This window comes from Aegilops tauschii, chromosome 2 (genome assembly GCF_002575655.3).
Source record: "Aegilops tauschii subsp. strangulata cultivar AL8/78 chromosome 2, Aet v6.0, whole genome shotgun sequence".
Classification (NCBI taxonomy): Eukaryota; Viridiplantae; Streptophyta; class Magnoliopsida; order Poales; family Poaceae; genus Aegilops; species Aegilops tauschii.
This window is the reverse complement of record NC_053036.3, coordinates 268,545,033-268,617,121: the sequence shown is the minus strand read 5'-3', so window position 1 is coordinate 268,617,121 and position 72,089 is coordinate 268,545,033. Positions and strand designations below refer to the sequence as shown.

The 72,089-nt window shown below is 46.4% G+C and overlaps 1 protein-coding gene across 2 annotated transcripts; it reads right to left on the bottom strand.

The window, feature by feature from the left end:
- Positions 1 to 52,156: 52,156 nt before the first annotated feature.
- Positions 52,157 to 57,214, bottom strand: LOC109784303 (uncharacterized). Of its 2 annotated transcripts, XM_020342901.4 has the most exons (3): positions 55,785 to 57,155; positions 54,287 to 55,477; positions 52,157 to 53,103 (listed from the first exon to the last, which is right to left on the bottom strand). In XM_020342901.4, the coding sequence occupies exon 2, from the start codon at positions 55,468 to 55,470 to the stop codon at positions 54,325 to 54,327; it is 1,146 nt and encodes a 381-aa protein (XP_020198490.1). In that variant the 5' UTR covers positions 55,471 to 55,477; positions 55,785 to 57,155; the 3' UTR covers positions 52,157 to 53,103; positions 54,287 to 54,324. The 2 variants fall into 2 exon arrangements, with proteins under 2 accessions (XP_020198490.1, XP_020198489.1); XM_020342900.4 differs by having other exon boundaries at positions 54,287 to 57,214.
- Positions 57,215 to 72,089: the final 14,875 nt, after the last annotated feature.

Here is a 72,089-nt window from a genome sequence, read left to right as displayed (position 1 = left end):
GATAAGAAAAGAATTTCTGACAAACAGAATAATTTGAGACCATAACATGCAGCTAGAACCACGAATGTTTGAGAGAATAGACAAGATTTAGAGGAGAACTCTTCTTGGGTCTTCAAGTGTTGAGAATGACGACAAGGAACACCACCAAAATTGTTGAGATACCCCGGGAGAATGAAAAGAGAAGAGGTTGAGCCAACAATAAAAAATTGAAATCGATCTTGGAAAGGCATCTGACTGATGAAATTCATTCTTACGTAAACTTCAAAAAGAATTTGAGAATAACTCCGAGAAAATTAGAAGAGTCAGGTAAGATCCTGGGAAAAGACCTGTGGGTTAGGGCACACTGAAAAGAAACACCGTTGGAAAGGATTGTTGGAGAGAAAGATGATGCACCAGAACAATTGAAAGACCCGAATGAGGTGACAACCTCGAAATAATTTGAACTCAAACACGAATCTTCTGAGATGTCTTGAGCAGTCCGAAAGGATAAACTGACGAGAGGCGAACGAGCAAGGGGAAACACTTGAGTCAAGGAAGAGAATATGATCGACAACGAAAAACTTGAATTGTATCCACCAGAAAGAAAACGAGACGAACAATGATGAACTAGACGAGAATTCACGGGTTGGGACAATTGAGAAAAGACTGAAGAGGCTCCGCACAAATGAAATGGATGCTCGAGTAGAGGCTCAGACTCTGGGAAGAAAAGGGGTGGGAGGGCGGGAAAACAAAGGCAACTTGGAACGGGGAACCGACGAATAACTAGAAGAGAAAATCACCGGTTGGAATAATTGAGGAAAGAATGCAAAGGCTTCGCAGGGGTAGGATGGATACTCGATTACGGACTCCGGCTCCGAGAAGAAAAAGGGTGGGCGGGTGGGCAAAAGAAAGACAATTTCATAACGGGGAATAACGTCGTTGATAAAGAAATAAGGATTGATCTCATAAAAGACGACGAGGATCGAATGACTCCAAGAGAAGTGCGTCAGATGAAAGAGCCGAAATCACAACGAACGAAAACTAACTACGTGATCCTAAAAAAATTTGAAGGGGAAGAGGAGTATACCAAAACACCTACGTCAAGATTTCTCACCAGAGCGACGAAGGGGCTGAGGAGTAAAAAGAATTCCTACTCTCCGATATAACTAGACTCCGAAAAAGTTTTTCTTCTAGACTCAACAACGGCCAACTACGGAAAATCAAGGGGGCTCCTATGGTCGGTCGAGGCTCTGATACCAACTTGTCACGCCCAATATGCGACTCTATCCTAAAGGAACTCAAAGCTCCCACCAAGGATAGAAGCGCATATTGGAGACGCTTTTGCAAGGTGGATATCATTACATCGTACCATTACATAATAGCTGGGGATACATACAAAGGGCATACAAATGCCACATGAATACATCAAACATCACACATGAGAACAACATCTGACTACGGATGAAACACAAACAAAAGCTCAAACGACAACCACCCTGCTAGCCCAGGCTGCTGACCAGGAACCTATTCTAAGATCGATGAAGAAGAAGAGGAAGAACTCCAAAACAAGTAAACATCGCTCTCACGTCGGAACATCGCATTACCTGTACCTGCAACTGATGTTTTAGTAATATGTGAGCCACGAGGACTCAGCAATCCCATTACCATGGGTATCAAGACTAGCAAAGCTTAATGGGTAAGGAATGGATAAGTGGTGAGGTTGCAGCAGCGACTAAGCATTGTATGGGGGCTAACTTACGAGTACAAGAGTAAGATGAGAATCTACGCAAACGGTCGCAAACTAGTAATGATCAATAAGTGATCCTGAACTACTTACGTTCAAACATAACCCAACCGTGTTCTCCTCTCGAACTTCCCGAAAAGAGACAGTCACGGTTACGCACGCGGTTGGTGTATTTTAATTGATTTTACTTCAAGTCCTCTACAATCAGATATTAACAAATTCCCATCTGCCACATAACAGCGGGCATGTCTCTCGAAAGTTTAAACCCTGCAGGGATGTCCCAACTTAGCCCATAACAAGCTCACGACCCGCGGAGACAATCATCCATCACGGGACCTCCGATCAGACTGGGAATCCCGGTGCACAAGACATTTCGACAATGGTAAAACAAGTCCAGCAAGACCTCCCGATGTGCCGATACCCTGATAGTAGCCGCGCGTATCTCGTCTCAGGCCACGACGGATGAGCTACGCGTACAGGTGCCAAAATACCCCAAGTTGCCAAGGGGCGGCCCCGCACAGTGCTCTAGTTTGGGACCAACACCATCGGCACTGGCCCCCCTGTATGTAGAAAGAATCCTCAGGTTCATGACGCCCTATGCCAATTAATTATTTAGTTCAATATTATTATGGCAAACGTAAAACCAATGTTAGGCCTTGCTGGAAGAGTTTTATTCAAAGCGAACTGTCAAGAGGGGCCCATAAACCCTCACCGTGTTAGGGACGCAAAATCAAGCAACATAACACCGGTATGACGGAGATAGGGCGACAAGAGTGGAATAAAACACCAGGCATAAAGCCGAGACTTCCACCCTTTACCAAGTATATATGTGCATTAATTAAATAAGAGATATTGTGTTATCCCATGATATCCATGTCCCAACATGGAACAACCTGCACTGCACCTGCAACTAGTAACGTTATAAGAGGGGCTGAGCAAAGCGGTAACATAGCCAAACAATCGTTTGCTAGGAAGGGTAAAAAGGTTGGAGGCTAATCATGGGAATTTGGGAGGCTTGATAAACAAGTGGTAGGTAGCACGACATTGCGATATCATCGAGACAACTAGCATAGCAAAGATAGTAGTGAGATCCAAGGTGACGGTCATCTTGCCTGAAATCCCGCTAGGAAGAAGAACGAGTCCATGAAGAAGACAATCCCATGTACTCGAACGAATCCTCACAATCGCAACGAAACATGAACTATCGAGAAGGAGCACAACCGGAAAGAAGCAAACAACATGGTAAACACACAACACATAAACATGACATGATGCTAAACCAAGTATGATGCATGACAAGGCTATATGATGCTACTCATGGCAAGAGATGATGCATACAAGAGCAACACATCAAAGCAAGTTAAAATGAGGCTGGAAACAACATATATCTATTCCGGTAAGTCCTCGTATGCAAATTTCGAAATTGGCCCAGAACTGAACAAAACGTTATGTTAAAGTCTCTAACAACAAGTTAAAGTGCATCAAGATGATCTACGTGTCTTTCTAGTCAAGTTACATATAAAGTTCATTTAATTCGGAGCTACGGCCTAGAAGATATCAGCAAAACAAGTTAAACATGTCATTGATGCAAATGCAAGCAAAACAACATCACAAACACTCCAAAACAAGGATGCAACAAGGTAACATGAAACTACATGCAAAACCAAGCAAGTTTCATGTAGAGCATGCTCCAAACGGAGCAACGGTTCAACACATACACTCAATACAAGTTTCAAACAAAGTCTGCGCAAAACAGCAACTAAGCACTTTGCAATCAAGGAAACGACATGCTATAGGAAACATATGGGCATAACATGATATTCACTCAAATTACAGATTACATGCTTCAAATAACAACAAGATTCATGTTCACAGGCATCAACATTAAACCAACATGATCAATGCAAAAAGCAACTTTATAACACAGATTAGGACTTACATGTGAGCAGGAATAACATGTTGACATGTTGAAGGCATGAAACAATGATGCTACATGCAAGATCGTGGCAAACAAAAGCATGGCATTAAAGTAAAGGTTAAACATGACAAAACATGATTACTAAGCATCTCCATAACCCCTATATAAATGGCATTCATCAAGACAAGATTGCAAGTTAAAAAAACAGATTCTCAGAGAGGAAATCTGGGAATGCAAAACAATAACATTATGATGCTGCCTTTGGAGGCACATAACAGCAAGCATATCAACTTTAATAATTATGCAAAAGATATGGTCATGTAGTAGACATGATATAATTCAACATAGTCCAAGGGCACAAGTTTGTATGATGCATGGAGTAATTACTATGATTTTTGCAAAAATGAACATATTGTTAACGGATTGACAGATTTGGCATGATGGCAACTTGAGAGCAAGAAAGAGACAAATTACAACAAGTAATATGACAACCAAGGGCATGGCACCAAATTACACCTAACAAAGAGCAAATAACATCAAAGCATCATACACATATGGCTCATGGACTAGTGGGAACCATCAAGACAAGTTTGAATATTGTAACAGTTTCAGCAAGTGTAAAACAGCAACATAATTATCAAACTTGGCATGTGGACAAGGTACTCATAGCATAATTCAATTCATGTAATTGGATCATCTCCAAAAGAGTCATAGAATAATTAATAACAAGCTCACAACATGGCATCATGAAGTTAACAGAAAACTGGAACATCATTTAGGCATCTTCATGGCAATGAAACATATGCTACAGGACATATATGAGGCATACAAGGGCATGCCAAGCATGCAAAGGTAGATCACTACAAAACATAATCACTGAGCTACTGCTAGAAACAAATACAACATGCTCAAAACATCATGGCAATTATGCAAATGATAACAGGTTCACAGACTTTCATCGTCACAGAAATCAACAACAGCAAGTAGCTCACTTCACAAGCTTGATGCACTCACCATAAGTCACATAAAAATACATGAATTGCACCACTGTAAAGATGTCATGAATATGCTCCTAAAACATGCTGATATGATGCTCAAAAGATAAACACACAAAATGCTATGAAAAAGACAAATCAGCAAGTTATGACAACTTTCAGCAGAATATAACATTTAGCACTTTTGTAACGATGATTAAGGCATCAAGATGAACAGTAACATGCATGAAAACTATATCACCTTCTAGAGCACTCAGAGATGAACATTTGGATATATCACACATGCCAAATGGAGCAATATGCACGAGGTTACGACATGATGAAGATGCACACATAACGTTGAAAATCTGGGACTTCGTGGAATATACCCTCGCGAAAACGTGGACGAGGAGGAGCGGGATGAGGAGATCCGGGATGGGGCGCCGCGTTTGGATGGAGGAGTTGGTGGATCTCGCCCCACTCCGGCTCGGGCGACGGCAGGGCGGCTCCGGCGAGGAGGAGGCCGGAGACGGCGGGAAGATGGCCGGGGAAGGCGAATATAGGCCGGATCTCGCCGGAACCGACCGGATCCCGGTGAGGGGCGGCGCGGGAAGGCGCTGCGGCGAGCTCATGGCGGCGGCGGCGGAGCGAGGCGGCGGCCGGGCAGCGAGGGAGGCGCGGTGGCGGAGCGCGATGAGGCGGCGGGGCGCGGGTTGGCGGCGGCGGCGTGCGGGCTCAGGACAGCGGAGGCGCGCGGGCGTGGGAGCGGCGGCTCGGGCCCGCGAGGGGCTCCACGGGCCGTGGCGCGGCGGGGAGGAGGCTGAGGGCGACGTGGAGGGCGCCGGTTGGCTGCGGGCGGTGGTGGACATGTCCGGCGGCGCAGTGGAGCTTTGTTCTAGGGTTTGCCCGGAAATGGAGGGGAAGGGGACGTTTTTATAGGTAGAGGGAGCAAGGAGATGACTATTGAGGTGCGGTTTTCGCCCACACGATCGTGATCCAACGATGGAGAGCATGGAGGGGGTTTAGATGGGCTAGTGGGCTATTGTGGAGGGGTGCCAGGCTGCAAAGAGAAAGAGGGTTTCGTTTAACGCGGTTAACCGTTGGGGCATCAAACGACCTCCAAATGGAACGAAATTTGACAGGCGGTTTATCGGTGATATACCAAGGCCACTCGACAAATCTTGGCCCATTCTGAGAAGGCTTTTCTCCCGCTCACGAAAGGAGATCTGAGAGGTCCAACAGGTGCATGTGAGAGTGTCGGATGCCGAAACGGACAACGGAGAGAAAGACTGGATGCAAGTTTTGAAAAACATGCCGATGAAATGCAAATGATGACATGGCAAAGTGCAAAACGCAAGCGGATGACATTGCAACGACGGCGAATAACTGGAAGACACCTGGCGCATCGGACTCGGGGCGTTACATGAGAGGAGTGCAGAGATGCACACCTGTCAATGCACTAGGCGTCAGTGGCCTTCTGGAATTCCTGCTCGCTGGTTTCATCTTCATCCCCTCCATCACTTTCGTCATTGCAATCCTCCTTCTCTCGGCCCCTGGCGGGTTTTCCTTAGTTCCGAGGAGCCTTTCCGGGGCGATTTGCTTCACCGCCTCGGCCCTTCCCGCCAGCGCCATTCTGACCTATTTTCTTATCATGCTTCTCATACTCAGCCCTCTGCTTCTTGACGAGTTGTTCAACCTGATGACATTCCTGGAGATCGTGGCACTTATCCGATGAATCTTGCAATACAACCCATCACCTTTCACAGCCTTCTCGGCAGCAGCAGCCTCGCGGCAATCAGTGCACGCGGCAACTTCCTTACCAGGAGCTTCAGCCTTAGCCTTCTTGCCGGTACTAGGCGTGCCCATCCCTCAACGGTCATCACTGCCTTATCTTTGCACCTCTTTTTGCGCTTCTTGTTCTTCTTCATATAACTGGTGGCCTCGTCGTCATCCTCTGAGTCGATGTCGATGCCATCTTCTTCTTCAGGGAGTTTCCTCCCCTCCTCCACCTGAGCACACTTTTCCACCAAGGTGTAAAGCTCCTTCACAGTCTTGGGCAACCGAATGTTCATCTTGGAACGTATCCGACGGTTGCGCACGTTGGACTGGAACGCAGCTATCACAGCTGCCGGGTGGATATCTGGAATATTTCTGTGGACTCGGCTAAACCTCTGCATGTACTTCCGCAGAGTCTCTCCTTTTTGCGGGAGAAGCTGCAAATCGCTGGACCACCCTGGTACTTGATGGTCGCCCGTGAAGGCGCAATGAACTCATGGCATAGGTCAGCCCAGGTCGAGATGGAGTTCTCCGGCAGGTGCATCAGCCAAGACCTCACGTTTGGCTTGAGTGCCAAAGGGAAGTAGTTGGCAAAACCCTTCTCATCTCTTCCCTATGCAGCTTGAATAGCGATGGTGTAGATGCTCAAGAACTCTACCGGGTTCAGTCTCCCATCATACTTCTGTGGTATCTCTGGTTTGACCGTGCGAGCAGACGGCCAATGGACTTGCCGCTGCTCGCGGGTTAAGGCAGGGCACCCATCCTCGAAAGGCAGGTACCCGCTTCCGCCGAGTGCAGGCTCGTCGACGCTGGGGCCATCGTGCCCATTGGACTAGTGGTGGTTGTCGCCGTGTCGTTCTATGGTGACGCGCGCGCCCTCCATCTATCTGTCCTCTGGGGCTTGCCGTCGGCCTTGACGTGCTCGAGGATCGGATGAAGCCATCAACACATCATCAAGCTCTTGGTCGCGTGGCCCTCGTGCTGGTTGCTGCGGTGGGGATTGCACCATGGGGGTGGCCCCTTCCACACGGCCAGCAGCATGGGCCTCCATCGTTGTCTGGGGAAGCCGTGGTGGGCCAGCTCGCTATGAGCCTCCAGCCTCGGCAAAGCCCATCAGGCTCTGAATGGTGGCTCTCCACTCATCCATCTGATCAACTGTCGGTGGAAATCTCAGCAACAGCTGGGCCCGCGCCATGGCCTCCGAGGCGGTACTTGGCATAGGTGAGGATGATATAGATCGCAGCGTCGCCCGGCTCCTGATGGTGCCGCCAATGACGGCGTCGGGCTCCCGCTGTCGGGAGCCAGTCGCTTGGATAGCATGGTGACGAGGTGGTGGCGCGTGTGGACCAATGACCCCATTCGGAGCATTGGCTGGGCCAGTTTGCTCTAGAGGCGGTGCATGTCCTGCGACCGCACCCGCGGCGGGGGTGGCCGGAGGATTGTGATTTGCCTCAGGGGGATCGTCACTGTCGTGGCTATGCCCCTCGGCTAGGCAGGGAGGGACAGAAGGAATAATCTCTCTACCCGTACCTCACGGAGCGTGGTCGCCGGGATGTTGTTGGTGATGTCCTTCTCCGATCCTCCCGCTCCTGCCCCGGCCGCGGGGGAGGCGGTAACAATGCCGCCTGCGTCGACCACGTCCCCTGCAGTGTCCACACCTCCATGCGTCCCCACAGTCCCCGCGACATCGGCGGTCGTGGGTGGCGGGGTGAGCTGCGGCACCGGACTTCTTCTTGGGCGCCATAGTTGATGGAGCCGTTGATGACGAAAATGGCGATGAAGGTGACACGCTGCTTACGCTCTCGGGTTCGCGCAAGTGCCTCCCCCTACCTGGCACGCCAAAGAGGTCGTGGGAAACCAGGGCCACCTATGGGGCCATGAGCCCCTTTGGGTTCGGCGGGGGAATGGGCACGTCGCACAAAGAGCGGAGAAGCATAGCACAGCACGACAGAGATCACACAGGCAGTTTTACCCAGGTGCGGGCCACCGTGAGGCATAAAACCCTACTCCTGCTTTGGTGGATTGATGGTGGATAATGGTGGAGAACACGGTGCTCTTGCCCGACAGGGTAGCCTCGGGGCGAGAGTGGCTATGCGCATATGAATATGCGAGGGTTCGAATCCTCTCTACGGTTGCCATGGGCCTCCTCTTATAGATAAAGGGGTCACCACAGTGGCAAAACAGTCTTTACATACTGATTAGATAGCAAACAATGCTATCATACCTAACGCTGAAGGGGGACATAGCGCATTAAATGTGCCGCTCAGTGTCACATCACAGCGGGCCTAGCAAGCCTTGCGGGGCTGATTTGCCAGCTTCATGCCTGCTTGCTTGACACGTCTCAGGACGAGTGTCATTTGGAGGTGTTGTCTATAGGAAGTGGCTGCCATGTGGTAGGAAGCAGCCACTTAGTCACTTAGGGGCTTGACACCGCACCGACCGATAACATGCATCGCTGTGAGGTGGTGCGGTGGAGTGGTTTGCCTCTGCAAGCCCCGACAGGCCTACCAATCTGGAGGCTTGCTTCCGGGGTAACCCCAACCTCGCCAGGCTCGCCTGCTCGGCAAGGGAGGTTTTTTCCCTTAGTGACATCTTGTCTCTCTGGCTTGACTTGGTCTTCTCGACCAGCTCTCAGATTCTTCAAAGAGCTGATCCCTTCGTGCTTGGTTGGATCTTGGACGCTGCAAACTTGTCCTTAGGCCTGTGCACAGTCTGGGCAATGGACCCAGGGTTTGTTGCACCGACATCCGGATTCCGGCAAAATGGATACGGTTAATAAAAGTGTTTAAAATGTTGGTCTCAAAATCTTTGACTGACAAGGACACGGTGAAGACAATCGACATGTGTCAATAGAATGCATATGAAGATTTAGAGAGAGTAGGAGAGATAAGCACATATGAGGTAAGGGTCCGATCACATTCACTTAGTGCATAAAAATCAACTTGAAGTCATAACTATAAGTGAATGTTGTTGAGAACAAAACTTATATATATATATATATATATATAGTGATCAAAATAGAACGTGAAGATAAATCATGAAGATAAATCCAATGTTGAAGACAAACTAATTATGAAGATAATGCAGCGTATGTGACGCCAAACAAAAATCTTCAAGAAATATTGGTGGTGGCATTACCGTATAGGAAGTATTAAACCAAGACACGACGCACAATTACCATGGCACTCTGAAGTCAAATTCCACATTAATGTCTTCACACTTAGAATGTATATCTTCATGAATTAAGACATACGTTAGTTTGTGTGTTATGCACCTAGGTCATCAACATGCATAAGTGTAAGGATGTGTGTCCATTCACACGACATTTGAGGATTCTAAGATATTTAGATCACACCGCAGCTTGCAAAATATTTCTAATCCAAAGGCTTTGTGAAGATATCTGCCAATTGCTCTTGAGAGTTGACGTGAATGATATCAATGTCTTCCTTCAGCACATGATCTCTGAGAAAGTGATGAGAATCTGAATGTGCTTTGTCTTGGAGGGCTGAAGAAGATTGTGTGCAATCTTGATAGCGCTTTCATTGTCGCAGTAGAGGGGCACCATCTTCTAGTTGATGCCATAGTCCTTGAGGGTTTGCTTCATCCAGAGAAGCTGAGGGTAGCAAGATCCAGCAGCAATGTATTTAGCTTTAGTAGTAGAGAGTGACACACAATTCTGCTTTATTGAAGATCAACATACAAGTGATCGACCAAGAAACTGGCATGTGCCTGATGTAGACTTGTGATCTACCTTCCCACCAGCATAATCAGTATCTGAGAATATAACTAGATCAAACTCTGAGCCCTTTGGATACCATAATCCTAGCGTTGGGGTGTGAGCCAGATATTGAAGTATTCGCTTCACCGCTAGGTGATGCGATTCCTTTGGTACCGCTTGGAATCGGGCACACATGCAAGCGCTAAGCATTATATCTGGCCTAGATGCACATAAGTACAATAAGTAACCAATCATGGAGCAGCATACCTTTTGATCGACCTCTTTACCATTGTTGTCAGAGACCAATTTACCGTTGGTTGGCATTGGCCTCTTGTAGCCCTTGCAATCTTGGATTTCAAACTTCTTTAAACAACCTTTAAGATATTTCTCTTGAGATATGAAGATGCCATTGCTTTCTTGACGAATTTGAAGACCAAGAAAGAATTTCAGCTCTCCCAGCATGGACATTTGATATTCCTCTTGCATCATGTGAATGAATTCATCACTGTATCTCTTGTCAGTGCATTCAAAGATAATGTCATCCACATAGATTTGGCATACAAACAGTTCTCCATCATATGTCTTCGCGAACAGAGTGGGATCAAGAGAACCAGGTTCGAAGCCTGTGTTCTTCCCGAAGTCTTTGAGTGTGTCATACCAAGCTCGAGGCGCTTGTTTGAGGCCATATAATGCCTTGTTGAGCTTGTAGACCATGTCAGGATGCTTTGGATCTTCAAATCCATGTGGTTGAGCAACATGTACTTCTTCAATTTTTCAATTTAGGAAAGCGCTCTTCCCATTCATTTGGTACAGAAGGATGTCATTGTGATTTGCATAGGCTAGCAATGTGCGGATGGCTGGAAGCCTAGCCACTAGTGCAAATGTTTCATCGAAGTCGATTCCCTCTACTTGTGTATAACTTGGAGCAACCAGACGAGCTTTGTTTCTCACCACTTGATCATGTTATCTTGTTTGTTGCGGTAGATCCACTTGGTGCCAATAATATTGTGCTTGCGAGGATCAGGACACTTGAATAGCTCCCACACACTGTTGAGCTTGAACTGTTGAAGCTCTTCTTGCATAGCTTGAATCCATTCTGGTTCCATGAAAGCTTCATCAACCTTTTTGGGTTTATGGAGACGAATGCAAAGTGCCAACAAAGGTTTTCTAGTTGCGTAGCTCTTGATCGGGTGAGCAGACCAGGTGCATTGATGCTGTCAATTATCTTCTCAATCTGAAATTCATTAGCAATCGGACGAATAGGGCGAAGACTTTGCTATTGCTGATCATTGTCTTCATTTTAAGCATGTCTTCAGGCTCAACATTGTCTTAACACTGAACAGGGGCTGGAATCACAACTTCATCATCTCCTTGTTCCTCAGTGGGTATGATTTCTCTAGTACTCATTAGCTTGATAGCTTCACTAGCCGGAACTTCATCTAGCACATTTGGTAGGTGCTCTCTTTGCGAGCCATTAGTCTCATTGAACCGCACATCTGCACTTTCAACCACATTATAGTGAAAGAGGTTGAAGACCCTGTAGGTGTGTGAATCCTATCCATAACCAAGCATAAAGCCTTCATGTGCTTTCGGTGCAAACTTGGAAGTGTGATGTGGATCGTTTATCCAGCACCTAGCACCAAAGACTTTGAAATAACTTACATTTGGCTTCTTACCAGTGAGTAGTTCATAAGATGTCTTCTCGAAGAACTGTGAAGATATACTCTGTTGATGATGTGGCATGTAGTATTAATGGCTTCAGGCCAGAACTTTTGGGGAGTCTTGTACTCATCAAGCATCGTACGGGCCATCTTAATAAAAGTCTTGTTCTTGCGCTCCACAACGCTCTTCTGCTGAGGAGTATATGGAGCGGATAGTGATGTCTACTACGCAACCTTCTTGTTGTAGACGTTGTTGGGCCTCCAAGTGCAGAGGTTTGTAGGACAGTAGCAAATTTCCCTCAAGTGGATGACCTAAGGTTTATCAATCCGTGGGAGGCGTAGGTTGAAGATGGTCTCTCTCAAGCAACCCTGCAACCAAATAACAAAGAGTCTCTTGTGTCCCCAACACACCCAATACAATGGTAAATTGTATAGGTGCACTAGTTCGGTGAAGAGATGGTGATACAAGTGCAATATGGATGATAGATAAAGGTTTTTGTAATCTGAAAATATAAAAACAGCAAGGTAGCAAGCGATAAATGTGAGCACAAACGGTATTGCAATGCGTTGAAACAAGGCCTAATGTTCATACTTTCACTAGTGCAAGTTCTCTCAACAATAATAACATAATTGGATCATATAACTATCCCTCAACATACAACAAAGAGTCACTCCAAAGTCACTAATAGCGGAGAACAAACGAAGAGATTATTGTAGGGTATGAAACCACCTCCAAGTTATGCTTTCTGATCGATCTATTCAAGTGTCCGTAGTAAAATAACATGAAGCTATTCTTTCTGTTCAATCTATCATGGATTTCGTACTAGAATAACACCTTAAGATACAAATCAACCAAAACCCTAATGTCACCTAGATACTCCAACGTCACCTCAATTATCCGTGGGTATGATTATACGATATGCATCACACAATCTTAGATTCATCTATTCAACCAACACAAAGTACTTCAAAGAGTGACCCAAAGTTTCTACCGGAGAGTCAAGACGAAAACGTGTGCCAACCCCTATGCATAACTTCACAAGGTCACTGAACGCGCAAGTTGATCACTAAAACATACATCAAGTAGATCACGTTAATATCCCATTGTCACCTCAGATAAGCACATGCAAGACATACATCAAGTGTTCTCAAATCCTTGAAGACTCAATCTGATAAGATAACTTCAAAGGGAAAACTCAATCCATTACAAGAGAGTAGAGGGGGAGAAACATCATAAGATCCAACTATAATAGCAAAGCTCGCGATACATCAAGATTGTACCACCTCAAGAACACGAGGGAGAGAGATCAAACACATAGCTACTGGTACATACCCTCAGCCCCGAGGGTGAACTACTCCCTCCTAGTCATGGAGATCGCCGGGATGATGAAGATGGCCACCGGTAAGGGTTCCCCCCTCCGGCAGGGTGCCGGAACAGGGTCCCGATTGGTTTTTGGTGGCTACAGAGGCTTGCGGCGGCGGAACTCCCGATCTATTGTGCTCCCCGATGTTTTTAGGGTATATGGATATATATAAGCGAAAGAAGTCAGTCAGGGGAGCCACGAGGGGCCCACGAGGGTGGGGGCGTGCCCAGGGGGTAGGGCGTGCCTCCCTGCCTCGTGGCTTCCTTGAAGCTTCCCTGACGTCTACTCCAAGTCTCCTGGACTGCTTTCGTTCCAAAAATAACTCTCCTAAAGGTTTCATTCCATTTGGACTCCGTTTGATATTCCTTTTCTTTGAAACACTGAAATAGGCAAGAAAACAACAATTTGGGCTGGGCCTCCGGCTAATAGGTTAGTCCCAAAAATAATATAAAATTGTTTAGTAAAGCCCATAAACATCCAAAACAGATAATATAATAGCATGAATACTTCATAAATTATATATACGTTGGAGACGTATCAGCATCCCCAAGCTTAATTCCTGCTCGTCCTCGAGTAGGTAAATGATAAAAGAAATAATTTATGAAGTGTGAATGCTAGCAGGTGCACAAGTTTGATCAATGATAATTTCAATCACCTTTTCTAGCATCATTATATGTCATAACAGTAGCTCAACTCATAAAACTTTTCATGATCAAGTAACAAGCTATTCACATGTCAAAGCATAGATCATAAACTTTCTTAAAAACTGACAAACTATGTTCTCAGTCATCAAACAATTGCAATTCATCTTATTTTCAGGAAGGGTCTATGTAAGAGCTTTGATTTAGCAAATTCCACATACTCAACTATCATATAGTCTTGCATGATTGCTACCACTCAAAGCATATTTTTAGAACAAATAGCATCCATCGAACACAGAGAAAGATAGGGGCTTAATGTTTCGCCTCCCAACTTATTTATCATATAGATAATTGTCAACAATAATAATTCATGATCAAATATATTTGAATGTCCATATATGCTTAGATCTTTCTCCACCACATGATGCTTGCCAACTAAAGAGTAGGTTGGAATGAGAAGGAATACTACTGACTTTTGCACAAAAGTAAAAGATAGACCCTTCGCAGAGGGAAGCAGGGATTTGCAGAGGTGCCAGAGCTCGAAGCTTTAAAACGGAGATGAAAATAATTTTGAGAGGTATGCTTTCATTGTCAACATGACGACCATGAGTTCCCAATATCTTCCATACTAGATACATTATAGGCAGTTACCAAACAGAAAGGTAAAGATTTTATTCCCCCTCCGCCAACAATCACACTCCACGGCTTGTTCGAAACAACGGGTGCTGTCCAACTATCAACAATCCTGGGGGAGTTTTCTTTAAATTATTTGCGAATTTGTTTTTGATCTTTTGATCATAGGACTGGGCATCCTAGTTACCAGCCATTTTCTCGTGAATGATGAGCGGAGTCCACTCATCGTGAGAAAAACCCACCTAGCATGGAAGATACTGATAGCCCCTAGTCGCTACATGAGCGATTCGGGCATACAAAATAGAATATTATTTGAAGGTTTAGAGTTTGGCACATGCAAATTTACTTGGAACGGCAGGTAAATACCGCATATAGGTAGATATGGTGGACACTCATGGAATAAACTTGGTTCAAGTAATTTGGATGCACAAGCAGTATTCCCGCTTAGTACAGATATTTTGGCTAGCAAAGGATTCTAAATAGCAAGCACCACATGTTAGAGGATCCATAACAATATAACTTCTATACAAATATACCCAAGCATAACTCATTATGTTGTCTTCCTTGTCCAACTTCAACTAATTTGCTCAGGTTTGAAAATAATTAATGGGGCTCACAATCATAGAAGATGTCCAAGATAGTATATTTATATGTGAAATCTCTCTTCCTTCAATATTCTTTCATGAATTGTTCAAGTGACCAATACAATGTTTGCTAACCTTCAAAAAATTAACCACCTCTACTTCTTATATGTGAAGTCATTACTCCCCATGGGATAAGCATATAAAACATATATAATTTCAGATTTATGATATTCAAATCATTCAACCATTTACTCATAGGATATAAGTGAAGCACACGAGTAAATGACAAACTACTCCAAAAAGATATAAGTGAAGATCAATGAGTAGTTAAATAATTATGTAGCTATGTGAAGACTCTCTCTCATTTAAGAATTTCAGATCTTGGTATTTTATTCAAACAGCAAGCAAAACAAATAAAACTACATTTTAAGGATAGCACTCATCATGTGAAGAAGCAAAAATTTAGGCTCAACCGATACTAACCGATAATTCTGGAAGAAGAAAGGTGGGATGCCTACCGGGGCATCCCCAAGCTTAGATGCTTGAGACTTCTTGAAATATTATCTTGGGGTGCCTTGGGCATCCCCAAGCTTGAGCTTTTGTGTCTCCTTAATTCCTCTCATATCACGGTTTCCTAAATCTCGAAAGCTTCATCCACACCAAACTCAACAAGAACTCGTGAGATAAGTTAGTATAAACCAATGCAAAAACATTATCATTTTCTACTGTCAAAAATCACTAAAATTATTATTCAACATTGCATACTAAATGCCTCTGCATATTTAATACTCCTATCCTCAAATAGAATCATTAAACAAGCAAACATATGCAAACACTTCAAACATAACAGCAATCTGCCAAAATAGTACAGTCTGTAAAGAATGCAAGATTCATCATACTTCCCTAACTCCAAACATTATGAAATTCTACCACACTGTAGAAAATTTATCAGAGCTTATTATGCACAAAGTTTCAACATTTTATCATATTCTGACTTTTCTAGGGAATTTTTGCAACAGCGATAAACTTTCTGTTTTGAAACAGGAACATGTATACTTGCAAAATAAGCATGGTAAAGGCTATCCTTGACATTTTTATTGAAACTGGAGATGCAAAACATTATTCTAAATAAAATCAAGCAAATACTAACAAAAGAAAATGACGCTCCAAGCAAAACACATATCATGTGGTGAATAAAAATATAGCTCCAAGTAAAGTTACCGATGGACGAAGACGAAAGAGGGGATGCCATTCGGGGCATCCGCAAGCTTAGACTCTTGGTTGTCCTTGAATATTACCTTGGGGTGCCTTGGGAATCCCCAAGCTTAGTCTCTTGCCACTCCTTATTCCATAATCCATCGAGTCTTTACCCAAAACTTGAAAACTTCACAACACAAAACTTAACAGAAAACTCGTAAGCTCCGTTAGTATAAGAAAATAAATCACCACTTAGGTACTGTTGTGAACTCATTCTAAATTCATATTGGTGTCATATCTACTGTATTCCAACTTCTCTATGGTTCATACCCTCCGATACTACTCATAGATTCATCAAAATAAGCAAACAACACACAGAAAACAGAATCTGTCAAAAACAGAACAGTCTGTAGTAATCTGTATCAAACGAATACTTATGGAACTCCAAAAACTCTGAAATAAATTGGTGGACTTGAGGAATTTGTCTATTCATAGTCTGCAAAAAGAATCAACTAAATAGCACTCTCCAGTAAAAAATGGCAGCTAATCTCGCGAGCGCTAAAGTTTCTGTTTTTTACAGCAAGATCATAAAGACTTCACCCAAGTCTTCCCAAAGGTTCTACTTGGCACAAACACTAATTTAATACATGAAAACACATCTTAACAGAAGCTAGATGAATTATTTATTACTAAACAGAACCAAAAAAGCAAGAAACAGAAATAAAATTGGGTTGCCTCCCAACAAACGCTAACGTTTAACGCCCCTAGCTAGGCATGATGATTTCAATGATGCTCGCATAAAAGATAAGAATTGAAACATAAAGAGAGCATCATGAAGAATATAACTAGCACATTTAAGTCTAACCCACTTCCTATGCATAGGGATTTTGTGAGCAAACAACTTATGAGAACAATAATCAACTAGCATAGGAAGGCAAAACAAGCATAACTTCAAAACTTTAAGCACATAGAGAGGAAACTTGATATTATTGCAATTCCTACAAGCATATGTTCCTCCCTCATAATAATTTTCAGTAGCATCATGAATGAATTCAACAATATAACCAGCACCTAAAGCATTCTTTTCATGATCTACAAGCATAGAAATTTTATTACTCTCCACATAAGCAAATTTCTTCTCATGAATAAAAATGGGTGCAAATTCAACAAAATAACTATCATGTGATTGAAAATTAAGATCGAGATGACAAGTTTCATGGTTATCATTATTCTTTATAGCATACGTGTCATCACAATAATCATCATAGATAGGAGGCATTCTTTCATCATAGTAAATTTGCTCATCAAAGCTTGGGGGACAAAAAATATCATCTTCATCAAACATAGCTTCCCCAAGCTTGTGGCTTTGCATGTCATTAGAATCATGGGTATTCAAAGAATTCATACAAACAACATTGCAATCATGCTCATCATTCACATATTTTATACCAAGCATTGTATGTAATTCTTCTTCTAGTACTTGAGCACAATTTTCCTTCCCATCATTTTCACGAAAGACATTAAAAAGATGAAGCATATGAGGCACCCTTAATTCCATATTTTTTGTAGTTTTCTTTTATAAACTAAACTAGTGATAAAACAAGAAACTAAAAGACTTGATTGCAAGATCTAAAGATATACCTTCAAGCACTCACCTCCCCGGCAACGGCGCCAGAAAAGAGCTTCATGTCTACTACGCAACCTTCTTCTTGTAGACGTTGTTGGGCCTTCAAGTGCAGAGGTTTGTAGGACAGTAGCAAATTTCCCTCAAGTGGATGACCTAAGGTTTATCCATCCGTGTGAGGCGTAGGTTGAAGATGGTCTCTCTCAAGCAACCCTGCAACCAAATAACAAAGAGTCTCTTGTGTCCCCAACACACCCAATACAATGGTAAATTGTATAGGTGCACTAGTTCGGCGAAGAGATGGTGATACAAGTGCAATATGGATGATAGATAAAGGTTTTTGTAATCTAAAAATATAAAAACAGCAAGGTAGCAAGCAATAAAAGTGAGCACAGACGGTATTGCAATGCGTTGAAACCAGGCCTAGGGTTCATACTTTCACTAGTGCAAGTTCTCTCAACAATAATAACATAATTGGATCATATAACTATCCCTCAACATGCAACAAAGAGTCACTCCAAAGTCACTAATAGCGGAGAACAAACGAAGAGATTATTGTAGGGTACGAAACCACCTCAAAGTTATCCTTTCTGATCGATCTATTCAAGAGTCCGTAGTAAAATAACATGAAGCTACTCTTTCCGTTCAATCTATCATAGAGTTCATACTAGAATAACACCTTAAGATACAAATCAACCAAAACCCTAATGTCACCTAGATACTCCAATGTCACCTCAAGTAACCGCGGGTATGATTATACGATATGCATCACACAATCTCAGATTCATCTATTCAACCAACACAAAGTACTTCAAAGAGTGCCCCAAAGTTTCTACCGGAGAGTCAATACGAAAACATGTGCCAACCCCTATGCATAAGTTCACAAGGTCACTGAACCCACAAGTTGATCACCAAAACATACATCAAGTAGATCACGTGAATATCCCATTGTCACCACAGATAAGCACATGCAAGACATACATCAAGTGTTCTCAAATCCTTAAAGACTCGATCCGATAAGATAACTTCAAAGGGAGAACTCAATCCATTACAAGAGAGTAGAGGGGGAGAAACATCATAAGATCCAACTATAATAGCTAAGCTCACGATACATCAAGATCGTACCACCTCAAGAACACGAGGGAGAGAGATCAAACACATAGCTACTGGTACATACCCTCAGCCCCGAGGGTGAACTACTCCCTCCTCGTCATGGAGATCGGCGGGATGATGAAGATGGCCACCGGTGAGGGTTCCCTCCTCCGGCAGGGTGCCGGAACAGGGTCTCGATTGGTTTTTGGTGGCTACAGAGGCTTGCGGCAACGGAACTCCCGATCTATTGTGCTCCCCGATGTTTTTAGGGTATATGGATATATATAGGCAAAAGAAGTCGGTCAGGGGAGCCACGAGGGGCCCACGAGGGTGGGGTGCGCCCAGGGGGTAGGGCGCGCCTCCCTGCCTCGTGGCTTCCTCGAAGCTTCCCTGATGTCTACTCCAAGTCACCTGGATTGCTTCCGTTCCAAAAATAACTCTCCCGAAGGTTTCATTCCGTTTGGACTCCGTTTGATATTCCTTTTCTTCGAAACACTGAAATAGGCAAGAAAACATCAATTTGGGCTGGGCCTCCGGTTAATAGGTTAGTCCCAAAAATAATATAAAAGTGTTTATTAAAGCCCATAAACATCCAAAACAGATAATATAATAGCATGAATACTTCATAGATTATAGATACGTTGGAGACGTATCAGATAGCTCATGAGTGATGCCAAGTGTATCAAGGTAAGTGTGGAGGCTAGTATTCTTGAATTCCATGCCATTATCACTCCTGATGTTCTTGATCTTGATGCCATAGTTGGTCATGGCACGATTGGCGAATCGTCTGAAGACATCCTGCACCTGAGTATTATAGAGAATTATGTGCACCCAAGTATATGTAGAATAATCGTCAACAATGATGAAGCCATAGAGATGTGTAGTAGTAGTAAAGGTAGAGTAGTGAGTCGGGCCAAATAAGCCCATGTGTAGCAGCTCGAAGGGACGTGAAGTCGTCAGGATTGTCTTCGAGGGATGTTTTGCGCTAGTCATCTTCCCAGCTTCGCAAGCACCACACAGATGCACTACTGGAATCAGAAGATTCCAAAAAACAAACGGCAAAGAGCTGGCTGAGGGCAAAGAACATATTTGCCATCAGCCACTTCTTTGCCATCTGCTAGCGGATGACAAAGAAGCTTTGTCGTCTGCTAGCAGACGACAAAGAGGGAGGTTGGCCCACTAACTAGTAAACCCTAACGGCCCCCTCTTTGTCGTCTACTAGCAGATGGCAACGAGTAACACGGCGGACGTCAAAGGCGGCAAACGGCAAACGTTCAATTTAACTAACGGTCGCGCCCCACCCCGTCCCCCTCTATCTCTCTTTCTATCCATGTTCCTCCCCGACGACCGCCGCCGCCCCAACCACCCGCCGCCGCCCCGTCGCCCCACCACCCCGCCACACCACCCACACACCTCCCCGCGCGCCACCGCCTCCACTTCGCCACCGCGGCCCCTGCCGCCACCGTTGCCCTGTCGCCCCCACCGCCCTGCCGGCCCGCCCCCTGCCCCGTCGACCCGGTGCCACCGCCGCCCATGGCGCCCCCGCGGCCCCGTCGGCCCCGACGCCCTGCCGGCTCGGCGTCGCCGCGCCCAGGGCCTCCCGTTCCCCACCGCCCTGCCGCCCCGGCCCGGCCTGCCCCGTCGCCCCATCACCACCGCCACCCGGCCGACGCCCTCTCCGGTGAGCCATTCTTTCCTGTTTTTGTTTGTTGTTTAATTGTTCGATTAGATATGTTATTTGTAGGTTTAGTGCTAGATTAGATTAGGTTAGATTAAATTAGGGCTAGGTTTTAGTTAAATAGTCATAATTAAAGGAAGTAAAAAAAGATAAAAAAGAAGAAGAAGAAAAGGAGAATAAGTAGAAGAGGGAAGAAGAAGAAGAAGAAGAAGAAGAAGCGGAGGATGATCTGAATAGCCCAAGATTAGTTGCCTCCTACTGTAGTGGCTAGCCCTATTTATAGAGGCCCTTGTCCTCTTCCCAAATGTAGGCGGGAAGGGATCCAACAACGGCCAAAGTTGAAGGGAGACAACTAGTAGAAGTTATCCTGACTAAAGGTGGTCTTCGCCTGCCAAAGGCTCCGGTGGTGACGCCGTCTTGGGCTCCACGGTGACCTCCGTCCTGCCGTCCTGCTAGTCTTTGTCTCGTTGCACTGATATGGAAACCTTTGCCTGATGCCTCGGGACTCCTCGCCTGCGCTTGCCTCTTTAGCACCAAAGAGGAAACAAGGACACTGTGCGCGCTGGCGCCTGCCCGGCCTCGGTCGTCATGGCTTGCGTCACAGAAACCTCACGAGGTGCCCCTTGCCTTGATCTCTCCGCCCCTCGCGAGCCAGCTGAGTGAGGCCAGCCCCGAGGAGGTCTTCCGTCGTCCGCCTCGCGAGGCTTGGCCCCTCGCGAGGGTCTTGAGTGTTTGCTGATGAAGATTGGCCGTACGGGGCCGCTGGTGGAGCCACGTCATGGGCCGCAGGCAGGCAAGTCTGGGGACCCCCGTTCCCAGGACACCGACAGTAGCCCCCGGGCCCGAGGCGCGCTCGGACTTGGCATCGAGGCGAAGCCAAAGGGCAAGTGCGGAGCACCGCGGGCCCCAACAGCCTGCCGCCTCGGTTGACGCGTGGCAATTGATGGGACGTGGGCGTCTCCGCTTCCCCACGCTGCCTTGATACCCGCCTGGCTAGGCGGCCACGGCGTCCTACACAGTTATTTCCCCATTGCTGGCGACGCACTCCCCCAATTCCTCCGCATCCCCGAAACTCAGCCTCTTCTCCCAATCCGACCCGAGCTTAGCCATCCCCATCGTCATGGCGCTGAGCCGAACGGAGAAGGGTAAGAAGCCCCTGCCTTCAGCTGGTCCACCTTCGGTCGTTGAGCCTGTCGTCGGTCGATCGTCTGTGCTCAACCAGGAGGCCATGGACAAGGTCCGCCTGGCGCTGACCACCGGCTTCAACGAATAGGGAGGAACGGTGGCCTGGCCCGCATCCCGCGCCTCCGTCGACAGGACAGCCACCGAGGTCCAATTCTTCGTTGACGCCCTATGGGCTGGCCTAGTTCCTCCCTTCTCCGCCTTCTTCAACGCCGTGCTCTCCCACTATCAGATCCATATGCTGCACCTGGATCCCCAATCGGTCTCCCTTCTTGCCATTTTCGCTTTCGTCTGCGAGGCCATGGTGGGCATTCCCCCTTCCGTGGCCCTACTGCGCCATTTCTTCTCGCTGCACCTGGCTAGCCCTCGGCAATGCTCGGAATGCTTGAACTTCCAGGCCATGGCTGCGACGGCCGGCTAGGGGATTGATTTTGAGCTTCCACCATCCGCGAGCGGGTTTCGGACACGGTGGTTGTTTGTGGACGTCGGTGTGCTCAGCCCCTGCTCTCGCCCCCTTTGGCGCCCACTGTCCCCAGCTCCGGCTGGGGCCACGAGAGGCTTGCTGACCCCCGCCTTGCCTTTGTCTGGCTCCGGTTGAAGAGGCTGAAAGATCTCAGTGTGACTGTGCCCATGGTGACGAAGGAGTTCCTCCGACGCCGTGTCGCCCCACTCCAGCGCCATTCCCGGCCGATGTGGGCCTTTTCTGGCGGCCAGGATCGCATGAGGCTTCAGGAGTCGGGGCTTCCGACCGAGGCGCGAAGAACGGTGCTCGAGGTCCTGACAGGCGACCTTTCGCCAGCCAATATGCCGCAGGAGGGCTGTCATTTATACTGCTGCTCGAACATGGTGGAGTTCGTGGGGCAGATTCCCCCCTTCGACGAATGGGGGCTGTGTCCAGTCGGCCTTGAAGGGCCCCGCGAGAACCCTGTCTCCGTGGTTCCCCTCCTTGTCGCCAGCGCCGAACTTACCCCAAGAGTGGATGCAGGGGGAGAGCGCTGCCGGAGGCCAGAGGCGCGGCTGCTGAGGCGTCGACACCGCTCGAGGCTCCTGAGGTGCCATCCCGGGGAGCCCATGACTCCTGCCCTGGGGTGACGGTTGAGGGGCGACGTGATCCGCTGCTCCCGAGGCTGGATCCCCAAAGGTCTCAGTAGGTCATCATGAGGCGGAGCCCGAGGGCTCCCCTCAGCCCAGCACTCCCGAGGTCGTCTCCTCGGGCGCCTCACTAGTCGCGCCCTGCGCTGGTTGCCGGGTCCAAGGCTTCAGCCGGCTCCGTCTGGACTTCGATGCGCTCCGCAAGAGGCAGGGGTCTCCAAGCTGAAGTGGTGATGCCTTTCGGCCGTTGAAGCAGAGGAAGTATATCGCCGTAGATGAGTGAGTACCTTATCTTTGTAATTTCTTGAGTGTTGCTTCCCCTCCTGACTGTGGCTCCTCAGGGCCCCTTCTGCGAAGGCAACGAAGTCTCCCGAGAAGCAACCTCCTGCTGCCTCGAGGCCCCCGCTGGCCCTGAGCGCCCCAAGACAGCATGCCGCACTTGGCGCGAGGTTGGGCGGAGAGGCAAGCGCGCCAGCCTGGCGCCTCGAGCCCGCGTCCTTGCCATCTCTCCTTCGTGGCCTTGCCTGGGGTGCGGCAAGTGTGCCAAGGGCTCCTCCTCTGGTTATGGACGGCGGCTGGATGACCTCGATCCTGGCTTCTTCTTCGAGCAACGGGCCTCAACCCATCTGGGCCCCTGCCGAGGCCCGGTCGGCGACCGGGGAAGCGCCAGCCCCCAGCCCCCTTCTGGAAGGGGGTGAGCCGCTTCGGATCCCGTCGGCAACCCCGCCTGTGGGGGACGGACCCGGTCGCGCGCTTAAGTTTGTGCACGAGCGGAGTGTCGTCCGCCACGAGCTCTTTTAGGAGGAAATGGGCGCGATGAGCCGACTCGGTGGAGAACTCATGGATGTTGACGTGCGCCTTGAGGTCGAGGGTTTCCAGCTGATGGAGGAGTGGCATCAACTGAAGGTGGCTATCAACCTCGGGCGCCTTCAGCATGAGCACGCCAATGCGAAGGCCGAGGCATCCCTGGCAACCTCGCACGAGGCCAGCGCTCGAGCCTTGGAGGAGGCCAGGGAGGCAGACCATCGCCGCGCGATCGCCGAGGAGCGCAGGCGGGAGCTCCAGGCCTGGAATGCCTCCTTGGAGCAGAAGGTGGAGGCGCGCAAAGCTGCCTTAGCATCGATGAAGGGCGCACCGTCCAACGAGGAGGAGATCTTGAGGCGTGAGGAAGCGCTGTTGCTGGAGGCCACGGAGCGTAGCCTCGAGCTCGAGCGGTTGGAGACGAGGGAGCGCCAGGTTGCCCAAGCAGAGGATGCCGTCGGTGCGCGTGAGGCCAAGGCCCAGGAGGAGGTCGACTGCCGGGTGGCCGAGGCTCGCGCGGTCCTTGTTGGCAGGTACGACCTGAAGCTGACGCTCGTGGAAGCCAAAGCTGTGGGCAGGACCACAGCCCTCAAGTCAGGGCTAGCTGAAGCGGAACAGCGCGAGAAAGCCGCCGTGGCCGCCCCGACCTCTGTGCAGGCCGAGCTGGCCTCCGCCTGTGCCGAGCTCCTCTCCCTTCAGTAGCGGGTTGCCAGCGCCGAGTCCTTCGTGCAGCAGAGTAGGGAGGAGGCGCTTCGCCGGCAGATGCTACTGCGCGAGCATGCTCCCATGCTTCGGGACCTCAGGACGAAGGCCAACCAGGCGCTTGGTACCATCTACAATGAGCACGCCCCTCATCCCCACGCCGAGGATTACGCCAACCATCTCCGCTTCTTCACCAATGTTGTGACGTACCTGGAGAACCGGGCTGAGAGGGCTCGCGAGCTTGTGGACAAAAAGAGCCGAGGCCTTCTCGGGCACGCATTCTCCCGTGACTTCAGCCATCTCCTGAACACCAATCCTAACTTGGACTTTGACGCCGCTATTTCCCCAGTGCCTGAGGCCATGCGGGGCAACCTAGCGCGCTGGGGGGACGACAAGGTGGATGTTCTGGTTAGGGCCTTTGCTTCTGAGGATGACGCGGTGGTGGTCACGGCAAACAAGGGCGGCATGGTTAACGACGGTGAAGATAACGACGGCGACGGCGCCAGTAGTCTATCCGGGAGCGGTTCGGGAGATGAGGCGAGCGCCATGTCCGACTGATCCAGAAACTCACAGAGTCAATACGAGCGAGACAGGATGCCCCCCACAAAATCGAAACGCAACTTTAAATCCAAGATCGAAAGGCTGCAAATTTGAGCTACAAAAAAAGAGGCCAGAAGCAAATAGCCGCGTCTGGCACCTAGCTAGTCTTCTTGTCTTTGAGTCTTCTCACCAGCGCGGAGCTAAGTGCTTTCACAGGCCATGAGCATAGTCATTGGGGGACAGTGTCGACAGCCAGCATGGAGCATGGTGCCTCCACTAGGACGTGGACGGGAGCCCCTGAGGCCCGAGGGCGGCACTCTGGAGACTCCAGGGCGTGTACAGCCCCACTCATTATTACGTGAGAGTGTAACGAGCTGAGACCTTCACAGGCATGAGCCTTGCTTCATATCGCCAGACAAGGGCCCCGCCTTGCGCCACCCTCGACCACCGTTGGGGCGTCCGGAAACCAGGACGATGCCAAGGGGCAAAGGGGACGCTAGCGGCGCCCTCGGCGACCACGGGCCTTCTGCCAGGGGGAAGGCTCGCCAGCACCTCCCCGACAGAGGGCCTATCCCCGGGCGACGCCTTGCTCTGTGCGATGCGGGGAGGGGCCTTGCTCCCAGCTCCTTCCTTGCAGCCCCCAGTGCGCTCCCCCTGGTGGAAGGGGGACTGCCGTCCCGGGTCCGTCGTCCACTCCTGTGACCTGATTCAGTTGCGACCCATGGTTAGCGTAAGCCTGCTCCTAAGAGATTAGCGGTACCCTGTAGTTGTTCTCACCGGCGTGGTCGGCGAGGCTCCCGGGTGGCTCCTGGAAGGCCTCAATTTCCAGCACCTCCTCTTCCCAACACGACTCGAGGAACGAGCCAGGGTCATCTTCCGGCGTGTACTCCTGATCCATCATGCGGGGCACGTAGGCCTCCAAAGCCGTTGCCTCGGAAACCTCGCCGAAGTGCCCCGCGCTCCACGTCGCCTGGCCCGGCGCGCCGCTCTTAGGATGGTAGGGCGGCATCCTGCCGGGACCGTAGGTGGCAACGCTGGTGCCTACGCCCATTGGGGATGGCACAGGTGTGGTTGGGCGTCCGGCGCCGCTGGTTGCGCCGATGTCGACGAAACCTCCTGGTGCGCCAAGGGGCGCGCGGGCGCGGCGAGGCCCGCCGTGCGATCCGGCCGCAGCCTGAGGCTTAAGCAAGGAGCAGAAAGGCGGCGCAGCCCTGGCTGCGGCGTCCAATAGCTCAGCAACGCACTCCAGCAATGCATCTCGGCCGTTCTCCATCAGTCAGCACCGCAACAGCTCCCGCGCCACTATGAGTGCGGCCCTCATGTTCGCTTGTTCCCGTCGGGTGTGCGACGCCGTCACCGCGGTGTAGCTGGAGGCCCTTGCGGCCGCCCGCGCGTGCCGCGTGGTAAGGGTCGACGGCGTCGGGCCGTGCCGCCTGCGCCCCGCAGCGTTTGGCGGCGCGCGTGCCGCCCGAGGGGCGGAGTTGAGGTCTTCTTGGGCGGTCGACGCCGCCCGGGCTGGCCAGGCCGCCCAATGGTCGGCGTTGGCCCTCAGGTCGCCGGACATCGACGTTGTAGAGTACTGGCGGGTCTGCTAATGGAAGAGAGGCTTCGGCGCACCCCTACCTGGCGCGCCAAATGTCGGATTTCGGGTTCCGGAAAAACCCTTGAACTTCGAACACTGGGGTGCGCACGAAGATCTCTCCTCCCCCTAGCACTCACCCTCACCGCGATCTCAAGTCTTAGCGCGTTGAACTCGAAGAACAAAGGGACACAAGGTTTATACTGGTTCGGGCCACCGATGTGGTGTAATACCCTACTCCAATGTGGTGTGGTGGATTCCCTCTTGTGCTGAGGATGAACTGTTACAAGGGAAGAACAACCTCCTGAGGAGAGGTGCTCTTGTGCTTGGTGAGTTTGGGTGGATGAGGATGATCTGAATAGCCCAAGATCAGTTGCCTCCTACTGTAGTGGCTAGCCCTATTTATAGAGGCCCTGGTCCTCTTCCCAAATGTAGGCGGGAAGGGATCCAACAACGGCCAAATTTGAAGGGAGACAACTAGTACAAGTTATCCTGACTAAAGGTGGTCTTCGCCTGCCAAAGGCTCTGGTGGTGACGCCCTCTTGGGCTCCACGGTGACCTCCGTCCTGCTGTCCTGCTGGTCTTGGTCTCGTTGCACTGATATGGAAACCTTTGCCTGATGCCTCGGGACTCCTCGCCTGCGCTTGCCTCTTTAGCACCAAAGAGGAAAAGAGGACACCATGCGCTGTGGCGCCCGCCTGGCCTCGGTCGTCATGGCTTGCATCACAGAAACCTCGCGAGGTGCCCCTTGCCTTGATCTCTCCGCCCCTCGCGAGCCAGCCTGGTGAGGCCGCCCCCGAGGAGGTCTTGCGTCGTCCGCCTCGCGAGGGTCTTGAGTGTTTGCTGATGAAGATGGGTCGTACGGGGCCGCTGGTGGAGCCACGTCGTGGGCCGCAGGCAGGCAAGTCTGGGGACCCCCGTTCCCAGGACGCCGACACATATATTTGTGAATTATGAGTTAGGTCATATATTTTCTATTTTGTTATAAAAACATAATATTTGTGTTGATCATATGGATTTAAATGTGCAGTTGTTTCGTCGTTGCGAGGGTCTAGTGTTCAACGACCCCACCATGCATTCGACGAGCTCCGCCCCTACGCCCGTGGGTGAGCACAAATGACATCTCCTCCTCCCCCTTCATTTGCTTTGTTCCGGTCTTTGCGCCGATGAAACTTGCTAGCTATAGGTGTCTTCAATCATTAGTATGCATGACCAATATGCGTCTCCCGTTCAAAAGGGTTACATCTATAAATATGCATGCAGTTGCATATTTATAACCATGATTCTTATGATTTGTCCGACGTTATCCATGGACAGCCCGAGTATGTGTAGATTGGGTTCGTTTTCCCATATGCTCTGCTCCGGATCCGATGCTGAATTTCACCAGTGCCTCCATGTTGTTCTCTGGGTACACATCCTCTCTGCTTATAGCCGAGACGTGTATCAGGAGAACAGTGGGGAGGTGCTGCCAAAATTTGCGTCGGATCCGGAGTAGAAAATGGGAAAACAAACCCAATCTACACATACTCGGGTGGGATTAGTACCTATCTTTACCTATTAGCATCTAGGTTGCATGGACGTAATAAAACTTACAAACTCCATTAACTGATGAATATGGTTTGCTGAATTATGTATATATTTCTTGTGTGTCCAGTAACTAGGCAAGATGAGTGATCGTGCTTGGATGTACACCGGTCACACTAGTCAGGAAGACATGACCAAAGAAAGGTTAACAAAAACCAAGGGGTTTGTGAGAGCCGCATTTGCAAAGGGCCAGAGAAAAACCGGATGCCCCTGTGTCCAGTGCGACAACTATCATAGGAGGAACAAGCTTGAAATGACTAACACCTGCAGAAGTTTTGTTTTACGCCTCCTTATACGGTCTGGACATTTCATGGTGAGTCTGTCCAACGTGCCAGAGCCGAGGTGGTTCGTCGTCGCACCGACGAGCATGGTACCAGGATGGAAGACATGGTGCAAAACTTTTATGATGCTCGGGAGTCGGACGATGAGATGGAGGAATCTGTAAAGGCCTTCAATGAAATGTTGGAGTCTTCAAAACGTCCTCTCCACGAGTACACTAAGCTTTGTCAGTTGGATGCCATCTCACAAATAATGGCTCTGAAGGCTCAATTCAACTTGGGCAAAGAATGCTACGATGCGATGATGACAGTATTTGGACATTTTCTACCCAAAGGCCATGTACTACCTCCAAACATGTACCAGTCAGACAAAATCCTCCATGCTCACAAGATGCCCTATGAGAAGAGACATGCATATGAGAAAGGATGTGCCTTATTTAGGCTTCAGTATGCAGACTTGAACTATTGTCCCATTTGCAAGTTATCCAGGTATGTTGTGGTAAACAACGGTATGGGTGAGAAGATGCAGACCAAAATTCCCGTTAATGTTCTTTGGTATATGAGAATCGTACCAAGACTTCAACGTCTTTTCGGGTCGAAGAGACAGCCAGATAGATGAGATGGAATAAAACGGGCAAAAGAACCCAACTAGCTGCAGATGGGAATCTGATGATGGTGCACACATCAGATGGTGAAGCGTGGAAGCGCTTCGATGCATTACATGCAGAAAATGCGGCAGATCCAAGGCATCCTCGTGTCGCCATCAGCATAGATGGGTTTAGTGTGTTTGGTCTGACGGCATCCCAGTACAGTTGTTGTCCCGTATTTGTCATTCCACTCAATCTCCCCCCGGACAGACTATGCAAAGAAAGAACATTTTCCCGACGTTGATAATTCCAAGGCCCAACTATCCGGGGAAGAATATGAATGTGTACATGCAGCCTCTTAAGGACGAATTGTAAGAAGCTTGGGATAATGGGTTCAAGACATACGTCGCCTTTAGCAAACAAAACTTCATAATGCGTGTCTGGTACAAGTACTTGACGTATGACTTGCCGGCGTATGCGCTATTCGTTGGCTGGTGTGTGCATGGAAGGTTCCCGTGGCCCACATGCAAGGCAGCTCTTGAGTTTCGTTGGCTGCAGGCCGGTCACAAGTTTTCTTGCTTCGACTTGCATAGACAGTTCCTGGATCCTCGCCATAAGTTCAGGAAAGACAAGAAGAACTTCATCAAAGGTAGAGTTGTCAAAAACTCTGCACCACCTGCGTTGACAGGCCAAGAGACCCTGGATCAGTTAAACGCTCTCGTGCCAGATCCAGAGAGTCCAGGGTATTTCAAGGGGTATAATTCAAAACATGCCTGGACTCACAAGACATGCTTGTGGGATCTTCCTTACTTCAAAGACCTCCTTTGCCCACACAACAACGACGTGATGCACACTGAAAAGAATATCGCCGAGGCACTTTTTGGTACATTGTTCGGCATAGAGAGGAAGTCAAAGGATAATACTGAGGCTAGAGTCGGTCAGGAGGCGCTATGTGATAGACCGTTACAAAACATGCAAGAACCAAAAGGAAAGCAGAATTGGACAAAGCCAAAGGCATGGTTCAATCTTGGAAGATCAGCTATGAGGGAAATTATCTTGTGGGTGAAAATGCAGTTGATGTTCACCGATGGTTATGCAGCGAATTAAAAGAGGGGAGCGAATCTTAAAAAATTGAAAATATTTGGTCTCAAGAGTCATGATTGGCACATATCGATTGAGCGGGTAATGCCAGTGATATTGGGTGGCTTCATCCCTGAGGATGAATGGCGAGTACTGGGAGAGCTGAGCTATTTCTTCGGTGTTCTTTATGTGAAAAAACTATTTCCTGGCATGCTAGAAGAAATGGAAGAGTAGGCGCCGGAATTGATCTGCAAGTTAGAGAAGATCTTTCCGTCGGGCATCTTTAATCCAATGCACCACTTGATTTTGCATCTCCCGACCGAGGCAAGATTGGTGGGGGGCGTGCAAAATCGTTGGTCATACGCAACTGAGAGGATGCAGAAGACGCTTCGAGCAAAATGTAAAAATAAATGTAGAATTGAAGCATCGATGGCCGAGGCATTCATTACTGAGGGGGCGGCAAACTTCGTGACAGCACACTACGAAGCCAAAAAATCGTCATTTGCATAATCCGAAGCCTTGGTACAATGCTGGTGACCTAAAAAGGGTGGATCCAACCTTAGCCTATTCAAAGGGAAGCTCGCACCAGCCAGTGCTTCTAATTTCTTATCGTTGGATGTCGAAGAATGGCAGACCATTTGTTTGTATATCTTCAACAACCTAACAGAAGTGCGGCCGTACATCGAGTAAGTTCTCGGTACATTGTTTCGCAACTTCTAATTCTTTTGAACTGCTCTTATTCCCGGATATTTGATACAGTCGATACATCACCAAATTCTCGTATGGAGCGGTGATCCAAAAGGATTTCGTCGAAGAGTATGAGCTTCTGGCAAAGCATGGAGGCGGCTATCCCGGTTTCATCTCTTGGTTCAAACAAATGGTAATTTCCATTAGACCATTTTATTTCTTTGTCTAATTTGTGGCTAATGCAACAATCCTTTCGTCTTAAACTCGTTTGCTAATTCCAAGTTTAATGACACCAAAATGAGACAAGTCGCTAATGGTTTTGACTTTAAGGTTATTTAATTTGACACATACGACATCAACGGATATCGCTTTTGTACCTATGGCAAAGAGCTATCGATGGCCAACCGAAAGTCTACAAATTGTTGTGTCTCTGCTATCGGCGAAGGAGATACCGAGTATTATGGAAGAGTTGAAGCAATTTATGAACTTCAATTCTATGGTGCAAACCCACCAAACGTCGTGGTCTTCAAATGTTATTGGTTCCAGCCGAAAGAGACTAGAAGGACTCATGAACATATAGTACTAGTCGAAATCAAACAAAGCACCCATTTGGATGTTCCCAATGTCTATATTACGGCTCAACAGGCAACCCAAGTTTTTTATCTACTGTGGGCCTGTCAAAGTGATCCAAATTTCAATGGTTGGGGTGTCGTTTATGAAGTGCCGCCACATGTTAGACCACCTCCTCCCCAATGAAGAGGATTATGAACCTCACATTAACCCAGACACATATGACGGAGCATTCTTCCAAGAAACACGTCTTTCCAAAAAAACATTTCAAGGGACGCTCTACTTCACCCAGAACATTGAAGTAGACAGCAATAGTGAATCCGACTTCACCCCTGAGCCAGAACAAGAAGAAGTTACTATTGCAGATGACCTGTCAATGCTTGACCGATTACGTAAAGGAGGCCTTTCACATGTTGATGCATTTGTTGATGATGATGATGATGAGCACGTCATTACTGATAGTGATGATGATGATGCATTTATTGATCCCGGAGCATATATAGACGATGAAGATTAATATTTGTAATGTCAGGTATTCAATTATTACTATGTACATATATATATTATTAATTAGTTCATGTTATTAGGTATTCAATTTTTTATTATGTTCATCATGATGATACAATTAAATTATATACATATTATTCATGTCAGGTATTCATTTTTTTATGTTGTACTAATTTCATTTACTCTTTGTCATTGCAGGTGTTGACAGATGGTGGGCGCGGGTGGAGAGCGCTCCTAGCCTCCTTCCTCGGCGCGTGCTGGGAGGGGTGCCTCCATTCCACCCCAGCACCTCCGGAGAGCGCTGCTAGACAGTATGCAGACACCACCGGCGGGCGCTTCTTCTTTGGCCGGGAGAGGTCGGGGGACGACGAAGAGGGGTGCTAGAGGTGGACGTGGCGGCCGGAGAGGTACGAAGGCTGCCATGCCTTCCTCGCCGCCACCCCCAGCTGATTCACCCGACCATAGGACTGCTTCGTCTGAGGTGGACCCGTCTCGGACTCCGGCCCATGAGCCTCAGGCCGGAGGGCCTCGGGTCGCCGAGCCTTCGCCCCACGAGACTCCGGTCCCAGAATATTCGTCCCACAAGACTCCAGTCCCAAAGTCTTCGTCCCATGAGACTCCGGAGGCTAGTGGCCATGCTGATGGTGGCGATGACCGCTTTTCTGATGATAGCTATAGCGAGGGCGAGCTGGTTGAGGGGGGCAAGGTCTACCAGCATGGTGGTACAAGGCTCCCGCTCGTGCCGACGACCCGCAAGCAGAGGTGGTTGATTGCGCTTAATGGGGAGAAGTAAGTGCATTTACTCTTTTTTAACCTTTTGCCATCACGTTTCTTCACATTAATATCTAATGCGTTGGCCTTGTCATACTCTAGACGTTGGAAACACAGTCCTAGTGTCCGCATGCCCAACCAGTTCCTTGGTGTGATTTGCCGGTAGAACTTCGCAGGGTGGGTCACGTTTCCCGTGTTGGGGAACGTAGTAATTTCAAAAAAATTCCTACGCACACGCAAGATCATGGTGATGCATAGCAACGAGAGGGGAGAGTGTTGTCCACGTACCCTCGTAGACCGACAGCGGAAGCGTTATCACAACGCGGTTGATGTAGTTGTACGTCTTCACGATCCGACCGATCAAGTACCGAACGCACGGCACCTCCGAGTTATACACACGTTCAGCTCGATGACGTCCCTCGAACTCCGATCCAACTGAGTGTTGAGGGAGAGTTTCGTCAGCACGACGGCGTGGTGACGATGATGATGTTCTACCGACGCAGGGCTTCGCCTAAGCTCCGCAATGATATTATCGAGGTGTAATTTGGTGGAGGGGGCACCGCACACGGCTAAAAGATCTCAAGGATCAATTGTTGTGTCTCTGGGGTGCCCCCTTGCCCCCGTATATAAAGGAGCAAGGGAGGAGGAGGCCGGCCCTAGGAGGGGGCGCACCAAGTGTGGAGTCCTACTAGGACTCCCTAGTCCTAGTAGGATTCCACCTCCCATATGGAATAGGAAAAGAGGAAGGGAAAAAGAGAAGGAAGGAAGGGGGCGCCCCCCTTCCCTAGTCCAATTCGGACCAGACCAAGGGGAGGGGTGCGGCCACCCTTGAGGCCCTTTTTCTTCTTTCCCGTATGGCCCAATAAGGCCCAATACGTATTCCCGTAACTCTCCGGTACTCCGAAAAATACCCGAATCACTCGGAACCTTTCCGAAGTCCGAATATAGTCGTCCAATATATCGATCTTTACGTCTCGACCATTTCGAGACTCCTCGTCATGTCCCCAATCTCATCCGGGACTCCGAACTCCTTCGGTACATCAACATACATAAACTCATAATAAAACTGTCATCGTAACTTTAAGCGTGCGGACCCTACGGGTTCGAGAACTATGTAGATATGACCGAGACACGTCTCCGGTCAATAACCAATAGCGGGACCTGGATGCCCATATTGGCTCCCACATATTCTACGAAGATCTTTATCGGTCAGACCGCATAACAACATACGTTGTTCCCTTTGACATCAGTATGTTACTTGCCCGAGATTCGATCGTCGGTATCTCGATACCTATTTCAATCTCGTTACCGGCAAGTCTCTTTACTCGTTCCGTAACACATCATCCCGCAACTAACTTATTAGTCACAATGCTTGCAAGGCTTATAGTGATGTGCATTACCGAGTGGGCCCAGAGATACCTCTCCGACAATCGGAGTGACAAATCCTAATCTCGAAATACGCCAACCCAACAAGTACCTTTGAAGACACCTGTAGAGCACCTTTATAATCACCCATTTACGTTGTGACGTTTGGTAGCACACAAAGTGTTCCTCCGGTAAACGGGAGTTGCATAATCTCATAGTCAGAGGAACATGTATAAGTCATGAAGAAAGCAATAGCAACATACTAAACGATCGGGTGCTAAGCTAACGGAATGGGTCAAGTCAATCACGTCATTCTCCTAATGAGGTGATCTCGTTAATCAAATGACAACTTATGTCTATGGCTAGGAAACATAACCATCTTTGATTAACGAGCTAGTCAAGTAGAGGCATACTAGTGACACTCTGTTTGTCTATGTATTCACACATGTATTATGTTTCCGGTTAATACAATTCTAGCATGAATAATAAACATTTATCATGATATAAGGAAATAAATAATAACTTTATTATTGCCTCTAGGGCATATTTCCTTCAGTCTCCCACTTGCACTAGAGTCAATAATCTAGTTCACATCGCCATGTGATTTAACATGAATAGTTCACATCACCATGTGATTAACACCCATGGTTCACATCGTCATGTGACCATCACCCAAAGGGTTTACTAGAGTCAGTAATCTAGTTCACATCGCTATGTGATTAACACCCAAAGAGTACTAAGGTGTGATCATGTTTTGCTTGTGAGATAATTTTAGTCAACGGGTCTGTCACATTCAGATCCGTAAGTATTTTGCAAATTTCTATGTCTACAATGCTCTGCATGGAGCTACTCTAGCTAATTGCTCCCACTTTCAATATATATCTAGACCGAGACTTAGAGTCATCTAGATTAGTGTCAAAACTTGCATCGACGTAACCTTTTACGACGAGCCTTTTGTCACTTCCATAATCGAGAAACATATCCTTATTCCAGTAAGGATAATTTTGACCGCTGTCCAGTGATCTACTCCTATATCACTATTGTACTCCCTTGCCAAAATCAGTGTAGGGTATACAATAGATCTGGTACACAGCATGGCATACTTTATAGAACCTATGGCCAAGGCATAGGGAATGACTTTCATTCTCTTTCTATCTTTTGCCGTGGTCGGGCTTTGAGTCTTTACTCAATTTCACACCTTGTAACACAGGCAAGAACTCTTTTCTTTGACTGTTCTATTTTGAACTACTTCAAAATCTTGTTAAGGTATGTACTCATTGAAAAACTTATCAAGCGTCTTCATCTATCTCTATAGGTCTTGATGCTCAATATGTAAGCAGCTTCACCGAGGTCTATCTTTGAAAAACTCCTTTCAAACACTCCTTTATGCTTTGCAGAATAATTCTACATTATTTCCGATCAACAATATGTCATTCACATATACTTATCAGAAATGATGTAGTGCTCCCACTCACTTTCTTGTAAATATAGGCTTCACCGCAAGTCTGTATAAAACTATATCCTTTGATCAACTTATCAAAGCGTATATTCCTACTCCGAGATGCTTGCACCAATCCATAGATGGATCGCTGGAGCTTGCATATTTTGTTAGCACCTTTAGGATTGACAAAACCTTCTGGTTGCATCATATACAACTCTTCTTTAATAAATCCATTAAGGAATGCAGTTTTGTTTATCCATTTGCCAGATTTCATAAAATGCGACAATTGCTAACATGGTTCAGACAGACTTTAAGCATCGCTGCGAGTGAGAAAATCTTATCGTAGTCAACACCTTGAACTTTGTCAAAAACCTTTTTCCGACAAGTCTAGCTTGTAGATAGTAACACTACTATCAGCGTCCGTCTTCCTCTTGAAGATCCATTTATTTTCTATGGCTTGCCGATCATCGGGCAAGTCAACCAAAGTCCATACTTTGTTCTCATACATGAATCTCATCTCAGATTTCATGGCCTCAAGCCATTTTGCGGAATCTGGGCTCACCATCGCTTCTTCATAGTTCGTAGGTTCGTCATGGTCTAGTAACATAACCTCCAGAACAGGATTACCGTACCACTCTGGTGCGGATCTTACTCTGGTTTACCTACGAGGTTTGGTAGTAACTTGATCTGAAGTTACATGATCATCATCATTAACTTCCTCACTAATTGGTGTAGAAGTCACAGGAACAGATTTCTGTGATCCAATAAGGGAGCAGGTACAGTTACCTCATCAAGTTCTACTTTCCTCCCACTCACATCTTTCGAGAGAAACTCCTTCTCTAGAAAGGATCCATACTTAGCAACGAATGTCTTGCCTTCGGATCTGTGATAGAAGGTGTACCCAACTGTCTCCTTTGGGTATCCTATGAAGACACATTTCTCCGATTTGGGTTTGAGCTTATCAGGATGAAATTTTTTCACATAAGCATCGCAACCCCAAAATTTTAAGAAACGACAACTTTGGTTTCTTGCCAAACCACAGTTCATAAGGCGTCGTCTCAACGGATTTTGATGGTGCCCTATTTAACGTGAATGTAGCTGTCTCTAATGCATAACCCAAAACGATAGTGGTAAATTGGTAAGAGACATCATAGATTGCACTATATCCAATAAAGTACGGTTATGACGTTCGGACACACCATTACACTGTGGTGTTCCAGGTGGCGTGAGTAGTGAAACTATTTCACATTGTTTTAACTGAAGGCCAAACTCGTAACTCAAATATTTTACCTCTGCGATCATATCGTAGAAACTTTTATTTTCTTGTTACGATGATTCTCCACTTCACTCTGAAATTCTTTGAACTTTTCAAATGTTTCAGACTTTGTGTTTCATCAAGTAGATATACCCATATCTGCTCAAATCATCTGTGAAGGTCAGAAAATAATGATACCTGCTACGAGCCTCAATATTCATCGGACCACATACATCTGTATGTATGATTCCCAACAAATCTGTTGCTCTCTCCATAGTTCCGGAGAACGGCGTTTTAGTCATCTTGCCCATGAGGCACGGTTCGCAAGCATCAAGTGATTCATAATCAAGTGATTCCAAAATCCCATCAGTATGGAGTTTCTTCATGCGCTTTACACCAATATGACCTAAACGGCAGTACCACAAATAAGTTGCACTATCATTATTAACTTTGCATCTTTTGGCTTCAATATTATGAATATGTGTATCACTACGATCGAGATCCAACAAACCATTTTCGTTGGTGTGTATGACCATAAAGGTTTTATTCATGTAAACAGAACAACAATTGTTCTCTAACTTAAATGAATAACCGTATTGCAATAAACATGATCAGATCATATTCATGCTCAACGCAAACACCAAATAACACTTATTTAGTTTCAACACTAATCCCGAAAGTACAGGGAGTGTGCGATGATGATCATATCAATCTTGGAACTACTTCCAACACACATCGTCACCTCGCCTTTTACTAGTCTCTGTTTATTCTGCAACTCCCGTTTTCGAGTTACTACTCTTTAGCAACTGAACCAGTATCAATTACCGAGGGGTTGCTATAAACACTAGTAAAGTACACATCAATAATCTGTATATCAAATATACCTTTGTTCACTTTTACTAGTCTCTGTTTATTCTGCAACTCCCGTTTCGAGTTACTACTCTTAGCAACTGAACCAGTATCAATTAACGAGGGATTGCTATAAACACTAGTAAAGTACACATCAATAATCTGTATATCAAATATACCTTTGTTCACTTTGCCATCCTTCTTATCCACCAAATAGTTGGGGTAGTTCCGCTTCCAGTGACCAGTCCCTTTGCAGTAGAAGCACTTAGTCTCAGGCTTAGGACCAGACTTAGGCTTCTTCACTTGAGCAGCAACTTGCTTGCCGTTCTTTTTGAAGTTCCCCTTTTTCCCTTTGCCCTTTTCTTGAAACTAGCGGTCTCGTCAACCATCAACACTTGAAGTGGTCTCGTCAACCATCAACACTTGATGTTTTTCTTGATTTCTACCTTCGTCGATTTCAGCATCACGAAGAGCTCGGGAATTACTTTCGTCATCCCTTGCATACCATAGTTCATCACGAAGTTCTACTAACTTGGTGATGGTGACTAGAGAATTCTGTCAATCACTATTTTATCTGGAAGATAAACTCCCACTTGATTCAAGCGATTGTAGTACCCAGACAATCTGAGCACATGCTCACTAGTTGAGCGATTCTCCTCCATCTTTTTGCTATAGAACTTGTTGGAGATTTGATATCTCTCAACTCGGGTATTTGCTTGAAATATTAACTTCAACTCCTGGAACATCTCATATGGTCCATGACGTTCAAAACGTCTTTGAAGTCCCGATTCTAAGCCGTTAAGCATGGTGCACTAAACTATCAAGTAGTCATCATATTGAGCTAGCCAAACGTTCATAACGTCTGCATCTGCTCCTGCAATAGGTCTGTCACCTAGCAGTGCATCAAGGACATAATTTTTCTGTGCAGCAATGAGGATAATCCTCAGATCACGGATCCAATCCGCATCTTTGCTACTAACATCTTTCAACATAATTTTTCTCTAGGAACAAAAAATAAACACAGGGAAGCAACAACGCGAGCTATTGATCTACAACATAATTTGCAAAATACTATCAGGACTAAGTTCATGATAAATTTAAGTTCAATTAATCATATTACTTAAGAACTCCCACTTAGATAGACATCTCTCTAATCATCTAAGTGATTACGTGATCCAAAGCAACTAAACCATGTCCGATTAACACGTGAGATGGAGTAGTTTCAATGGTGAACATCACTATGTTGATCATATCTACTATATGATTCACGCTCGACCTTTCGGTCTCTGTGTTCCGAGGCCATATCTGTATATGCTAGGCTCGTCAAGTTTAACCTGAGTATTCCGCGTGTGCAACTGTTTTGCACCCGTTGTATTTGAACGTAGAACCTATCACACCCGATTAACACGTGGTGTCTCAGCACGAAGAACTTTTGCAACGGTGCATACTCAGGGAGAACACTTTTATCTTGAAATTTTAGTGAGAGATCATCTTATAATGCTACCGTCAATCAAAGAAAGATAAGATGCATAAAGGATTAACATCACATGCAATCAATATAAGTGATATGATATGGCCATCATCATCTTGTGCTTGTGATCTCCATCTCCGAAGCACCGTGCTTGTGATCTCCATCTCCGAAGCACCGTCATGATCACCATTGTCACCGACGCGACACCTTGATCTCCATTGTAGCATCGTTGTCGTCTCGCCAACTTATTGCTTTTACGACTATCGCTACCGCTTAGTGATAAAGTAAAACTATTACATGGCGATTGCATCTCATACAATAAAGCGACAACCATATGGCTCCTGCCAGTTGCCGATAACTCGGTTACAAAACATGATCATCTCATACAACACATTATATCACATCATGTCTTGACCATATCACATCACAACATGCCCTGCAAAAACAAGTTAGACGTCCTCTACTTTGTTGTTGCAAGTTTTACATGGCTGCTACGGGCTTAGCAAGAACCGTTCTTACCTACGCATCAAAACCACAACGATAGTTTGTCAAGTTGGTGCTGTTTTAACCTTCGCAAGGACCGGGCGTAGCCACACTCGGTTCAACTAAAGTGAGAGAGACAGACACCCGCCAGTCACCTTTAAGCAACGAGTGCTCCGAACGGTGAAACCAGTCTCGCGTAAGCGTACGCGTAATGTCGGTCCGGGCCGCTTCATCTCACAATACCGCTGAACCAAAGTATGACATGCTGGTAAGCAGTATGACTTATATCGCCCACAACTCACTTGTGTTCTACTCGTGCATAGCATCAACGCATAAAACCAGGCTCGGATGCCACTGTTGGGGAACGTAGTAATTTCAAAAAAATTCCTACGCACACGCAAGATCATGGTGATGCATAGCAACGAGAGGGGAGAGTGTTGTCCACGTACCCTCGTAGACCGACAGCGGAAGCGTTATCACAATGCGGTTGATGTAGTCGTACGTCTTCACGATCCGACCGATCAAGTACCGAACGCACGGCACCTCCGAGTTATACACACGTTCAGCTCGATGACGTCCCTCGAACTCCGATCCAGCCGAGTGTTGAGGGAGAGTTTCGTCAGCACGACGGCGTGGTGACGATGATGATGTTCTACCGACGCAGGGCTTCGCATAAGCTCCGCAATGATATTATCGAGGTGTAATTTGGTGGAGGGGGGCACCGCACACGGCTAAAAGATCTCAAGGATCAATTGTTGTGTCTCTGGGGTGCCCCCTTGCCCCCGTATATAAAGGAGCAAGGGAGGAGGAGGCCGGCCCTAGGAGGGGGCGCACCAAGTGTGGAGTCCTACTAGGACTCCCTAGTCCTAGTAGGATTCCACCTCCCATATGGAATAGGAAAAGAGGAAGGGAAAAAGAGAAGGAAGGAAGGGGGCGCCCCCCTTCCCTAGTCCAATTCGGACCAGACCAAGGGGAGGGGTGTGGCCACCCTTGAGGCCCTTTTTCTTCTTTCCCGTATGGCCCAATAAGGCCCAATACGTATTCCCGTAACTCTCCGGTACTCCGAAAAATACCCGAATCACTCGGAACCTTTCCGAAGTCCGAATATAGTCGTCCAATATATCGATCTTTACGTCTCGACCATTTCGAGACTCCTCGTCATGTCCCCGATCTCATCCGGGACTCCGAACTCCTTTGGTACATCAACATACATAAACTCATAATAAAACTGTCATCGTAACTTTAAGCGTGCGGACCCTACGGGTTCGAGAACTATGTAGACATGACCGAGACACGTCTCCGGTCAATAACCAATAACGGGACCTGGATGCCCATATTGGCTCCCACATATTCTACGAAGATCTTTATCGGTCAGACTGCATAAGAACATACGTTGTTCCCTTTGTCATCAGTATGTTACTTGCCCGAGATTCGATCGTCGGTATCTCGATACCTAGTTCAATCTCGTTACCAGCAAGTCTCTTTACTTGTTCCGTAACACATCATCCCGCAACTAACTTATTAGTCATAATGCTTGCAAGGCTTATAGTGATGTGCATTACCGAGTGGGCCCAGAGATACCTCTCCGACAATCGGAGTGACAAATCCTAATCTCGAAATACGCCAACCCAACAAGTACCTTTGGAGACACATGTAGAGCACCTTTATAATCACCCATTTACGTTGTGACGTTTGGTAGCACACAAAGTGTTCCTCCGGTAAACGGGAGTTGCATAATCTCATAGTCAGAGGAACATGTATAAGTCATGAAGAAAGCAATAGCAACATACTAAACGATCGGGTGCTAAGCTAACGGAATGGGTCAATTCAATCACGTCATTCTCCTAATGAGGTGATCTCGTTAATCAAATGACAACTTATGTCTATGGCTAGGAAACATAACCATCTTTGATTAACGAGCTAGTCAAGTAGAGGCATACTAGTGACACTTTGTTTGTCTATGTATTCACACATGTATTATGTTTCCGGTTAATACAATTCTAGCATGAATAATAAACATTTATCATGATATAAGGAAATAAATAATAACTTTATTATTGCCTCTAGGGCATATTTCCTTCATCCCGGTGAGGGTCAGGTTCCACAGCTAGCACTGAGCTGGGAGCTGTACTTGGCTGCCCTGGAGCCGCCGGAGGAGAGGGTCGATGGTGTCTTGTGCGAGACGGTGGCCGACATTGTGATCCAGATGTATTGAGTAATTTCTCCTTTATAGAATTAAAAAACAACAGTACCTAGTGATTATACCAATCAGTGTTGTCTTGTTTGATTGCAGACCTTCTACATGTTTCTTGAGGGACAGGAGGAGGTCGTGGCTATGGTTATCAAAGCCGAGTGCAAGCGCCTACTTCAGAACTTACGACACGAGGCTCGGGTGCAGGCTGTTCGAGACTACTACGCCTCGACTGGTATCAAGAGCTCCAAGACGAAGTGCCGCAGCAAGTTTCTTAGTAAGGAGAAGTACATGAAGGTAATTACCTATTATTAAGGCTTTGTACTTAGTTTCCTTGATTTGATTTGTAGGCGTAGTGCTAAAATTTCTCTTGACTAACTTAGGCGCCCCCGAGATGGTGTGCGAATAAGATGTACTATTGGGAAGCATTGGTGGATGAGTGGTGCTATCCCCAATGTCTGGCCGTCCACAAGAAGGCCAAGGATAAGCATGCCCAAATGCTTGGTGTGCCACACCACCAATGGAGCTCCAACCTATATGAGTATGGGGATAACTAGGTATGTGGTTTGCTTCATGATTCATGCAATTTCATTCTTCATGCTAGCTTGAGCCCTTAACTAATATTTTGTTCCTCTCTTTTAGGCACGATACAAAAAGAAGGAGGTGCCAGGGGTGTTCTACCTCTATGCCATGGCCCATGCTACCTCGATCATCCAGAGAGCTTCACCAACATCTCCTCCCACCACAAGCTTGTGAAGTACAGAGACGAGGGGAAGACGAGGAAAGGGGAGGACTTCAACCCGAGCTAATGTCCTTTTGATCCAGAGCTGGTGATGTTATCTGGTGGCGGGAGGTCCCATCGCTCGATAGCCATTGGGTATGGTCTGATACATTGTCCTAGCACTCTCCAGAGATCAAGAAGCGCCAGACAAGCTCCGATCCTGAGATAAAGCCTCGTCCACGGCCAATGGAGCTCGCCATCGAGGCTAGGGCCCATGAGCTTCTGGCAGAGGCAAACAGGCAGGTGGCGGAGAGGGAGAGGGACATGGAGGAGAGGACGGCTAGGCTGTTGGAGGAGGAGAGGAACCAGAACAACGCGTCTCATCGGGCCCTATATGAGCTCCTAAGTATGCTAACTTAGGTAGTTAGCTCAAAATGGCATAACTACCTAAGTTAGCTCAATAATGACCTATACTTAGCTTATTTAGTTCACTTATGACATACTTAGCATACTTAGGTCAAAAATGGCATAATAATCTTGGTTACCTCCAAAATGACATATACTTAGCTTATTTTCCACGAAAATGACATAATAACCTTACTTAGCTCCAAAATGACCGATTTACCTAGGTTAGCTCTAAAATGACCTACACTTAGCATTTTTTCCTCCAAAATGACTTAATATGCTTAGTTAGCTCAAAAGGCATAATTACCTTGGTTACCTTAGTTAGAAGAAGAAGAAGATAAAGTAGAGGAGAAAAAGAAAGAGAAGAAAAATTCTTCTTCTTCTTTTTCTTCTTCTTCTTCTAGTCTTCTTCTTCTTTTCTTCTTCATGTAGTCTTCTTCTTCTAACTTTCTTCTTTCCCAATTTGCAGATTTCCTTCATATCACAGAAGCTTGCGTTGATGGAGTCTACTCTTCTACTTGTCCTTCCTTTTTGTTTTGATTTTGTAGGATGAACAATGTGAAACTTGTTACCTATATATGTATGTAAGGATGAAACCATTGTATATGGACTTTTTGCTTAATTGTTGGATATGTTGGCTATATAGATGTTGGATATGGACTTTTGATTTGGTATATATATGTGTTTGATGACCATATCCATATGGGCAGGGATATGTGTGCTTGTTGAAAGTATTTTGAAATGAATATATATATATATATATATATATATATGAAATTGATTGAATTTAAGAAAAACAGAGTTAACAGGGGCATACAGGCACGTTGCCATCTGCTAGCAGACGGCAAAGCTGCCACGTGGCAACTACCTATGCAACCTGGGGCACCTGGGCTGACCCATTTGGACACTTTGTCGTCTACTGGCAGACGGCAAAGAATCAAAGGTCTTTGTCGTCTGCAAGTAGACGGCAAAGCACGCGCACCTGGGTTGGCCTATTTGGACACTTTGCTGTCTGCTGGCAGACGGCAAAGACCTTTGCTTCTTTGTCGTCTGCTAGCAAACGATAAAGCACGCCGTTAGCCACCTAACGGACCTAACCTTATCCCTCTGCCGCCCAGGTCCTTTGCTGTCTCCTAGCTTAGGATGGCTGACGGCAAAATTCTTTGCCGTCCACTTTATTAAAGCAGACGACAAAGTAGCCCTTTGCTATAGTTCAATCAGCCGGACGTGGGGCCGTCTGCTGGCTGACAGCAAAGGCCGTTGCCGTCCTCCAGGCATGCCTTTGCCGTCAGCCATGGCAGAAGGCAAAGTGCCCGATTCCTGTAGTGATGGTCCTTCTTGAAATTTATGCCCTCGATGCCAATGATGGCCTCTTCTTCACAAGAGTGTGCAAGTTTCTCATGCCCGCATTTCCTAGCCTTTGATGCCAAAACTAGCACTCTGAAGCTTTTGCTAGAAGACATACAGCAAGCCGTGGTCCTGCCGAGAAATCTACCACATACAGATCACCTCTTTGATAACCTTCAACGACTTGAGATTTGTCAAAAGCGATAAGCACAAGACATCGATATTTTCCAAATATCATAATCATATCAACATCACAAAGCATTGAGATAGAAATTAGGTTGTATGCAAGGGATTCAACAAGCATCACTTTATCCATGTGTTGATCCTTTGAGATAGCAACCCTACCTAGACCCAATACCTTGCTTTTACCAATGTCAGCAAATGTGATATGAATTTTTGTAGAATTCGAAGAGTAGAGTCCATGAGAAGACTTCGGTCACCAGTCATGTGGTTAGTGCATCCAATATCCATGATCCATTGAATAGCTTTCGGAGTTGTACCCTATAGAGCAGTTAGTAGGATAATCTTCACCAAGGGTGTTCTGAAGAACAAGCATGTATCGATACAGATGTTCACCATAAGTAAGCATAGTTCAGGATATGATAGGACGATCATCAAGAAACCATGGGAGAAATAAATCATAAGACCATTTTGACATTTCATCTTGTGCCCAACAAGATTTTTCAGGTCCCCGACATTGTCTTCATTAGTCAATGAATTTTGGCTAGAGACCCGGTGCTGCAAGAGAAATTAATTCTTCTAAACCACCCACATATGAAGGGGTGGATTAGAAGCAATGAGTCGAAGTGCAGCATCTGAAAATTTTGGTGTTGAAGACCTAGCAAATAGTTTTGCAGGAGGTGAATATTACTCAAAGGAATAAGCAGAAAAGTTCTTCGATATGTGAACATAGCGGTTCGAAGAAACAAGCTCATATTCATGAGCCTGATGATAGCTTCCCTGCAAAACATTGGCGTTAGGGTGACCATATAAGGTCCTTTGTCTGTATGAAGCCTTTGGGCCATCTGAAGCCTTTGGTCTGGGGTTTGCCTTCCTCCCGGGTAGTGTCGTGATGTCATTCATGGGTTTCTCAGGACGACTTTTAGGAACACGGATGTTCTGCATAGGTGGCCCATTCCCGCAGTTAATTCCAATAAACTTGGCAAACACTTCACCGTTCTGATTTTTGAACAATTTATATTTGGAGTCAAATGACTCATCAATGATGATAGGATTAGCACAAGTGAAGCCAGATAAGGTGGATGGATCCACGGAAGGTTCCTCTGCAGCAACCAAGTGGTTTTGGGATACTTCTCAGGCTTATAGTAGGACCCATCAACATTCATGTTCCTCTCGAAACCAACACCCTCTTTTCTACGATTTCAGTTCAGAATTTGCTTCTTGGGGACATCACATGGAGTCTGATGTCCTTTGAGGCTTTTGTACATATCTGTTGCAAGCAATGTCTTCAACTTGGCATTCTCATCAGCAATAGTAGTGGCATGCTCAGATGAGGGGTTAGTTACCACATCAGCAGTTGAAGATATTGCAATTACATAAGCATTCGAACATTCAACAGTAGATATAGCATTGTCACGCTCAAGACATTTTAAGAAAGGTGGCACAAACTCTTCCTGAGCGGAACTGATCTATTGAGCGAGTTGTGAATCGTTTTCCTTTAGAAGGTCTTCATGAGACACTCTCCGTTTTTCTAGATCTTGCTTCCTTTGAAGATTATCATAGGAAAGCTTCTCATGATCAGCTAAGAGGGTTTCATGACGACTTGCAAGTTACTCATACTTAACTCAAAGATTTTTTATGTCTTCGATTCAGGACTAAGTTCGATTCATTTCCTCATCCAATAGGTCATCGTTTTTGTCTAGCGATTTTTGAATCTTTTCCATAACAGTTTGTTGCTTAGTTGCAATTTTAGCAAGAGTTTTATAGCTGGGTTTGGATTCACATTCAGAGTCATCTTCACTAGTGGTCTGAAAGTAAGCATCGCGTGAGTTTACCTTAGCACCACTAGCCATGAAGCAATATGTAGGAGCAGATTCATCGTCATCATTGGCTTCAGCGTCGGCGGCATGACTATTATCTTCAGTACTAAAGATGGACTTGGCGCCGAATGCCGAAGCTCGATCCAGGCTTGGTACGCCTGAATCAGACTCCTCCTCTGACTACACCTCCGCCTCCTTAGAAGCAGACTCCTCCTCTGAATCCGTTTCCTTGGAAATGGAAGCACAAGCCTTGCTAGATGAGCTCTTTTTATGAGATGAAGACTTTTCAGAAGACTTTGAGGATTTCTTCTTCTTATTTTTGTCAGAGTCATATTCCTTTCTCTTCTTCTTCTTCTTCTTCTTCTTCTTCTTCTTCGTCTTCTTGGCTTCCTTTTCCCATTGAGGACATTTAGATATGTAATGGCCTGCCTTCTTGTATTTGTGGCATGTTATCTTCTTATAATCATGAGTGGAAGCCTTATCATTCTTGGAGCTAGATTTTGATGACTTTGCAAAGCGATTCTTCTTGGAGAATTTTTGAAATTTTCTCACAAGAATTGCAAGCTCTTTGCCTAAGCCTTCAGGATCACAAGAACTGTAGTCAGAGTCTTTAGATGAGGAAACATCCTTTGCCTTCAAAGCACGATATCGGCCATAGTTAGGACCATAGATATCTCTCTTCTCAGATAGTTAGAATTCATGTGTGTTGAGCCTCTCAAGTATATCAGACGGGTCGAGATCCTTGAAGTCTGGATGTTCTTGGATCATCAGTGATAGGTTGTCAAATGAGTTGTCAAGTGATCTCAATAGCTTCTTCATGACTTCATGCTTAGTGATCTTAGTGGCACCAAGTGCGCGAAGATCATTTGTGATATTAGTGAGACGGTCAAAGGTGAGCTGGACATTCCCATTATAAAGCCTCTTGAAACGATTGAAGAGATTTCTAAGAACATCGATTCTTGAGTCTCTCTAAGTTGAGACGCCATTGTTGACCTTGGACAGCCAGTCCCAGACTAGCTTCGCAGACTCTAGCGCACTCACACAGCCATACCGCCCTTTGTTCAGATGACCACAGATGATGTTCTTGGCAGTTGAGTCCAGTTGTGTGAACATCTTGACATTAGCAGTGGTGACACCTTCACCGACTTTGGGAATGCCAGTCTTGACGACATACCGGAGGTCATTGTCAAAGACTTCAAGAGGCATGCGCATCATGTAGGGGTAATCAGTGCTATCGAAGATGGCGCACGCAGCGGAGACTTTCATTATCCCTAAAGTCGACATAACTAAAACTCTAGGTGGTTAAATCGAATAACACAGAACAAGAGAGCGCCTTGCTATGATACCAATTGAAAGTGATAGTTATCGACTAGAGGGGGTGAATAGGCAATTTTTATGAAAGTCTTCAAGCAGACAATGTCTTCGAAGACTAGCAGTTAAAGCACAACTAAAAAGATTACAGCGGAAGATAAACTACACTAGCCATGCAATGGAGTCAGAGTACAACACAAGTAATGTACAAAGACAAGTACCTGCTAGGTAGATGGATCTGAATAGGAAGACAGTGTGACGCCAAATATGCAATCAGAGTGAATGTATTCAACCAAAACAGGCAAGTAATGACTTCACAAAGCTAAATATTAAGTAAAGTGGTGAAGTGATAGAACCAGTTGCTTGATGAAAACAAGGATTTGGTAGACCAGTTCCAGTTGCTGTGGCAACTGTACGTGTTGTTACGGAGGCTGAGATTGAACTCAGAAGACCACGCTTCACCTTATTCCCCTTGAGCTAAGGTCACTTATTCCTCGCCCAATCACTCAGTTAAGTCTTCAAGGTAGACTTTGAAACCTTCATAGACTTCCTTCATCGACGATCCACAAAGACTCTTGGATCCTCAGAACGCGACGCCTAACCGACTGGAAGATCATAGTCTTCAAATGTAATAAGTCTTCAGATCACGCGGACAGAAAGACTTTAGTGATGCAAAATACTCTTTGGGGTTTGGGTGATTTTAGTTTTGTCGTCGCAAGGATTCTCTCTCGAAAGCTTCAAAGGTGGGTTGCTCTCAAACAAAAAAAATTCATGCTCTAACTCTGAGCAGCCACCAATTGATGGTGGAGGGGGTGGCTATTTACAGCTAGGAGCAACCCGACATGATTTGTCTGAAATGACCCTTGGTCATTGGGGAACCGACACATGTCCAACAGTCGGTGTTTGTGTACCCAAACAGGGGTGTTTGTTTCCACCTAGCCAGTGCACAGACTCGCTGGCAAAAGTACCTTTGCCGGGCACGCCAGAAGTCCAAGAAGAACAAAGACTAGTAGGGGACCGTCTTGGGGAGGCCTCCCTTGCCGGGTAGGAGAGCCTGGCTAGGTCGAGACCACGCCCAAGGGGCAAGTCTAGATTCGCCCTGGCAGGCTTGTCGGGCCCGCCAAGATCAAACCCCGCCAAGCTCTTTCAACAAGCGACCTTCACCAAGACGCCACCGCTCCACCTCACCGCACCCAGGTCACTAATCGGTGCGGCGTCAAGGTGCTAAGAAACCAGGTGGATCCTATCGAGCACACGGCAGTTTCAAGGAGAAGAGATTAGCTTTATTGACACACATCCTGGAGGCATGTCAAGCTGATAAGAAGGGCTAGATAAGTTGCGCAACAGGCTTGCCGGGATTCACCCTCGGCACGACACCTAGCAGTGCATTTAATGCACTTTGTCCTAACTGCCAGAGTTAGGTATGATAACACTGTTAGCTATCTAATCACACCGAAAATGACTGTTTTGCCACTGTGGTCATCCCTTAACCTATGAAAGGAGGCCCGAGGCAACCTAGCAAAGGGTTCGAACTTTAGATCCCACAACACTTCTAAGCTCACGTCGCTTTCCCTGAGGAACCTTACCGAGCTAGAGCGCATCGAGCCTTCATGTTCCTCCAGATCAATCCAACATAGAAGGAGTAGGGTATTACGCTGCAAAGCAGCCCGAACATAGGTAAAGAGAGAGTGTCCATCGCCGCGCTGCCCCTCACTGCTTCTGCTCTTTGTGCAACATGACCGCCCCATGCTGAACCACAAAGGGGCCCCCATGCCCATAGGTGATCGAGCTTCCACGCTGACATTTTGGCGTGCCAGATAGGGGGCATCGCTTGTGCGAACATAAAGCAGTGACCGGTGCGTCGACCTTCGTCAGTCTTCATCATCCATGGCTTCCACGAGAGAGAAACCGGAGCGCTGGCGTTGTTCCCTGACTCGTCAGTACCTCCGCCTGCGGTTACGAGCCCTGTAGGCGCCATAGCCGCGGCGGATATGTTGTACACGACGGGCGGCGCAACCATCGTGGGCCATGCTGTTATCCCCCATGCCATGTGCAGGGGGCGCAACGGCACTGATGCATGAACAGAGAACCGATCGCTGACAAGCTACGCCTAGTTGTACGGGCGTTCTTCCTGCGGGAGTGAACGTTCAGCCAATGCTGCGGCCACAGCAAGTCCATCGGGTCCCCGCCCTAGCCCGTGGGACGGCACTACCACGAAAAAGAATAGTGGCGTCGCTTCCATCCTACCCTGGCAAGTCTCACCGCTCATGGTAGTGCCTCGCAATCGCGTTGCACGTGTGTTAAGTGTCACTTTTCGTGAGTGGGACTTCCCGGAAAAAGGGAGGACCCCCGCCCTCGCGACCACAACAATTGCCTCATAAAGAGAAAGATAAGTTGCAACGCTTTCTTTTGGTCTCAGGATTCTTTCTGTGTGTCCCTTGCAGCTCCTTTGGTTTAAACCCTAGCATTTTGTGTGAGATATCCTTACCGTGAGACGGACACTTCTGTTCTCGCCTGCGTCCTCGTCTATTTCGAGTCCGTCGAAGGATAACTTGCTAGTGGCGCCTATGCTTGCAAAATGCTAAGGGCCCATTCCCGACAGCGGCACAACTAGTATTTGTCCCGGGAGGCTCCCGTCATGCGCAGGATTCACAATCAGACAAAAACAACGGGCAATATAAACTTAAAGGATAGCATTGGTCCACACAGCTACTTAAGAAATGCTATTACATCACCGCAGGTAGCGAGGCCTAACATCAGGCCGAAATATGTCCTTTTGTTTGGCAGCGCCACAACAGACGGAGCAAGAGAAGTTAATCCCGGCGTCCTCCTTGGACCGGAGCCACAAGGACGACCTTGTCGACAACGTGAGCGACAGCAGAAGTATCTGTCCTGGCCGGCAGCCTCTCGAAGGCATCGGAGATGTCGACGTCGGGATGGCGATGCAGATAATTGACGAGAAGAGTGATGATGGCATCCCGGGCAAACTTTCGAGACTCGCTGGCGAAGCAGGCTGATCTATCATCTTCATATGTCTTCGGCCCCTCAATGAGCACCTCGAAGAAATATGTCAGCTTGACACTTGGGATCTCATGCTCGTTGAGGGAGAAAGTCTAGCTCTTCATGTTCATAGTCGCGATCTGGGAGGAAATACGCTCATCTATGTTCACTAGGCTCTTCGACCAGAGGTTGTACAGCTCGACTTGCTCCTTGAGTTTGTCTTCTGCGTCCTTGCTAAGAGCTCTGGTAGTATTGACCTCTTCTGCCAAGGCCCTCTCAGGGTCCTTCGCCTGCTCAAGACCTTTCTCAAGAGTGTCCAGCTTGGTGCTCAGATCTTCAATGGTGCTGGAAGCAGCCTTCAGAACCTGGTCCTTAGATGTAAGATGCGATTGCAGCCCCTCCAGCATGGAGGATGTTTTTCGTGCTTCTTCCCGGAGGGCCTCGATCTTCTTCTTTTTCCCGGCAACCTCCTCCTCCAGTTTACCTGCGTGGGTTTCAAGCTCTGTTTTGATTGCAGAAGTGGCGGCAAGATTATTAGAGATTTCCTTCAGTTTGGCGGCCGCATCATGAGCCTGCAAGTTGATGGCCCTCTTGTGGCTGTCCTCCAGATGCTTGGTGTGCTGCTGAACAAGGCTTTCCAGCTCATTATCCTTGGCACAGATAGCGGCGGCCAAAGCCTGCTCCCGAGAGGCAAGATCCTTGGCTTGGGTGTTGGGCAGCGTCTCGTGCTCCTTCAGCATGGCATCGTGAGTCCGCACTCTCTCTGTAGCAGCCGCCATATTCTCCTCCTGGTCCCTAAGTTCTCGAGACAGGGCGTTGTACCAGGAGCGCAGTTCCTTAGTTTTGTCTTTCAGTTGGCGGGTGGCCGAATAATAGGCTTTGCGATCATCCTGAATCGCTTGCCGTTTCCTGCACTTCCTTAGGTCCGGCAGCCATCGACTCCAGAAATGCCAATTCCTTGGAGCTGTCACCCGGGTCAATCACTTCCGTCGTCCTCTGGGTCAAGGGGGCAGTATGCAGCAGATTTCTTCATCAAAATTCACCCCGGCAATGACTGATGAACCGAGGGCTGCCCGGGTCGGATGATCAATGACCATTGCCAGGCCACTTGCCGGGAGAGTTACCCTCAGGTTTGAGGCATCACTTTGGAGGGGCGCTTTTTCCTCCACTTCCATGATGAGGCCAGTCGAGCTGCTGGGGATTTCTCTGGGCGTCCTTGAGGGGCTCGGCGTGCCCCTCTTTAGTGGCAATTTTGAGGGCTTCTGCAGCGGCATCCTTCCCTATGTCTGCCCCTCCTCCAAGAGCTCCTTTTGTTCAAAGCTGGGGGCTGCGGAGGAGTAAAAATGATAAACTGTAGGTACAGTGGGGTTTTACGCCCAAACTGCGAGTGTCGTGTTCTCCTCAGGGACTAGGCAAGTCAATGATCATGCTCGGATAAAGCTAGGTAACACAATTCAACTTATGAATGCAGAAATAAAACCTAAACTATCAATGATTGTCGCCAAAGTAAACGAAAAGAAGCAAAGGGAGATTCAGATTATACTCTCTGTCTTTTTGGTATTATTTTTTATTGGCATGAGAAACTAAAACAGTAACACAAAGGGAACAACAGGACATGAACATATATAGTAGAATGGAAATGGGTCACATTACAAACATGTTTGTCACAGAGACGAAGCTATCACAGAGACTGAAAATTAAACACACACAAAGTTAACTGGTACTGGAAGTTAACTAGTACAGGGGACTAGTACACAGGGTGAACACACATATATGCTAGCAGAATACTAATTGATAGAACCAAAATATAATAGATCAAGTATCTCCCAAAGTAACAAAGCCTCAACTAGTCAGATCTCAGATCACATACACCATATTATACGAGTACTTAAACAGAGCAAACAACAGGTTGCAAGTACACTTCAAATCTGAATATTAAATGTCATACACTTCTAAATTTTACAGAAATTTCAGAGAGAGAGAGAAGCAGTAAGGATTCGGATTCAGAGAAGTGCAGCAGCAAGGTAAGGGAGGAAGGAGCAGCAGCAGCAAGTTAGGAGCAGCAGGGGACGCTGGAGACAAGGAGCATCAGTAGTGGTGCAGCAAGATAGGAGAAGAAGAACAGCAGTAGGCGTGTAAGGAAGAGGAGAAGCAGTTTGGGGATTTGGAGAAGGAAGAGCAGCAAAGAGGCTAGGGAAAAAGAAGAAGAGCAGCAGTAGAGTTAGGACAAGAAGAAAGGTGGAGGAGCAGCAGGGAGATGGATTGCAGGGCGCGCGAGGTGGTGGTGGCGCTAGCGGCAGGAGGTGATGGTGGCGCTAGCGGCAGGAGGTGATGGTAGCGCTGGGTGTTGGTGCTGGTGATGGATGGCGCTGGTGGGTGGATGAACTGCGGAGGCACACCACCACGCCGGCCTGGCCGTGGCGGCCGCCGAAGGTGGAGAAGGAGTGGTGAGGGGGAGAGAGATGGAGATGTGGCCAGGCCCGATGGGGAATGGAGGCAATCTAGGGATTTTGATCCCCTCCCTGATCTGCAAACTTTACACATTAGCCCTCCTCCTTCTCTTCTTTCTTCACAAGAAGGTCCTCTCACTTCTTTAGCTAGCCCCCTGGTTACTTCTTTTCATCTCACACAAGTCTCTTCTTCCTTCTCTTCTTTTCTTCACTCTTCTCGATAACCACCTAGACAGAATCTTGACGATTATTGGTGCCTTTGCGCACATTTCTGCAAGATAGACCAAAGACTAGTAAATGATCCTTTTTTATGATTATCAAGCAATATTCAATCAATCATGGCAAGAATGGACGAATATATCACGATAGATGCTACATTTGAGTACCAAAATTATATATGTGAAATATACTTATCAAGTTCCCCCACACTTAAATCTTTGCTTGTCCTCAAGCAAAGGCATATGACAAGAGCAAGAATGTGAACAGTGAACTCAGTAAAGAATGCCAAGTGAAGTAGATCTCCAAACAATGCATACTTTGGACTTAGCTAGTGAAAATCAATGGTTAAGAGTGCTACAAAGCAATAGGCTACTAGCAGACTCATCATTTTAAACTATTACAATGATAAAAGAAGATTAACAAGTTCAAATGTTGATTGTGCCAAAAGTTTCCTAAAGAGAGCATGATCCCGAGAATAAAAGGAAGTTGTGAACCACTTATTGAATTTGACAGAAACACACATTATTTTATTAGTCTCACCGAAGGAACATACCACCGATCCCGAGAACATGGTATACACTGGCTCAACCAATTATTATTAAAAAATGTTTGTCTTCCCAAAGGAACATACCACCGATCCAGAGAACATGGTATACACATGGTTCGACAATTACATATTTATTTACTAATTACTGCCCAAGCTAACCCGATTTCACATGCCACCGATCCAGGGAACATGACATGCTACTGAAGGTAGTCAGACTTATTATTCATTATAAGATATTTTTTTCATTTTTCAAATGAACAAAAACAAGAATCATCACTCATCCATGTCTAGTTCACATGCTACCGATCCAGAGACCATAGCATGCTAATCCATAGTGGTAAGTGATTGCTCTGAATGGGAACACATTAGGCACAAACTCAGCATCCAACACTTAATGATCTAGGTGTATCGAGGTAAAAGCAGAAAATGATTAAGTTTTCTAGTGTACTAGGGATTTGAGCACTCAAAACTAATAGCTCTCACTAATTTCAGCAAAGCACGCATGGTGTAGATCACTAGTTTACAAGGCATTCAGAAATCAAGTTACACTAATTCACATCAAGCTCAATATGCCAAAGGTGAGATTTAGTGTGGCAACATTTAAGAAATGGCTCAAGCTACCCATATCAAATTATTTCAGCATGTATCGATGGATGATGATTTTAGTAGGGGTCATGAAACAGCTTACCAGGCTCTTCAAATGATGTAGCACTCGCTCGATCAATCTCACATCCTCTCCTTTTGTGTGCTCGTACACGCTCCTGCTTCTCTCATCCTCATGTGTGCTCGTTGCTTCTCCTCGTCACCATCCTCTAAATCCACCGGGGTCCCAAGGAATGTCACCTCAAACCTGGTCAGCATGTAGTGACGGTGCAGTAGCAAAAACCTGAAATAGGACTCACACAAACAACGACTACAAGTGATAGGGTCAATGCCCTCTAAATTATCAATAGAATACCCAATTACATAAGCATAGCTATAAAGCACATGTTTAGGATGGTAGAAATTAGTAGCATGGGAATGATATGTTTCATTAAGCATAGAACTAGCACGAGGAAAGTAACTGTGATCATCACAAATGAGAGTAATGCCAATAACAGGGTGTGTATGATCATGTCCAAGTAAATAGTTTTTCAAATCTACCTTAAGTGATGGCATCATGCAATGCAAGTTAGAAGCAAAGAAATCATAAGGGAGCATGTCATTAAGAGGATTGGGTAAACCTGACACTTCACGCTCATGTATGACAATAGGCCAATGAATCTCAGGTTCTTCATCTTCATCTATAGCAGCTTCTTGTACTTCTTCAGGAGTAGTAGATGATGAGTCTTCAACTTGATCACTTGGGAATTGCAGCTCTTGATCATCTTGTGCCTTGGCTTCGAGAATTTCTTCTTGGATCTGAAGTATCTCTTCCTCTGGACTCTCGCTATCTTGCTCAGCTGAATGTGAAGGTGTTGGGACCTCACATGTATCAAGGGGTATCCCACAAATACTCAGCTCAAGCTGTGAAGAAATAGTACTGCCAGCGTTGATGTTCTTCTCAATCTTCTTTACTTCTTCCACAAGCTCTTTTCCACTCTTGATCTTCTTCATTTCCTCTAGAATAACCTTCCTAATAGGATCATCCTCGGCGCTCCAAGTGAACTCGAGACTCAAAAGTGTGAGCTTTTCTATGTCATCAAACTCATCTTGTGTGGGCACTTGCACATGAGATTGCACAACAGGTGCTGGAGTTGTTGGTTGACCAAATGGAGGACCATTTAACTCCATTGGACACATCTCTGGGTGCAGAGGTACATGAATAGGAGCTGAATGAAATTGTTGTGGAGCATAATTGTTGCTCTCTTCATTGCACCTAAATCCCTGCATATGATTACTAGAACCAAACTATGAAATCTCAGGGTTGTTGCTCCTATATGACATATTTGGGTTTTCAGGCCACCCATGTGAGTGATTGTTTTGGTATGAGCTATGCTCTTGAGCAAAGCTCATGCCAAAACAATCTAGAGGGTGAGAGTAACTACGCTGACATTTAATGGGCGAATGGCCCTGAAATCCACAAATACGGCAGGTAGGAGCAACATAAGGATGGCCTCTAGAATAAGGATCATAAGAGCTAGGCCTATCCTCAAAAACTACTTCTCGCTGCTGAGCTAAATAATCTAATCGATGGGAAATCTTACTTATTAGTTCTTGAATACTCCCCATGCTGTTTGTAGTGATGCTCACGTAAGCATGATGATCTGAGTAGAATGCCATTTCCAATAAGACAATTCAACCTACAAAATGAACAAGAAAAAGAAGATAACTAGAACAGTGGTTAGGGGTAAGAGATATATCACAAATATATGGCACTAAATAGAAACAAAAGCAAAACCTAGTCTATAGCCTAACACGGTCGCATGAAGCTAGTCCCCGGCAACGGCGCGAAAATGATCAATTGTAGGTACAGTGGGGTTTTACGCCCAAACTGCGAGTGTCATGTTCTCCTCAGGGACTAGGCAAGTCAATGATCGTGCTCGGATAAAGCTAGGTAACACAATTCAGCTTATGAATGCAGAAATAAAACCTAAACTATCAATGATTGTCGCCAAAGTAAACGAAAAGAAGCAAAGGGAGATTCTGATTATACTCTCTGTCTTTTTGGTACTATTTTTTATTGGCATGAGAAACTAAAACAGTAACATAAAGGGAACAACAGGACATGAACATATATAGCAGAATGGAAATGGGTCACATTACAAACATGTTTGTCACAGAGACGAAGCTATCACAGAGACTGAAAATTAAACACACACAAAGTTAACTAGTACTGGAAGTTAACTAGTACAGGGGACTAGTACACAGGGTGAACACACATATATGCTAGCAGAATACTAATTGATAGAACCAAAATATAATAGATCAAGTATCTCCCAAAGTAACAAAGCCTCAACTAGTCAGATCTCAGATCACATACACCATATTAAACAAGTACTTAAACAGATCAAACAGCAGGTTGCAAGTACAGTTCAAATCTGAATATTAAATGTCATACACTTCTAAATTTTACAGAAATTTCAGAGAGAGAGAGAGAAGCAGTAAGGATTCGGATTCCAAGAAGTGCAGCAGCAAGGTAAGGGAGGAAGGAGCAGCAGGGGACGCAGGAGACAAGCAGCGGCAGTAGTGGTGCAGAAAGATAGGAGAATAAGAACAGCGGCAGGCGTGTAAGAAAGAGGAGCAGCAGTTTGGGGATTTGGAGAAGGAAGAGCAGCAAAGAGGCTAGGGAAGAAGAAGAGCAGCAGTACGGTTAGGACAAGAAGAAAGGTGGAGGAGCAGCAGGGAGATGGATTGCAGGGCGCGTGAGGTGGTGGTGGCGCTAGCGGCAAGAGGTGATGGTGGCGCTGGCAGCAGGAGGTGATGGTGGCACTAGGTGTTGGTGCTGGTGATGGATGGCGCTGGTGGGTGGATGGACTGCGGAGGCACACCACCACGCCGGCCTGGCCGTGGCGGCGGCCGGAGGTGGAGAAGGAGTGGTGAGGGGGAGAGAGATGGAGATGTGGCAAGGCCCGATGGGGAATGGAGGCGATCTAGGGATTTTGATCCCCTCCCTGATCTGCAAACTTTACACATTAGCCCTCCTCCTTGTCTTCTTTCTTCACAAAAAGGTCCTCTCACTTCTTTAGCTAGCCCCCTGGTTACTTCTTTTCATCTCACACAAGTCTCTTCTTCCTTCTCTTCTTTTCTTCACTCTTCTCGATAACCACCTAGACAGAATCTTGACGATTATTGGTGCCTTTGCGCACATTTCTGCAAGATAGACCAAAGACTAGTAAATGATCCTTTTTTATGATTATCAAGCAATATTCAATCAATCATGGCAAGAATGGATGAATATATCACGATAGATGCTACATTTGAGTACCAAAATTATATATGTGAAATATACTTATCAAGTTCCCCCACACTTCAATCTTTGCTTGTCCTCAAGCAAAGGCATATGACAAGAGCAAGAATGTGAATAGTGAACTCAGCAAAGAATGCCAACTGAAGTAGATCTCCAAACAATGCATGCTTTGGACTTAGCTAGTGAAAATCAATGGATAAGAGTGCTACAAAGCAATAGGCTACTAGCAGACTCAATCATTTTAAACTATTACAATGATAAAAGAAGATTAACAAGTTCAAATGTTGATTGTGCCAAAAGTTTCCTAAAGAGAGCATGATCCCGAGAATAAAAGGAAGTTGTGAACCACTTATTGAATTTGACAGAAACACACATATTATTTTATTAGTCTCACCGAAGGAACATACCACCGATCCCGAGAACATGGTATACACCTGGCTCAACCATTTATTATTAAAAAAATTGTTTGTCTTCCCAAAGGAACATACCACCGATCCAAAGAACATGGTATACACCTGGTTCGACAATTACATATTTATTTACTAATTACTGCCAAAGCTAACCCGATTTCACATGCCACCGATCCAGGGAACATGACATGCTACTTTAGGTAGTCAGACTTATTATTCATTATAAGATCTTTTTTTTCATTTTTCAAATGAACAAAAACAAGAATCATCACTCATCCATGTCTAGTTCACATGCTACCAATCCAGAGAACATAGCATGCTAATCCATAGTGGTAAGTGATTGCTTTGAATGGGAACACATTAGGCACAAACTTAGCATCCGACACTTAATGATCTAGGTGTATCGAGGTAAAAGTAGAAAATGATTAAGTTTTCTAGTGTACTAGGGATTTGAGCACTCAAAACTAACTAGGGAATGGAGGCGATCTAGTGATTTTGATCCCCTCCCTGATCTGCAAACTTTACACATTAGCCCTTCTCCTTTTCTTCTTTCTTCACAAGAAGGTCCTTTCACTTCTTTAGCTAGCCCCCTGGTTACTTCTTTTCATCTCACACAAGTCTCTTCTTCCTTCTCTTCTTTTCTTCACTCTTCTCGATAACCACCTAGACAGAATTTTGACGATTATTGGTGCCTTTGCGCACATTTCTGCAAGATAGACCAAAGACTAGTAAATGATCCTTTTTTATGATTATCAAGCAATATTCAATCAATCATGGCAAGAATGGACGAATATATCACGATAGATGCTACATTTGAGTACCAAAATTATATATGTGAAATATACTTATCAAAAAACAAGAGGGAAGAGAAGATCAGAAACCAAGACCAATGTTTAAGAAAGCAGAGAATTCTTGACATAAATTCAAAGAAGACTGGATTTCCCGTTAGTGACTGGCGGGAAGAGAATTCCCCTTCCCCGGAGGCGCCTGTTGCTGATGGGCATCCCGCGTCTTCTCCATCCATGGGGGTGGCCTCATTGCAGACATATCCGATAGAGGGAGCCCTTGTCGGGGATCCCCCTCCCTGGGTGTTGCTTGTGGTAGGAGCTAAAGTGGTCGCTACCTACTGCTGGACTTCTCTCTAGAGGCTCCCGCCAATCCCCTTGGTAGGCGACAGGAGAACTTCAACATGACCGCCAGCGGACGCGATCTGGCCCATGCCTTCATGCAGCGGGCTTGCCCGGGGGCTGGGCACAGGATCGTGCCCATCACCTTTTGCCGGTTCAACGCCTGAGGCCGACCAAGCTCCTTCGTCATCTTGGCGCGCTTGGCCCGTTGGCCGAAAGTCTCTTCACCCCTGTCGTGGTTTTGTCATGGCAGATGTCCTAGAGAAAGGACTTAGTCGTGGAGCCATCGCTACGGGTTAACTTAAAGGGGTTAAAGCGGACAAGGAACGCAAAAGAGTTTTATACTAGTTCGGCCCCTTACGATGAAGGTAAAAGCCTACGTCTAGTTGTGATGGAATTACTGGGGTTTCGATGACCAGGGAGCGAATACGCTTTGCCTGAGTCTCGAGTTGTTGTCCGTTCTCTTTGAACCACCGCCGGGTCGTCCCCTTATATACATGGGTTGACGCCCGTCGGTTTACAGAATCCCGAGGCCGGCTCATACACGTGTTCCGCTCGGTCTCCGCTTCTTTCTATCTTACAACACAAGTTTACATATCAATGTCGGCCTATGTCTACAGGCCTTAAACCGGCTTTGGGCCCTGGGCCTTCATAAATCATCACCGTCTGTCTTCATGGGCTTCAGATATAGTGAACTACCATGGGGTTAACCCGGCCTCTCCTGGCCGGTTTACGCCCAGTGGTAATATCCCCAACATTAGGCCCCAGATTGATTTCAACTGGTTCATGTCAATCCTCATAACTTAAGAAAATTTCTTCTTCAACATCTTCACGTAATCTTGTAAACCGTCGTGACGTCATCTTCCTGGACCATGGTAAACCGCCGTGACATCATCTGTTATTTAAAACTGTGTATAACCCACCTTCATTAATAGGCCTCCGACGATCGAGGCAACAGAGCTGTCACACACCCCATTTTTCGAGCTCCTCGATTCTCGCGCCTACCTTTTATCCTTTTGCCTTTATAAATAGGGCCAGGGGGTCTTTCCATTTCCCCCCCGTATCTCTTCACCTCATCTTCTTCCTCACGCTGCCCGACCTTTGGAGCTCCGCCGCCACCGTCGACCTTCGTTTCTTCCTCCGCAACGGCCGCTGCATCAACCAGACCGGACCAGAAAAGTGCGGCGCTCCTCCGCTGTTCCCTCATCATCAGTGAGTTCTTCCTTTCTTTGCTCTAGATCCACCATTAGGGTTTCAAGGTTCATCGGAGTTTATCCAATCTCCGCCATTGTTCTCTCATGTTCCTTTCATTAGCATAAACAACTAGCTGGATCCGATATTTCTTACGCGGCCGTAGCCATAATCTCCTTTTCGTTAGATCTGTTCCTTTACACAAAACTCATCTTGAACCTTGCTGAACTGTTCCAACTCGTGAAATTAGGTCTGAATTTATTGTGATTTTCCAACGCGCGGTAGATCTGAAACTACCATGCCAAACTGTGAAACTTGTTTTTCCTCCACTTATATATCTTTAGACTTATACCAGATTAGGCGGTTTAACTTCATAAAAAATGATGACCCAGTAGATACCATTAGTCCCCTGTTGAACCGCCACTGCATTCCCCATTGTACTGTCTTGATTGTCAGACTCCGGTTTACATGCAACCAGCTCCGATTTAGCAATATGCTTAGATCCTTATACCGCTTTATAGTTGTCCACCGTAAATCTTAAACCGGCAATAATCATGTTTCAGATCTTTCATTGCCATGGCCAAGCAAGTCTATGAATGCAATTGGGCTCCTTCTCGAGTAACCGAAGAACAGCTAAACAATCTTGTTAAAACGGGCGCTTTAGCCAAGAAAGATGTCATCCACTGGAGGGTCCCTGGCCCGGAAAATCCTCCTACACCCAAGGACGGGGAGGTAGTCGTGTTTGCTGACCATCTGGGTCGAGGTTTTAGCCCTCCCATTTCGAAAATTTTCCGAGATGTACTAGCCAATTTTCAACTGCGCCCTCAAGACATCGGTCCCAATTCTGTGACCAACATCTGCCACTTCCAAGTCTTCTGTGAGGCTTATCTGCAAGAGGAACCTACAGTCGAACTGTTTAGGGATTTCTTTCACTTAAACCATCGCACAGAGTTCACGGATGGACCCAATACAGAACTGGGCGGAATGGCAGTTCAGAAAAGGAAGGAAGCCACTTTTCCTCATCCCAAGCTCCACAGTCACCCCAAAGAGTGGAACCAGACCTGGTTTTATTGCAAAGATACATCTCCACCTGATGAAAAACCCCTGCCGGGTTACCTCCCTGAATGCCTTAGCAACACGCATCCTTTTCCTCAAAGGTTGACTGCAAAAGAAAGGGCCAACTATGCTCCTCAATTATCAAAGCTGAGAGCCTTCATGGCGAACGGTTTGACAGGAGTTGATCTTGCTCGTTGTTGGATAAGCTGGAGTATTCTGCCCTTAAGTCGGCGCTCCGGTTTGATGTGTGAATATACGGGGAGTTTGAAGGATGCTCAGCGGCACATTGACATTCAACTTACCGACGCAGAAGTCACTGAGGCTGTAAAGAAAATGTTGAACGAACCGGAGGCTGTCTGTGCCCAAACCGGACTACTCCCTTTCTGCACCTTCAACAAACCGCCCGCTGTAAGAATCATATAATCTTTTTATCTGAAGTTGCTTCTGTCCAAATATTCTCTGAAAGTGTGATTATTTTCTGACAGGGTGATGATCCATTCTGGAACAAGAAACCACCACAAGACAAACCGGCAAAGCCGCAAGACAAACCGGTCAAGCCGCAAGATAAACCGGTCAAGCCAGTTCGTCCAAAGACCAAGGTTGTTAAAAAGCCTGCCAAGAAAAGGATCACTGCATCCTCCGAGCTACCAGCTGCTGACGATGTGGGTAATCCAGAATCAGAGGTAGAACTTGACTCTCTTGGTTCATTTTTCATACACCTCATTGACAATGATTATTATCAGGACGACTCTGAAGGCAGTCATGTTGATGATGTAGAGCTAATCATTCTTTCCTCCGATTTAGATCCTCTGCCAACATTAAAAATCCGTCGAGCAAACCGGAAAGTAAAATTTTCTCACCCCCTTGCCTACTTGGACCCAAACTTTCTTTTGAAGACACAGCAGCACGAGGCTCGCCGCACAACCCGGCACAGCGGCCAGGTAGTTGCCTCCGCCCGTTTACCGAACAGCCCGGTTCGGAAACGCCGATCAGAGGTCTCTTATCCCCTTGACTCTTCATGCCCCAAAGCAAGTTGTTTCCGCCAGCCTCTTAACCCGTCTGATTCAAATTATCAGGGCACTTCTCACTCATCTTCTGGCGAGTCGTCGGCCACAAAACTTCCACCCCTCAAAACAGTTCTTGGGTGAGCTATATACTTGTTTTTATCCTGGATATGTTATTTTGATATACTATACTAATCCTCATGTTTATTTTTCTCAGCGCCAAGCCCAGACCCAGCAAGAAGGCTCGGTTGAATAAACCGGCTGATGATGACGTGGCTGTTGAACCGGAAAAAACTCCAGATCCTGAAGAAACCAACGTTGATGCCATACTGAATGACCCACCGCCTCAAGATCATGACTTTGTTGCTGAGCAGATAGAAGTTGACACCGCAAGCCATGCTGACCAGCCAACCAGCCCTGTCCGGACTGATGACAAACCAGTCAGTCCAGTTAAAAATACTGACAAACCGCCAACCCCAGTAACGACCTCTGATGACAAAGACGATGATATTATGATTACTGCCACTGGCCATACCACTCCTGGCAATCCAGTCGCTTTGTCAAAGCATACTGCCAAAGATGAGCTCTCTGCAATTGGCAAAGGCAAATGGAACGCCGATTTGTCAACTTATGCCCATCTGAATGCTCAAGACTTTCACTCCGGCTTCTTGAACCGTCTGTACACCAGCCGTGACTATGAAGCCGGTTTGGTAAATTTGACGAAGGAGCGATATGAGGTAACTACATAAGTGTTTCTCTCTTACATTTAATTGCAGCTTATCAACTCTAGTAGCCCCCAAGTAACGGTTTAGGATATCAATCTAAACCGGGACTTCGTAACAATATCATGTTTGCAACAATGCATCTTAACTTCACTGATGTAGCCCCCAAGGGCCGGTTTAACTTTAAAAAGATGAACCGGGACTTTTGTAGCAGAATTTCCCATATCAGTAATTCTGAGCAAACACACATTAGCCCCCAAGTGCCAAGTTTAATACTTGTATTGTGCTTGGGACTTGCAAAAATTTCTGATAAAGAGCAAATATGCATTAGCCCCCAAGTATCAAGGACATAACTTGTTATGTGCTTGGTACTTCAGATATGTACTGTCAACTCATTATGTATCTGTCTCTTTATAGGCTGAGCTGAGCAAGAAGGAAAGCCAAACCGCTGATCTGCAAGAGAACCTCAAATCTCAGCAAGCTGAAACCTCCAAAGCGAAGGAAGAATTGACCAGCGCTCTAGGCGCTATGGAGAAACTGAAAGAGGGCTTCAACAAGGAGCGGGCGGATTGGGAGACTGAAAAATCCGCTTTGATAAAAAGGGCTGAAAACGCAGAAGCCGCTCTTAAACCGATGGTTGATGAACTGACCGGCGTAAAGCGGCAGATTCATGCCATGACTGCTGCTGTGTTCGGTAAACATCTTTTCCTTAATACTTTCAACATATCTTTCCCATGTGTTGTCGGTTTACGGATGTGTACAATGGTGCAGGAACTCGCATTAGCCATCTGGGCTCTGATGTACAGAAGAAGTTGAAAGCTGCCTACACTCTGAAAGAGCAGCTGTATACCAGTGCACAACGGATCATCTATACTGCTTCACACAATAATCCTCCTCCCACTTTGATCAAGGATACCTTAGAAAGGTTATCTATGCTTCCTGCTCGGGTAGACGAGCTAAAAAAGTCTGCCGCTAGAACGGGCGCTTTGGCCGCACTAACCCGGGCAAAAGCGTGGGTACCTGACTTTGATCCAGTGGAAGCGGCCCAAGGCTATCCTAGTCTAAAGGAAGAGGAACAGAATTTGGCAATGATGATCTCCGAATCATAAACCGGGAAGTACGCCCATTGGCTTCTCAACTGGTTGAAGAGGCAGATCTTTCGTACTATCAGTCGAGTTATGATGATAAGAACAGACGGGTTGCGGCACCAATTCCAGAAGCGCAAAATCTTATCCCACCAATCCGTAAGCACACTTATGCCCCTGACATTGAACCGTCCACGCTGATAAGCGATGAAGCTGTATTCCAAGCCCTAACTGGGATCGACTGGGCAACTGTTGATTTTCAGCCACTGGGTGGAGAGGAGGGAGTTGAACCAGTGCGAGATGATCCGCAGCCGTCAGGCCAAGCTGGTGACCAACCATGAACCGGAGGCCGGTTTAGTCTTCTACATGCTGCAACATGTATTTGAGAAAACAATTATCCTTTTGGGCACTGAAACGCCTTGTAATAGGCTAGTTAAAATACTTGGTCTGGTATGCCTTCGTGCATATTTATCTGCGATCGATGCTTGCTTAATCCGACATGCTTAAGATATGATATTCATAATCCATAGCCATTTATTCAAGCTGTTCCTGCAGATAAGAAGCTTAAAGCGCCCTGGCGGTTTACCCCCGGGCGGGTCATGATACCCAAATATATACATGACCAAGGTTTATAACCAAGGTTGTAAAAGATAACCAAATATGGAAATATATAATACCTGCAACATTTAGGCATGATGTTGGCTGGCCAACTTTGTAGTGAGGGTCATAACCCTACTCTGGAGGATAAGTAACTCCTGTTATATGATGCCGATTTACAATAAAACCGTTCCGGGTTGTGATAACACCGGTTTATGCCGTACTGGTGACTTTGAGTCAAAACCAGACCGGGCTGATAGTCTCCGGATTATAATTTGATCGTGTACTGACAACTTGTAGTTGATAGCCTAACCGGGTTGATAAACACCGGTTTGAAAACATCACAAATCTTTATCAAAACAAAGAAAAACTTAGCAAAAGGCAAAAAAAGTTGTAGTCGAGGCTTTTCACGGGCTGCCAGGCCCCAAATTCGAGGCTTTTCATGGGTTACCAGGCCACTGAGTTAAACCATATTTGCAAAGCCTTTTAAGATGGTCCTCAATCCTTAACCAATCATCGTTTTAACTTTACAAGTTTAGGGTCTTTATTTTAGAGTAACTTGTCAAAGTTCGAAGGGTCATACCAGGTTTACCTGGGCGGAGTGACTTACTTAAATAGGCAGGTTAACTCGGGGTTTTAGGTGTATACACGAGGCTTCCAAGCTGTAGCGACCAGACCTCAAATGGTCTGTGCTGCTGTGCACCAGTGTCATCCCTGGATCAGTAATGCTGACACGCACAGTACAAATGGAGGATTTATAACAGAGTAGCAATCACACACTTATTACATCGAATATCTCCAAAGAGAATAAGTATGATAAACATGGCTTAAGGCCATCTAATAACGATAACAGCGGAAGACTTGGAAGATAAGTGAGTCCATCAACTCCAGCGGCATCACTGAGTATAAGACCACGACCTAAGGCACCTTACTCGTCGTCTGAAAAGTCTGCAACATGAAACGTTGCAGCCCGAAAACGGGTCAGCACATAGAATATGCTGGCAATGTAACACATAGAGAATAATGAACAATAACAATGCTATACTACATGCATATATGGCTGGTGGAAAGCTCTATGGTTACAGTTTTGCGAAAAGCCAATTTTATCCTACTCCAAAGAAATAAATTTTATTTAACTATCATGGTGGTTGTGAAACATTGAGATGGTTGACAGCATCTCAATCCCAATTAAATGTCATCAATAACCCAACAAAATTAATTAGAAGTAACATGGTGATGAGATTCACATGATAGTCCAAGTACTAGATACTCAAGATGTCCATAACCGGGGACACGGCTAACCATGATTAGTTTGTACACTCTGCAGAGGTTTGTGCACTTTTCCCCACAAGAATCGATCACCTCCGCTTGATTCTCGCACTACATGATGTTTGAGAAACGGATGACCGAGACACAGTCTTTCAGAAGTGTTTGCACCTTACGTATGGGTAGACAGTTACACCTACTTTCCCCTACATCTGCTAGTCTACCACTGTAAGAGTTCACACAACTTAGTCAACTATGCTAGAGCCCATAATAGCTTGCGGCTGCACACGAAAGTTTCTAGCATGAATAATCTCATGATCCCTTTGAACCTGGGTGGCGGTCCAAAAGAAAAACAGGCAATCCTGGAATACCCAGATACCTCAATCCACCCAGATGTGAGTTTTAGTTGCCACCTTAAGTAAACCATTAATTAACAATCTCACATCTGTCATGAAAATGTCTCAAACCCAATCCACGTCTACGAGCATAGCATGGCAATATAATAGCAAACGTAGAAGTAACTCCCAAGGGTTTGATAAGAAAACAGGTAATAGGTACTACCTCAACTACTTCCCAATACCCACAATTTAATTAGATCCTAATCATGCAAGTGTTTGAGGAATAGATCTAATGCAATAAAACTGGGTATGAAAAGGTATGATCAAAGTGTTACTTGCCTTGCTGATGATCCGCGAAACCTAGCGATTCGAAGTAACAAGCGGCACACTCCGGGTACTCTATCGCAAACAAACAAGCATACAATCAGTACTCATCTAATGCATAGGTAAAACTTGAGTAAAAGATCCAACCAGAAAGTTCAACTTAAGAACTCCGGTTTGCAAAAAGAATCAACTCGAAAGAAGCAACGAAAGTCAAACGGCGAAAGAAAGAAGCTTCGTTTGCTAATCTGGATCTAGGTCAAATTTTACTGTAGCAAAAACTTGTTTGAGTAGGTTAAACGGAAAGAGAATTTCGAGACGAAATTCTAGGCGCTTGAATCGCCTGATTCCGATAAACGAGCGAGAAGTTAAACAGAAACGAAGATTCGATCAGAAATCGAATATGAGAAAATAACGGAAAAATCCGACGAAAAAGAAAAATGGACGAACGGTTAAAGAACGGACGTTCGTTAACAGAGAAAAACCGACGAACGCGTTCGTTAAAACGAACGGTTCGGTGAACGCTCGCAAAATAACAAAACCGAAAAAAAAACCGATCTAGGTTTTTTTTTTAAACCGGCAACGACGAACGGGGCAGCGAGGCAGTACCTCGTCGGGGCAGTGCTCCGGCGGGGGCGCGGGGGTGCGGCGGGGTGCGGGGGAGGGCGAGGGGCGGCTCCGGCGGCGGCGGCGAGGGCAAGTGCGGCGGCGGCGGCGAGCGAGATGAGAGGAGAGAGAGAGGGGGGTATATAAAGGGGGGGAAGCCGGAGGTGGCTTGGGGGAGGGGCAAGGGCGGCGGGGCTTCCCGTGTCCGCCATGGACACGGCTGCGGCGGCGTCGTGCTGGGGAAGGAGAGAGGCGCGGGGTGGGCCGGCGGCCTGGGCTCAGCCCAGCGGGCGCGCGCGTTTTTTTTTAATTCGTTCCGTGGAAAATAATTCGTAGAAAAAATAAATAAAAGTCAGAAAATATAAAATAAATTTTCCCCATCTAGTTAGAAAATCTAGAATAGGGTGGACATTTTTTTAACACCAAATAAATATTTTGAAAACATGCAATATTTTTAATGCAATAAAAATTGCAAATAAATTCCAATAAATGATTTTAACATTTTACCTCCAGTATCTCAATTGTTTTGGAGAAGTCATATTTTCTCCTCTCATTTATTTTGTTTAATGAAATATTTTTCCGGAGAGAAAATAATTAAAACCAAAATCCTCGTCTTATTATTTGATGAAAATCAAATACGAAAATTCGAGAAAATCCCCAACTCTCTCCGAGGGTCCTTGAGTTGCTTAGGATTTATCGAGGATTTGTCAAAATGCAATAAAACATGATATGCAATGATGATCTATGTATAACATACCAAATTGAAAATTTGGGATGTTACACAAGCCATGGCTTGATAGCCTATTACAAGTGTAGATTCTTAGTTCATTTCGACAGCAAAGAATCCCCAAGTAATATTTTGAGATGTGCTCAGTGGGTGCCTATGTTTGAGTTATTGTTTTTCAACACTCCCTTTGGCCCCGGATTGATTTGGCTTTGAGCCGATCAAGAGGTGTGACTATGGTTCGGATATGACCAAGCCCCCAAGTGATGATGTGGCATTGCGCCGATCAAGAGGTGTAGCTATGGTTCGGATACGACCAAGCCCCCAAGTGATGCTGTGGCATTGCACCGATCAAGAGGTGTAGCTATGGTTCGGATACGACCAACCCCCCAAGTGATGTAATATAAAGCTTTGAGAAGCTAAATCAAGGGGTAAACCGGACGCCGCTTTATAAACAAAAGCTCCATGTAACCACACATGATGTAAGAAAACAACAGATACCCCGCTTTAGCTGAGGTTCCGGTTTATTATATTGATCATAATATATACATTGTCATAATATGTACATAAGCAGAGCCTATGGCTCAAGTATAGTAAGGCCAAAGATGAGCAATATTCCATGGCCGGTTGGTCTCTTCCTCCTATTTACGTGAGTCTTTGCGCTCTTGAACATCGATTAGGTAGTACGACCCATTGTGTAGATTCTTACTGACCACAAAGGGTCCTTCCCAAGGGGGGGATAGCTTGTGCATATCCGTCTAATCCTGGATGAGTCGAAGCACCAAATCACCTTCTTGAAAGGTTCTGGTTCTAACCCAGTGGCTATGATAACGACGCAGATCTTGCTGATAAATCGCCGAACGGGCTTCCTCCATGTCACATTCCTCATCTAACAGGTCAAGAGCTTCCTGCCGTGCCTTCTCGTTGTCAGCTTCAACATATGCCGCTACACGAGGTGAGTCATGACGGATGTCACTAGGAAGAACCACTTCCGCTCCATAAACCATGAAGAACGGTGTGTATCCTGTCGATCTGTTGGGTGTGGTATTGATGCTCCATAACACAGAAGGTAACTCCTCAACCCAACAACCCGGCATCCGTTGCAAAGGAACCATAAGCCGAGGTTTGATGCCTCTCAAGATCTCTTGATTGGCCCTCTCCACTTGACCATTGGACTGGGGGTGAGCCACTGATGACACGTCAAGCCGGATGTGCTCACGTTGACAGAACTCCTTCATGGCACCCTTTGACAGATTGGTACCATTGTCTGTTATAATGCTGTGTGGAAAGCCAAACCGGAAGATCACCTTTTTGATGAATTGAACCGCCATGGCTGCGTCACACTTACTAACTGGCTCTGCCTCCACCCACTTCATGAATTTATCAACCGCCACCAAAAGGTGGGTCTTCTTGTCCTTGGACCTCTTGAAAGGCCCAACCATATCCAGCCCCCAAGTTGCAAATGGCCAGGTGATTGGAATCATCCTCAATTCTTGAGCCGGTACATGAGCGTGCCTTGAGAATTTCTGACAGCCATCACATCTTTTGACCAAGTCCTCGGCATCAGCATGAGCCGTCAACCAATAGAAACCGTGACAAAACGCCTTGGCCACCAAAGACTTTGAACCGGCGTGGTGACCACAATCTCCTTCGTGGATCTCACGCAAAATTTCACGGCCTTCTTCAGGAGACACACAATGTTGAAACGCCCCTGTCACACTGCATTGATGTAACTCTCCATTGATAATAGTCATGGACTTGGACCGCCGGATTATCTGCTTGGCCAAAGTCTCATCCTCTGGTAACTCGCCCCGGTTCATATATGCCAGATATTGAACCGTCCAATCCGGGATAACATGAAGAGCCGCCACCAACTGATCTTCCGAATCAGGAATAGCCAAAATCCTCTTCACCAAGGAGCTTGACGGACGGATTATGCAGAACATCTAGGAATACATTAGGTGGAACCGGTTTACGTTGGGAACCTAAATAGCTTAAAGCGTCCGCCGCTTCGTTCTTCCGTCGGGCCACGTGATCCACCTGATAACCTTTGAAGTGACCTGCAACAATATCCACCTCACGACGATATGCCGCCATGAGTGGGTCCTTGGAATCCCAAGTGCCGGACACTTGTTGAGCCACCAGGTCCGAGTCACCGAAGCACTTAACGCGGCTTAGGTTCATCTCCTTAGCCATCGGAAGACCATGGAGTAGGGCCTCATATTCAGCTGCATTGTTAGTGCAAGGGAACATTAAACGGAGAACATAACAAAACTTATCACCTCGTGGAGAAGTTAATACGACTCCAGCCCCCGAGCCCTCCAATTGCCTGGACCCATCAAAATGAATAGTCCAGTAAGTATGATCCGGCTCCTCTTCTGGCGCTTGTAGTTCTGTCCAATCATTGATGAAATCCAGAAGTGCCTGAGATTTGATCGTCGTTCGGGGTATGTGTTTCAACCAGTGAGGCCCGAGTTCGATAGCCCACTTAGCAATCCGGCCAGTTGCTTCCCTGTTCTGGATTATATCCCCCAAAGGAGCAGAGCTGACCACCGTGATGGGATGACCTTGGAAATACTGCTTAAGCTTCCGGCTTGCCATAAAAACCCCATAAACCAATTTTTAACAATGTGGGTACCTCAACTTGGACTCGATAAGTATCTCAATGATATAGTAAACCGGCCGCTGAACCGGATATTCCTTTCCTGCCTCCTCGCGCTGCACCACAATAGCCACACTAACAGCCCGAGCGTTAGCTGCTACATATAGCAACATCGGCTCTTTGTCGACCGGAGCAGCAAGAACCGGCGGATTAGCCAGCTGCCGCTTTAAGTCCTCAAATGCTTCATTAGCGGCGTCACTCCAGACGAAGTTATCCGTTTTTTTCAGCATCTGATATAAAGAGATAGCCTTCTCGCCAAGGCGACTGATAAACCGGCTCAACGCGGCAATCCGGCCCGCCAGGCGTTGGACATCATTGATACACTTCGGTTTGGCCAAGGAGGTGATGGCTTTGATCTTTTCCGGATTAGCTTCAATGCCCCTGTTAGACACCAAAAAGCCCAAGAGCTTTCCTGCAGGTACCCCAAAGACGCACTTGGCCGGATTAAGCATCATTTTGTAAACCCGTGGGTTATCGAAGGTTTCCTTCAAGTCATCAATCAATGTCTCCTTCTTCCTTGATTTCACCACAATATCATCCACATAGGCGTGAACATTGCAGCCGATCTGTTTATGAAGACAATTCTGCACACACCATTGATAAGTCGCCTGGGCACTCTTGAGCCCAAAGGGCATGGACACATAGCAGAAGGCTCCAAAGGGAGTTATGAAAGCTGTCTTCTCCTGGTCCTTAACTGCCATTTTGATCTGATGATAACCAGAATATGCATCCAAAAAGCTTAAACGCTCGCAACTCGCCGTAGCATCAATAATTTGATCAATACGGGGGAGGGCAAAAGGATCTGCTGGACAAGCTTTGTTGAGATCTGTGTAGTCCACACACATACGCCAAGTGCCGTTCTTCTTAAGGACCAGCACCGGATTAGCCAATCACTCAGGATGGAATACTTCAACGATAAATCTAGCCGCCAAGAGCCTGGGTACTTCTTCTCCAATAGCCTTGCATCTTTCTTCATTGAACCGGCGGAGAAACTGCTTGACCGGTTTATACTTGGGATCAACATTGAGAGTGTGCTCAGCGAGTTCTCTCGGTACACCTGGCATGTCAGAAGGCTTCCATGCAAAGATGTCCCGATTCTCACGGATGAACTCGATGAGCGCACTTTCCTATTTCGGATCCAAGTTAGCGTTGATGCTAAACTGTTTGGACGAATCGCCAGGCATGAAGTCAACAAGCTTAGTCTCATCAGCCGATTTAAATTTCAGGGCCGGATCATGCTCTGTAGTTGGTTTCTTCAATGAAGTCATATCTCTCGGATCAACATTGTCTTTGTAAAACTTCAACTCTTCTGTTGCACAAACCGACTCAGCATAAGCCGCATCACCTTCTTCACACTCCAGAGCGATCTTGCGGCTCCCATGCACGGTTATAGTCCCTTGTGACCCGGCATCTTGAGCTGCAGATAGACATAACAAGGCCGTGCCATAAACTTAGCATAAGCTGGCCGTCCAAACAGGGCATGATACGGGCTT

Coding starts and splice junctions, on each gene's coding strand:
- LOC109784303 (XM_020342900.4), bottom strand. CDS start 55,470: ATGCAGGGATTTAGGTGCAATGAAGAGAGCAACAATTATGCTCCACAA.